The 72,089-nt window shown below is 42.9% G+C and overlaps 1 protein-coding gene across 2 annotated transcripts; it reads right to left on the reverse strand.

The window, feature by feature from the left end:
* Positions 1-21,307: 21,307 nt before the first annotated feature.
* On the reverse strand, positions 21,308-48,351 carry gpatch1 (G patch domain containing 1). Of its 2 annotated transcripts, none has more exons than XM_084337732.1 (20): positions 48,275-48,351; positions 47,900-48,034; positions 46,432-46,517; positions 45,943-46,103; positions 43,991-44,088; positions 43,827-43,888; positions 43,430-43,675; positions 40,882-41,029; positions 40,701-40,780; positions 39,753-39,960; positions 36,434-36,793; positions 35,826-36,004; positions 31,785-31,912; positions 29,415-29,521; positions 28,917-29,083; positions 28,482-28,773; positions 28,247-28,345; positions 22,057-22,172; positions 21,831-21,958; positions 21,308-21,515 (listed from the first exon to the last, which is right to left on the reverse strand). In XM_084337732.1, the coding sequence occupies exons 1-20, from the start codon at positions 48,342-48,344 to the stop codon at positions 21,485-21,487; spliced, it is 2,901 nt and encodes a 966-aa protein (XP_084193858.1). In that variant the 5' UTR covers positions 48,345-48,351; the 3' UTR covers positions 21,308-21,484. The 2 variants fall into 2 exon arrangements, with proteins under 2 accessions (XP_084193858.1, XP_084193857.1); XM_084337731.1 differs by having other exon boundaries at positions 21,831-21,961.
* Positions 48,352-72,089: the final 23,738 nt, after the last annotated feature.

A 72,089-nucleotide genomic window follows, 5' to 3' on the forward strand; every position in this document is an offset into this window, starting at 1 on the left:
TGTGTGTGTGTGTGTGTGTGTGTGTGTGTGTGTGTGTGTGTGTGTGTGTGTGTGTGTGTGTGTGTGTGTGTGTGTGTGATTGTACATGTGTGCATCCACGTATGTATCACTTTTGGAATTCCCAGTGGGTGTAATGGCAACAGTTTTGAATGACATGGTGTTGAGTGGGGCGTGATCAGCTGAGCTATTTGTACCAGTATCATGTTCCAAACCTGGCATTTTGAAAGGTCTCACTTCAGTGACTGTCTCCTTTGGGTTTCATACTTATCTATCTGTAATATGATCTTCGCATGACAAATGTGAATTGAGGTGACATTTTGAAGAAGGTAACCAGACACCTAAACAATGCAAAGGCATGATGACCTACTGCGATTAAGACCCACGCCTGGCTGTATGCCTAAGATGTCATGGCAAATGTATTGAAATAGCTGTTAATAGAAAGCAAATCTGAACCCTTGCACTGAAGAACTGTTTTCAAAACTGTCTGTTTTGAATTTCTTTGGACAGCCCATATATTTGCAGTTGTGAAGTTAATCTAAATCACTTGTTTTTTTGTGAGATGTTGAAGGGATTGAGAATGTACTTAAGCTAAAGTGTTTCTTATGTTTTTATTGTTTTTTTATTACTGTAATGTAATGTACTGTAATGTTGTAAGTTATGTGTTCAGACCCCAGGAAGAATAGTCTTTCACCCATGGGATCCAGATAATAAACAAATAAACAAATAAACTCAAGGCGGGATCCACAAAGAATGGATTGCACGGTGCTAATTGCACCCTTACTTACAATTCAATATGAATTGAAAATGGGGGACCCTGATGTAAACTAGACGAAAGTCTTTCTCTGGTCTGCATCCCCTTAACAATTGTGTGTATTGAGCCGTACTGTATTGTACCCATTCTGCAATCTGTTAATACAATTTTATTAACAGATTGCAGAATGGGTACAATACAGTACAGCTCAATACACACAATTGTTAAGGGGAGGCAGACCAGAGAAAGACTTTCGTCTTGTTTACATCAGGGTCCGCCATTTTCAATTCATCATAACATTTATGACATACACAACATACAGATATACAGATATATATCATGACATTTATGACATGACATACAGATATGCAGTATGCAGACCAGAGAAAGACTTTTGTCTAGTTTACATCAGGGTCCCCCATTTTCAATTCATAATGAATTGTAAGTAAGGGTGCAATTAGCACCGTGCAATCCATTCTTTGTGGATCCCACCTTGAGTTTATTTGTTTATTTGTTTATTATCTGGATCCCATGGGTGAAAGACTATTCTTCCTGGGGTCTGAACACACAACTTACAACATTACAGTACATTACATTACAGTAATAAAAAAATGTACCCATTCTGCAATCTGTTAATACAATTTTCAATCAATCAATCAATCAATCAATCAAGACCCGCGTTGCGGGCACTGCGTTCCATTCTCAGAATGGATTTGAGAGAGATGCGTCATCCAGTTTGACTTGAAGCACGCACTGTACTATGCGCACTGCCAGTCATCAGGCTATATGCGGAGATATTCAGACTCTAGATCTATTTGCAGAGCCAGATGAGTGGCAACCTGTGCGATTGGCTCTTGACAACGCACAGTCGTTCAGTATTGACAAAGCCTACAGTACGTTGCTGGAACGATTCATTTTGCACATACTGTATATGAGCCTGTGAGGCGTGTCTCTGTATGCAAATGACTTGCGCGAGAACATGTATCCAGTTTAGAATGAGTGGGATTCACCATTCAAAAAACCTGGGTAAGAACAGATTTGGACTTTAAGAACGGCTTGATGAATGTGGCGGTGGCTTTTCTTATTGTTCTCTTAACAGACAGGTAAGCAAGAATATAAGAAAAATAATGAGAGTATTGTTGAATGAGGCCCATTGTATATTGACAAAGAGACGATTTGAAGTGTTACATTATGTGTGACTCACCAGAGGCAGGAGAACTATGTGAGAATGCTATTCATCGACTACAGCTCAGCATTCAATACCATAGTCCCCTCCAAACTCATAGCCAAGCTCAGGGACCTGGGCTTGAACTATGACCTCTGCCAGTGGGTCTTGGACTTCCTGACGGGCAGACCCCAGGTGGTGAGAGCAGGCAACTGCACCTCCTCATCCATCACCCTCAACATAGGGGCCCCCCAGGGCTGTGTTCTGAGTCCCCTCCTCTACTCCCTGTACACACATGACTGTGTGGCTCAGCGGAATAACAACACAATCATAAAATGTTCTGATGACACAGTAGTGGTGGGCCTGATCTCTGCAAACGACGAGAGGGCCTACCTGGAAGAGGTCAAGGTCCTGGCGGGATGGTGCAGGTTGCTCAACGAACAATAAACACTATGCAACAACCATCAAATGCACACAGCACACACATCCACACGCACACACTCACTTTAAACAAACAACACACGAGGGGCGGAGCCAGGCACTCATGGAGTAGGACGTGTTTCACGAGAGCTCCCTACTATCGTGCAAAAATACACTTTTCTCCCCATTAGTCTTTATTTTATTTTTTATTTGTTATTGGTTTTCTTGTTGAGTCGTCGAGTATCAACTACTTTCATCGACTTTTTTCAACTTTTTGCGGTGTTAATGGAGACCCGAGCCATGAGCACGCCAGCCGGCAGACAGTCACCGAATCTGTCCTCGCCTTCGCCCGGAATCAGTGAAATAAGTGAAGCTGTTCTCTCGGTCATGACCAAACTCCATGCAGACTTTGAGGTACGCTTCGCTGAAACACAAAGAAAAGCACAGGCGGAATTTTTTGATACCCTTCATCGGGCAATGACAGAGGAAATTAGATTGGCGGTCGACCCGTTGAAAGAGAAGATGGAGTCGCTACACGCTGCCTCCACGGCTAATGCTAACGAACTAGCCTCGCTAACGACAGAGGCCTCACAACAGGGCGAGAGGCTGGCGGCTCTGGAGAGCTCCCTGCTGGCTAGGCAGGCTGACGTTGCCAAACTACAGTCGGTAATTGTGGAAATCCAGTCCCGGGAGAGACGTTACAACATCAGGATCGTTGGTGTCCCGGAGGGCAGTGAGGGAGGTCGTCTCTCGGAGACCATGCCGGAGTTGTTGCAGAAAATACTGGGGGAGGATGCCCTCCCCAGCCCACCTGTGTGCGAGTCGGCCTACAGAGCGGGCAAGACCAGTCCTGGAGTGAACAAGGAGCCGAGGCCCATCATTGTTAAGCTAAACAGGCTACAACAGAGGGAGCTCATCATGCGGTCGGCCTGTGCCAGGAGAGGTGAACTCGGTCTCGGCAATCACAAAGTGGCCATTTTCGAAGACTTTACGCCGGAGGTTCAAGCACAGAGAGGCGAATACAAAGTGGTCATGGCCAGGCTATGGAAATTGGGCCTGAGGCCTACGCTATTCTCCCCCGCGAGATTATCTGTGCTGTGTAAGGGTGATGATCGTCGATCATTTTGGTCGTTGGCTAAAGCGGAGGAATATCTCGGGGGGATAGCCGAGACCGTAGCTTGATAACTGTGTCGGGTGAGTGACGTGGCGATGTGGGCCTAAATACATTGATAGGGCGGACTACTCACAAATGTTTATTGTCATGCCCAAACAGGCTAACTGGCCATTGCCCATCCAAACTAACGGGGCATCCCAATGACTTCTGTTACTTGCTAATGCTGACCTTATGGTCGTACGTGTGTGTCGCCTCTATGAAAGCTAGCGAGCTAGCTGGACACTGTACATAACAGATACTAGCGTGCTGGCTGGTTTCATCACTAGCTTACGCGCTAGCCTCGGGCTAACTAGCATGCTATGTCTATCGCCCGCACCGAGTCATTCGGGACCCGTTAATGTTTACGTATTTTGGCTGTTGTTGGTGTTTAAGTGGCATATGTTTGCACAATTTAACTGTGATTGGGTCCTGCCCTAACTATCTTCTGGTATGCTTTATTTTTTTAATTTTCTTTTATCCATTTGTGCTATAGCATTGCGACGTTGATACGCAGATTCAGAAGTAGTTGGTTACAGGGATGGCGTTGAGTTATTATATAATAATAGCTAATTTTTCCCTTATAGTTGGCTCATATTAGGGCCAAGGCTCACGTTTGTTTTCGCTAGTAACACCTCCGGTTGATCTGTTTTGTTGTGTTTCTAGGTCTTGTTTTCCTTGTCTAGACGGGGTTTGGCTGTTTTTGAGCCTTAGGCTCCGGTCGTTGAAGGTCGGTTATGTATATATATGTAATATATAATAACAGGTTGTGTCAGGTATAGCTTATTACTACCCCCGGGTTAATGAAGGTGTTTACTTTTATTCTTATATAGGATTATGTCATGCCAGCCTTTGTGCCTGACCAGAGGGACTGTGAAATGCTTGCACCTTGACCAATAACCCCTTTTTCTTTTTATTGTTGCTGTTTAAATGACATCTGTTTGCACAATTTAACTGTGATCGGGTCCTGCCTTAGACTATCTTCTGGTATGCTTTTCTTTTATCCATTTGTGCTATAGCTTTGCGACGTTGATACGCAGATTCGGAAGTAGTTGGTTACAGGGATGATGTTGAGTTATTATATAATAATAGCTAATTTTCCCCTTATAGTTGGCTCATGTTAGGGCCAAGGCTCACGTTTGTTTCGACCAATAACTTTATTTAATTTATTTTTATTTTTGTTTATTGGACTAGTGGGGGGTTTAATCAGGGGTTTATCTAGAGAGGGGGTCGGAGTGGAGAGCGTCTTATTGGATCCATGATTCCAGTGGGAAACGATAGGAAGATGACCATCCTTAGTGGATGGAGCATAGGGAGGGGATTGGAGAGTGGGTATAGGAGGGTTAATATTAGGATGGGTGGGTTAGGGTATAGAGTAAAAGTAGGGGGGGTTGTAACTGGGGTGGTATTTTTCTGTGTTCTCTATACTGTTGTCCTATATGTGTGTAATTGTTCCTCCTCTGAACTCTTGGGATTGACCGTCTGGGCCCGCCTGGATCAGCGCCTCTGTCCTCAGCCTGGCTGCACTGGTATGTTCTCCACGCATTTAGACAAATTCGACCATGGCTAAATTGAATATTTTTATTTGGAACGCAGGGGGTCTTAACGCCCCACACAAGCGTGCCAGTGTCCTTTGGTTATTGAAGAGAAGAAATATTGACATTGCTCTCCTTAGTGAGACGCATTTATTGGTGGGTGATGTGTCAAGGCTAGCAAATCGACAATATCACGTTATCTCCTCATCCTCAGCCGACAATAAGACAAAAGGAGTCGTTATAGTTACAAGACGTAACCTTGATATCAAAGTCCTGGATGTGTGGTCGGACACGGAGGGAAGGATTACTATAGCAAAAGTTGAGTTTTCTCATAGGAAGATGGCAATAATAGCATTGTATGCCCCTAACACATTTGATTCAGCGTTCTATAATACAATCACGAAGAATATGTTGGAACTTACTGGATACGCTCTCATTGTGGGTGGCGATTTTAATGCGTGCTGGGATGCGGAGATGGATAGGTCCGGGTCTTCTGAAACAAGCGACCAAAAACAGTCCTCTAAGGCCCTCAGGATGTGGGCCCAGGACACGGGGCTCGCAGACCTCTGGCGCATATCCAATCCCACCCTCAAGGATTACTCTCACCTGTCAGCCAGACACAAAACCTTCTCTCGAATAGACTATGCATTCGCGTCCCCTAATATGTTTGATAGTTTCGACGTCTCATTGGTTCCCCTAGCTCTCTCGGACCACAAGGGGATTTTCCTTATGGCAACCTTTGGCAGGCTCTCCACAAGAGCTCCCAGGTGGCGTTTTAACTCAACCTTATTAAAGAACGATGATTTCTGTACTGAGTTCAGGAGTAAACTAGTTGAATTCTTGCAGATCAATGTCGGCACGGTCGAAGACCCTAGGGTCCTGTGGAACGCATTGAAGGGATTTATCAGGGGTCATGTCACACTTTTCGCCTCCAATTTGCGTAAATCCCGGTAAAAAAAACTAGAAGGACTGGAAACATTATACGCAGACCTATACGCATCTTTGCAAACTAACTATAATGAACGACTAAACACACAATGTAAGATAGTCAAGAAAGAAATAAACTCCATACTTAAACAACAGTCTGAGTTCTTGATACATAGGACAAGGCAGAATTACTACTTTCACGGTTCCAGGCCTAGCCATCTGTTGGCAATGAAAATACGCTCGAATTATCATTTCTCGGATATCCCTTCGATCAAGACGCGACAGGGAACAGTCACTACTGATTCGAAAAAGATCAACGACACTTTTAAAGAGTTTTACTCACAGTTATATAGCTCAGAGGTTAATTTCGAAATTTGAATTGTTCATTGGCGGGCTTGAGATACCCCACATTTCTGAGGAAGAGGCTAAGGAACTGGGGAAACCGATCACTCTTATGGAACTTAGGGAGAGGATTGCTGAAATGCAAAGGGGTAAGGCACCAGGCTGGGATGCGATTCCACCCGAGGTATATTTAGCTTTCTGGGACCAACTGGGTCCATTGATGCTCGATATGATCAATTACGCTATCGAACAAGGGGAGTTCTCAAGAGATGTCAACATGGCATTGATTTCTTTACTTCTCAAGAAGGATAAAGATCCCAATGATTGTGGTAGCTATAGGCCCTTGAGTCTTCTCGGGGCCGATCTAAAAGTGTTTGCCAAGGTGCTGGCCCGCCGCCTGCAGAGGTTTATGACGGTATTGGTACACTGCGATCAAACTGGTTTTATCCCGGGGCGCCTGGCTGCAGATAATCTTAGGAGGCTGTTGCATGTAGTCGATAACAGTAAAGACAATACAGCTCCGTCCACAGTTCTGTCCTTGGATGCCATGAAGGCGCTTGACAGACTAGAATGGTCATACCTGTGGAAGGTACTTGAGGTTATGGGTCTTGGAAAGAATTTTATTCATATGATTAAAGTCCTGTATGCCTCGCCGTCGGCAATGATACTGACTGTTCCACACTTTTTCCAGTCTCCAGATCTTCTAGACAGGGTTGTCCTCTGAGCCCAGGACTATTCGCGCTTTCCCTCGAACCATTGGCCCAATTTATTACGCAATCGGAGGACATCGTCCCCATAATGGTCAATAATACACCACACAAAATTGCTCTCTATACAGATGACCTACTGATTTTTATGGATGACCCCTCCCAGTCGGCCACAAAATTACTGGAAATAATCGACGACTTTGGTAAATTGTCAGGCTTTAAGATTAACTGGAACAAATCAGCCTGCCTACCTCTTAATGAGCTGGCCAAGGCGGTGCGACTACCAGCTGATATCCCCATAGTGGAACATTTTAAATACTTAGGCATAGAGATATTCCCCATGCTAAGTCAAACTACTAAGTACAACTTCACGGGTACTTATGATCAAATACGCCAGGATCTAGACAGATGGTCGTCCCTTCCTAACTCCTTACAAGCCCGGGCTTCCATAATCAAAATGAACGTCCTGCCTAGGATACATTTTGTTAGCTCAATGCTCCCCCTGCCCCCTCCAATAGACCACTGGCGCAAGGTACAATCGATGGTGTCTAAGTTTATCTGGAATAACAAACGCCCGAGCACGTAGAAAACAAGATGGGGGCCTCGCAATCCCTGATTTTAAGCTTTATTTCTGGTCTTTTTCACTGAGACCTCTGATGTGCTGGCTAGACCCTGTAGATGCTGTATCTTGGCGCTCCTTAGAAGCGGTGGCGGTCTCACCGCTAAGATTGCAGGATGTAGTGTACTCCACTGTCCCTATTTCGAAATGCCGACTGAGGTATGGACCGATCATAACTCACGTGATCCAAACATGGCGTAATGTACAGAAGTCGTGTGCGGTTAAATGCCCATGGCACCTGGACTCTCCAATTTTTAATAACCAGCAACTACTTGTTGGGCACAAGCCGGTTAGTATTCCTCAATGGCAAAGGAGGGGAGTTCATACTCTGGAGGATATTTATGATAAGAACGGCCTTCGTGCGTTTCAGGACTTAAAAGAATTTTATGATCTTCCCGGCGAGTCCTTCTTTCTTTACCTTCAACTAAGGTCAGCGCTGAGGGCGCATGGCGTGCCGTGGGCTCAAGCTTTGCAACCACACCCCTTCCTCAGGCTCATAGTGGACAGGACGACCTCCAGAGGGTTTGTCTCAGACTTTTATACGTTCTTAATTCAATCCACGTATAAAAATGTATCATTGGATACAATCTGGCGTGGGGATATCCCGGAGTTGGACCCCGAGTTTGACTGGGATGATGTTTGGGCAAATGTGGCATTGTCTTCCCGCAACCCCAATCACCAGCAAATACATTTTTATTATATTCATAGGACCTATCTTACACCTAGGAAGCTATTTGCTATGGGACTGTTAACCGACTCTCGGTGCACTTTGTGCTCTCAAAGGGCCACTGGCACTTATATGCATATGTATTGGGATTGCCCACCAGTGGCCCGCTTCTGGAGGTCAATAACGGACAAACTTTCAGATCTGTGTGGCTTAACTATCCCATTCACAGCTGTTACGCTACTCCTGAACAATATAACAACACTACCCGCGTCCGTACAACTAAAAAGGGTTGTCCTAGCGGGCGTCACAGCAGCGAAGAAGCTAATAGCATTGAGATGGAAGGAGCCTGAGAAGCTCACAGTGATTAACTGGTCCCTAACACTGTTGGATGTGATTTATCTTGAGATATCCACGGCGCGGGTGATTGGGGTGGGGCAGGCTGGGATTGACCTGTGGTTCGCAGCAGCTGAGAAGGTCAGGACCGCCGTGTGCGGCTGAGCGGGGTTGGGGTGCTTGTTCGGGGGAGTCCGGCGGTCTCGTGGGAGGGGGAGGAGGAAATGTCTTGTCTGTCTTGTCTTTTGTGTTGTCCTCTTGACTTTAACTGGGGATTTTATTGGGGGGGAGCTATTTAGCTATTTCTTCACTATTTGGACACTTTTACACGGTTCCTGTGAGTCTATGGAACACCTCTGTAGGTTTTTGTTTTTCAAGAAGGTTCATTGTTTTGTTTTTCTAGTCGTGTACTCAGGAGCGGCGTTTTTCTACCTCGGGACCTTGGGCCGTTTTGAGGCTGGGCTCCAACCACTGTGTGACCCGGTGGCATCTGCCACATTGTTATGCAGCTGGGAAATCTCTGACATCACTGATATGCACATTTTGTGATGACTCAGCTCGGTGAGGGTGAATGTTGTGAGGTGAATTGGAAGAATGGGCCTTTTTGAGAATTAGTGATATAAGTTTTATTTTTTGTGACCAACTTTTTATTTTGTCTTTTTTTAAAACAAGTTCAGAGGAAAGACATTCACATCAGCATTTCATATTAATTCACACAGTGGCATAAAAAGTGTCTTTTCAGTATAGATTGTCCGTCAGTATATTCATATACTGTGTAGCCTGCCTGTTGCAGTTGTGACAGTCTTTTCCTCCGTTCTGGCGGTCCTGTGGCTGCGAGACAGCCCAGGTCGCTTCTTAACCCCACTCCCAGGCCCCCGGGTTTGCATAGACATTTTAGGAGAGGGGGAAACCTTGATGCATACATGTATAGGATACTCTTAATTAGAAAATAAATCATAATTATGTTTGTTAGATAACCAAGTAATAGGGAAAAATACAATACAATTTAGAAACAACCACAACAAATTATAGCAGTAAACAGAAAAGGAAAAGATAAATGGAAAAGATAAATGGAAACAACAGCAACATGATTTTTGTTCATTCTCTGGTGTCAAGGTACAAGTGTTCAACCTAGTGGAGTACTGATTTTACCTTCTGGGCCGCAGTAAGTAATATTTGGATCGATTCTGTCCTTGCTCCCTGTGCTCTAGCACTGGATGCCTCTAATCTCAATACTTCGTAGAAGGACAGTTTCCAACGGTAAATATTGAGACTATGGGGATATAAGTTTTATTAATGTAGGGCCACATGGCCGGGAAACGGTGCTGAATACTGGGAAAGGCCATTTATTAGATAGTACCCCTTTAAATTTTAAAAGGTTGTACTCTGTTTTCTTTTTTGTCTTTATAATTTGTTATTTCTGTATTATTATTGTTTCTGTTATTTCCCTGTGAAGTTCTGTGTCTTGTTTTCATGTAAATAATAATAAAAAATAATTGATAAAAAAAAAATATATAAACACACTGCACACTTTAGAACACCTAAACACACGTTATATTTATTGGTAAAGGATTTGCACTACAACCCGTACACCTTACTGTAAATTGTACCTAAATTGTACCTCATCCCATTTCTGCTTTGCACTATATAGTATTGTATATTAGTACATTGCATAGTATATTGTATGGTAATTAACTCAGTTACTTCTATTCTGCATCGAACATTGTACATATGTATATACTGAACACTGTGACTTCTATTTTTACTTCTATTTTTACATGCTATACTATTTTATTTCATACTTATCTTGTCTAGCACAGTCTCTGGAGCGTAACAGTAAGAAGCATTTTGTATAAAAGTATTCTGTACTTCTGTATGACAACTATTAAAGAAACTTGAACTTGAAACAGGCCGAATGTCTTCTGTCTTCCACACTGTCAGAGGCACTCACTGACATGGTATATATACTGTATGTAACGTCCTTCATTAGGAATCAGAGGAGTTGTAACCAGAAATGCAGCACCCGTCTTTAGATTTTGGCTGAAAGATCTTCCATCCTGGGGCACCGCATACTGCGTAGCAGACCTACGTGGCCGACCCGGGTTCGCCTCCCGCTCCTGGACGGATTTGCCGCATGTCCTCCGCCACATCTTCTCCCGTTCTCCCTCTCCTCTGTCGGTCATGTCTGACCATAAAAAGCTGTAAAAAAAAAAAAGAAAAAAAAAAAGATCTTCCATCCAAAATTGGAGAAGGTCACATTTTCCATATAGCTGCGGTCTGCAACTTCAGAGCAATCAGCAAGAGTGAGCTTACCTGTCCAGCAGAAATAGAGCAAGCTATAGGCATCACTTTTCAATTCTGGCGCTGAAAAGTAAATATTTCCTGGCCTCTGATCGGCTGGCGGTTTGTACTTTTCGACAAGGGACACGATACTGGTTTTAGTTTTCCAATGTGGACATCACTTCTGGAGAAATTGACAGTATAATAACTTATATATATTGTATTATGTATAGCTATATTATAGCTATATAGTAAGGTATTATACTGTCAATTTCTCCAGACCTCTCTTGGCATAGCCTGAGGTATGGCCAGCAACAGTAATACCTCCCCTACTCCCAGTCAACTCCAACCCACATATCATCAGACCAAAACAAAACAAAGTGCAGTACCAAGGGGGGCTCTTTTGCCTAGAGGTCACTGTTTGACTGCATTACAGATTTTGTAAGTAGTACTATCTGGTTTTAAAGGAGTTTTGATAAAACTACACAATGCAGATCTAAAAAAGAAAATGTGTACATTGGTTATATTTGGCAGTAATGCGATCATTTATTACTAGAGTTGATCGTTTATCCACCCTTTATTTGACCAGTGCATCACTGGGTTAAACCACATAATAGGACAGTAAAGAAAAGAGAAATGTCTCTAGCCAAATAGGTTGCAGCTTATCATAGATGATGTGCTTGTCGGTTGGCTCTATCTTCAAATAAGAGACACACCCACCTGAGGTCAGTGCTACATAAACCCTGATGAAAACCTTTTAGGTTCAAACACATTGGCTTTCTTTGTTTTTACTCATTTCTTTTAGGATAAACCATGTAAATAAAGGCTTATAAATAAAATTATGGAAAATGTGTTTTTCTTTACCATCCTTTGTTTGATTAAAGTCAGTGCCTTGGGAATACAGCTCCAGCTTGTCACTTGAGTTTTCTATGGTCATAGTCATAGAGTTATATTACTCCTTCTCATTGTAGTTCTCTATGGTCATGGAGCTATATCACTTCTCATTGTAGTTATCTATGGTCATAGAGCTATATCACTTCTCATTGTAGTTCTCTATGGTCATAGAGCTATATCACTTCTCATTGTAGTTATCTATGGCCATACAAGATACAAGAGTTTTATTTGTCACGGCATACAGGTATACAGTGAAATGCGGGGGGTCTCGCCTGCAACGATGTGCATAATACAAGTAATAATATAAGAGTCCAACCAATAGAGCGACATAGTGCAATAAACAAGTAAACAAAGTAGGCATATCGGTATCTGTACATGAGCTATTTACAGAGCATGCCACAGGTCCTGTGGCAGTGCAGTACACTGTTAGCTACGGATGAGGCATTGGGTCTATATGTACACTGCTATACAATGCTATATTATACAATCTCAAGCTATACTATTCTTAAAGTGATCTTTCCTTCTGTAAAGTGTCCATAGTGTGAGCGTGTGCAGCATGAGTGTGTGTGTGCTCATGTTAAAGTGGCTGCTAGTGTGTGAGCGTGCTCATGTGTGCTTGTGCGTGGAGAGTTCAGTGTTCAAGGCTCTGATGGCCTGTGGGAAGAAGCTGAGCCTAAGTCTCTCTGTCCTCGTTACTGGTGCTCGCAGGCGTTTGCCTGACCTGGCCATAGAGCTATATCACTTCTCATTGTAGTTCTCTATGGCCATGGAGCTATATCACTTCTCATTGTAGTTCTCTATGGTCATGGAGCTATATCACTTCTCATTGTAGTTCTCTATGGCCATGGAGCTATATCACTTCTCATTGTAGTTCTCTATGGTCATGGAGCTATATCACTTCTCATTGTAGTTCTCTATGGCCATGGAGCTATATCACTTCTCATTGTAGTTCTCTATGGCCATGGAGCTATATCACTTCTCATTGTAGTTCTCTATGGTCATGGAGCTATATCACTTCTCATTGTAGTTCTCTATGGCCATGGAGCTATATCACTTCTCATTGTAGTTCTCTATGGTCATGGAGCTATATCACTTCTCATTGTAGTTCTCTATGGTCATGGAGCTATATCACTTCTCATTGTAGTTCTCTATGGTCATGGAGTTATATTACTCCTTCTCATTGTAGTACTAGTTCTCTATAGTCATGGAGTTATATTACTGTAGTGCTCTATGGTTATAGAGTTATATTACTGTAGTTCTCTAATGTGTTATTAGTTGACCAATATTGCGGCGAAATGAACAAGGCAAATACTGTGAAGAGCTGTTTGCGATATTAGGTGAATGTTTTTGAATATTTCCTCGTCTGTCTTCCTCTCCTGGTGTCCCGTCCCGTCTTCCCTACAGTAACCATACAAATGTAATCTCTAACTGTTGCTTCACCAACAATGGCCAATACCTGTGCACTGCATCCTGGGACAAGACCCTGCAGCTGTGGGACCTTCCGCTCTTGGGGGAGGCCATGGAGGCAGTGTCAGCTCTTGTGCTTTCTCCAGTGATGGTGAGACAGTCATATAACTATGACCATAGAGAACTGCAGTAATATAACTATATGACCATAGAGAACTACAGTAATATAACTCTATGACCATAGAGAACTACAGTAATATAACTCTATAACCATGTGCAGGCCCGGACTGGCCATCGGGAGCACCGGGAGTTTTCCCGGTGGCCTGGCCTGCACAGATAAAAAAAAAAAAATTATATAAAAAAAAAAAAAAAAAAAAAAAATTATTATTATTATTATTTTTATTTTTTTTGCCAGGCCATTGTTTCTAGTTGTGGCGGCGGCGCGGTGCGATAGTTAGATAACCTAGATGGGTGGGGAACAACCAGGATTTCACTGTCTGCGACAGAGTTGGAGAACTATCTGACTCTCTCTCTCCCTCACGCGGATCACACACACACAATGGAGCCGTGCTGCCGCTTGTGATTGGTGGAGGCGGGACCAGGCGATACAACTGATTGACAGCGGAGGCGGCGAATGGAATGGCAGACGGCACTCAGATGCAGAATAACAGCCAGGCAGTGAGCCAGGTAGTGAGGGACTCGGGAGAGATACAGTAGAGCGAAAGTCAATTAACGTTGATGTCAAGATGGACAGTGGAAGAAAGAGAAAGGGTGGAGGAGAGAGGGATAAAAAAAAGAAAAAGAAAGGCCCTTACAGGAGAGAGTGGTTAACTGTATTATAATAGTAAATAGAAAAATATGTTGTGCTCTTGCTTTTTTCTTTTTGAAGGTGGAGAGAGTAGCATTGCTAGTGCCACAACAGTTTTATTTGAGGTCCATAACAGTACATTGTACTAAGCAATTGTTGGCTCATTACTTTGTGATTCACATGCACTAAAATGCACCAGAATGCAGGAAATTAAGTCTTTGTAACAAAAAATGTCCTGGTGGGGGACCCCCAGACCCCCCGCTTAAAAAGTGGCCTGATTGGGGCTATATTTCGCGCTATATCTCCCGGTATGAATTATTTCCCCAGTCCGGCCCTGACCATGTGAGGTATGGACGCGGAAGTGCCCGTTCACTTCGACTTAAAACGTGGCTATAAAAACACCACTTTGACTGAAATAGTCAAAACAACAGGCAGAATTACAGGCTCATGATCACCTGAGTGAGATTGTTTTTCATCACAGTCGTTTTTGTGTTTTGAAAGGGAATTAGTCATCAGCTCATTGAAATGCGTTCATAGTGATCTACGAAAACCAACATGGCAGTGAAGTGAATAAACGAATAGACCTTTTCAGAAGAATTCCACTGCTATTCCGTTGGTAGGGGAACAGCGTTGCCCCGGGTTATTTCCTGTCAGCTATTGTATTAGTAAACATTGTGACAGGAATAATAATGTAAAATAATTTGCTAATGTAGCAAAGATGTAATGCTCAATCCTAAATATACCAGCATATAACCCCTTTATATACTTGCTTGTACACCTGCACATAACCCATAGCTCTGTATGATAGCATGTACAATAATGCTGTATATACCATATATTTTTTTTTTCTCACAGCATTTATACCTATCTGTAATTGCCTGCACATAGTCCCTTACTATATTTATATCTGTACATCCTGCTCTTACTAGTTACACTGCTGGCCAGTAATAGTCATACTGTCTTTATTTATTATACTACAACTCTGTACATACATCTGATTAGCACTACACTCAGTCGTACTAATTTGTATATTTTGTACCCAGTTTAACCACCTGTACATTGTATGTTACTGTTGCACTTTACTGCTACATTTGCACTCTGGTTGGATGCCAAACCTCTTTTCATTGTACTTTACTTGTGCTGTATGATGACAATACATTTGAATCTAATCTAATCAATCCATGGAGACATCCAGCTACATCAAACAGGTGGAAGAGGAGGCCTTTCTGTGCCACCATAAGATTAAGCAACCCACCACAGCTGGCTCAAATGAAGAATCACAAATCACACAGATGTAGCTACACACACAGTCACACATCCTACAAAAACATGTCGGCAGGATTTATTTTATAGTTGTCGACGAAAGATTTGATCTCTACCGCAGAGTTGAAACACTGCACGTAGTTCAATAAATGATTAAAAGCAGTATGTGCTGGATTCTCCTTTCATTCACATCATCAAAACAACATCAGGGTTCTTTCAGACAGCACAGCGCTCCCAGGGGCTCTCTGGTCTCAGCCGCAGACTGAGTTACAAGGCATTGCCTTTCTTCTAAATACAGTCTTTTCCCAGGGCCCAAGCTGATTATCCATGCAACTTTCGTGGTGATTGCACACATTGTACTACACAGAGATGTAGCACTCAGACCCAGATTAGGCTCCGGGGAGCCTGTAAGGCAAACCACAGCTCTCAACCACCAATAAAAGGGGATTTCCTTTCCGGCTCCAGAGCCCAATCAGAGTGATGAATGGAATCAATGATGATGAGGATCAATGTTATGGTGCAGGGTATGGCGGCCTGGTGTGGCCAGGGAGTTAGCGAGAGATTCCTTACAGCTTGGCAGCGGGAAATGAAGGAATAGAACGAGGAAAGCTTGGTAGAGTAGCTGTGTGCACATCCAACCTGTTTCTAGGCCAGGGTGCAGGATGAATGTACATATGAAGATTGAAGGAAAGGGATATCTGCACACTGGATTACAGCTCCCAATACTTTAATGACTAAAAAAAGCAACATTTCAACCCAACAGGGTCTTCATCAGGCACTCAATGCACTTACACGCACAAGATTCAGCCATCCACTTACATACGCACAAGATTGAGCCAGCCGTCCACACACCAGTCGGGACATTATCAATACGTATACGTGGATATAGGTGACATTACACGTAGCACTGCGCATGTTGTACTGTATATCTTATCCTAGCCCCTTTCGGGACTGTAAATCACGCCCACATCGTCGTCCAACGATGTTGGCGTGATTTACAGTCCCGAAAGGGGCTATATCTTATCCGCTGTCCTTGTGTCCGCGGTCTGGTTTATGTGGGTAAAACCTCTCGAGTGCTGCGCACCCAGGATTAGCGAACACAGGAGTAACATCAGAACTGAGTATGAATGAAACCCTGTGGCTATTTGTTTTAATAGAGATATGTTGGTGTGGAGAAAGTGGAGACGCCTCATAGGGGAAGGTGAGTTATTTCCTCAATACCACGTGGTCTAAATGGTCTAAATGAGGAATTTGACATAAAAACCCTTCTCTCTTGCTGTAATCCAGGGTGCAGATATCCATTTCCTTCAAATATAATACTTCCCATCTGCTAACAGGCCGCATGCTGACTGAAATCACTCAATCAACTAGATCATCTTAGATTTCAATTGTTTCTGTGAGCAAATTAACACTAACACTAAACTGGTAAGGTAGACCTTTTTACTACAATCTATGGCATGTATGAATGTTTTGTAGGTCTGTGTTTATAAAAAAAATAAAAAAAAAAAATAAACTGCCAATCTAAACTGAGATACACTAATGAGGAATGCTGTTCCTCAGTAGTTGTAATTATTTATTTCTTATCAATTTTCTTATCTATTTTCTCCATGTGCAATGCCAACTTGTTAATGGAGATGGTGGTTTTGTGGGCAACGATGTCCCAGTTTGATAGTCCTGTCTGCAGACACTGTGGCTGCTGGTTCTGTGGGTCAAACCTGCAACGTGTAATGGTGGATTTGTGATGGTCTGAGGTGGAAAAGAGATAAAAAGAAGAAAATTGGTTACTATATAACACCGATTATATGATAGATGGTATACAGTGGTGATTTTAAAAGTGTGTTTATCTTTATGCACCCTAGAAATTCCCCCCACATATAATAATGAAATGATATGATTATGAAATTCTAGAAATGTGGGTAAACATTAGCGTGTGCAATTAGTAGTGATACACGTGTGTGTGAACTTCCATGGACATCATTTTAAATAGAATATTATGTATGCTGATGATATCTTGCTCACTATAAGCAAGCCAGCATCCTCTATACCTGCAATTCTTAATTCAGTTAACTTATCATTTGGAAGTTTTTCTGGATAGAAGATTAATTGGAACAAGAGTGAGGCAATTCCACTTAACTCACACATTTAAATCTGATCTCATGGGCACCCCTTTAATTTGGAAAACAAATGGAATTAAGTATTTACAAGATATTTAGGTGCTATAAATAAATGTTTTTATGTAGACAATCATTAAAAAAAAATGAATGTTGTGTTTATCTCTGTCTGTCCAAGCTTGAAGTCTGCATCTCACATTTTGTTTGTTGCCTTTTTTCTTTTCTCCCATCCCCCAATTTAGTCGTTATGCCAATTTCCCGCCCAAAAGCTTCCTCAAAACGCGAGTACTGAAACACTAGCTAGCTACATGTATAATTCATGCTGATTTCAATGATGAAATCCCTTTAACACTTTCTGTGACAACGAGATATAACGCTTTTGCTCGGCAAGCGTTGAGTGCCAAAAACGAGATATTATGTTTTTGGATCGTTTGATCTTTTTACTTTGATACCCGCTCTACAGACTTGCCCGGAGCGATCTGCATCATTTTGGCACATCCCCACACACTAGAAATGCAATATGCCGATCGACTAGCACCATGTGGCAGTATCGTCCATGTATGAACTGGAATAGCTTGGTGTGGATACACCTATTCTTTTTTTTTGCAAGGCCCCCTCCTCCTCGGAGACAGAGCAATCACCTCAAGATTTTTTTGCCTGAAGCCTATTTCCCGTATACACGAGTATAGACATATACACGGGTAATCGCGATGGTGATGCGATCACTTGGAACTCTACTTCTTGGAATAACTTCTAGCTAAGGTAAGGTATATTCTATTCTTCATTTCTAACGATCACAGTTATGTGTTTCACCGGACGAAAAACATGCTCGGCAAACACGATCACAGTTTTGAGTTAAAACTACCCCCCCCCCCCCCCCCTTGATGATCTTGTGAAGGTACAGTATAAATGTCATATACCTTTGATTTGGGAGTATTTGGGGTTTCAGGGGATCAGCCAGAACGGTTTGGGCTTGTTGCACATAGCACGTTTTATCTCGCGATCTATGAAAAAAGACTGGATTATCTTGGAAATGCGCAATGTTTAGCGTGTAATAAACTACAAACTACAGCGTGTGGAAACAAACTATTATTCCAATGTTGCACTACAAGTAATGTTTGTCAAAATGAGCCACACCATGTCTCCACAGCTATAATACAGAACACAGACACAGCTTCGCAAACATAGTGAAACGACCGCGGAAATGACTATAAAGCTGGCATTCTAGGGGTAAAGATAAGCGATACGTGTAGCACCCAAAATGTTAATGATCAGTCGCTTGGTTGCTAAGAAAATATTTAAAATAGCAACAATTTCTCAAACCGGAAGTCTGCAACATTTTACATTTGCAGGATGTTGATTCATATTTGATCTGCAATGCCTAGTTTGACAGTTTGATCTTAACATAGTTCGATGGCTCTTACTCGATGGTACTAACCCCAAAAGGAAGGGGGATGTATAGTGCGACATCTAGTGGCTGAGTGTTATCTGTAGCACCTTTAATGTCTGCCATCCTCCAGACAAAATCATATCGTTCCAACAACTTAAAAATTTGTTTGGCCTCCCTTCCTTTTTAACATAATTTCTTTTTGATCACATTTTTTATTATTACTTACATGAAAACAAGACAACACAATAACCACAATAACAATACACAGAACTTCACAGGGAGATAACAGAAACAATAATAATACAGAAATAACAAATTATAAAAAATAAAAAAACACAGTACAACATTTTAAATTTAAAGGGGTACTATCTCATAAATGGCCTTTCCCAGTATTCAGCACCGTTTCCCGGCCGTGTGGCCCTATATTAATAAAACTTATGTCTCTAATTCTCATAAAGGCGTATTCTTCCAATTCCCCTCACAACATTCACCATCACCGAACTGAGTCATCTCAAAATGTGCATATCAGTGATGTCAGAGATTTCCCAGCTGCATAACAATGTGGCAGTTGCCACCGGGCCACACAGTGGTTGGAGCCCAGCCTCAAAACGGCTTAAGGTCTTGAGGTAGAAAAACGCTGCTTTTGAGTACCCGAATAGAAATACAAAACAATGAACCTTCTTGAAAAACAAAAACCTACAGAGGTGTTCCATAGACTCACAGGAACCGTGTAAAAGTGCCCAAATAGTGAAGAAATAGCAAAATAGCTCCCCCCCAATAAAATCCCCCCAGTTAAAGTCAAGAGGACAACACAAAAGACAAGACATTTCCTCCTCCCCCTCCCACGAGACCGCCGGACTCCCCCGGACAAGCACCCCAACCCTGCTCAGCCGCACACGGCGGTTCTGACCTTTTCAGCTGCTGCGACCCACAGTTCAATCCCAGCCTGCCCCACCCCAATCACCCGCGCCGTGGATATCTCAAGATAAATCACATCCATCAGTGTTAGGGACCAGTTAATCACTGTGAGCTTCTCAGGCTCCTTCCATCTCAATGCTATCAGCTTCTTCGCTGCTGTGACGCCTGCTAGGATAACCCTTTTTTGTTGTACGGACGCGGGTAGTGTTGTTATATCGTTCAGGAGTAGCGTAACAGCTGTGAATGGGATTGATAAGCCACATAGATCTGAAAGTTTGTCCGTTATTGACCTCCAGAAGCGGGCTACTGGTGGGCAATCCCAATACATATGCATATAAGTGCCAGTGGCCCTTTGAGAGCACAAAGTGCACCGAGAGTCGGTTACCAGTCCCATAGCAAATAGCTTCCTAGGTGTAAGATAGGTCTTATGAATATAATTAAAATTAATTTGCTGGTGATTGGGGTTGCGGGAGGACAATGCCACATTTGTCCAAACCTCATCCCAGTCAAACTCGGGGTCCAACTCCGGGATATCCCCACGCCAGATTGTATCCAATGATACATTTTTATACGTGGATTGAATTAAGAGCATATAAAAGTCTGAGACAAACCCTCTGGAGGTCGTCCTGTCCACTATGAGCCTGAGGAAGGGGTGTGGGTGCAAAGCTTGAGCCCACGGCACGCCATGCGCCCTCAGCGCTGACCTTAGTTGAAGGTAAAGAAAGAAGGACTCGCCGGGAAGATCATAAAATTATTTTAAGTCCTGAAACGCTCGAAGGCCGTTCTTATCATAAATATCCCCCAGAGTATGAACTCCCCTCCTTTGCCATTGAGGAATACTAACCGGTTTGTGCCCAACAAGTAGTTGCTGGTTATTAAAAATTGGAGAGTCCAGGTGCCATGGGCATTTAACCGCACACGACTTCTGTACATTACGCCATGTTTGGATCACGTGAGTTATGATCGGTCCATATCTTAGTCGGCATTTTGAAATAGGGATAGTGGAGTATACTATATCCTGTAATCTTAGCGGTGAGACCGCCGCCGCTTCTAAGGAGTGCCAAGATACAGCATCTACAGGGTCTAGCCAGCACATCAGAGGTCTCAGTGAAAAAGACCAGAAATAAAGCTTAAAATCAGGGATTGCGAGGCCCCCATCTTGTTTCCTACGTTGAGTGGTAGCTCTTTTGATTCTCGGGCGTTTGTTATTCCAGATAAACTTAGATATCATCGATTGTACCTTGCGCCAGTGGTCTATTGGAGGGGGCAGGGGGAGCATTGAGCTAACAAAATTTATCCTAGGCAGGACGTTCATTTTGATTATGGAAGCCCGGGCTTGTAAGGAGTTAGGAAGGGACGACCATCTATCAATCCTGGTGTATTTTATCATAAGTACCCGTGAAGTTGTATTTAGTAGTTTGACTTAGTGTGGGGAATATCTCTATGCCTAAGTATTTAAAATGTTCCACTATGGGGATATCAGCTGGTAGTCGCACCGCCTTGGCCAGCTCATTAAGAGGTAGGCAGGCTGATTTGTTCCAGTTAATCTTAAAGCCTGACAATTTACCAAAGTCGTCGATTATTTCCAGTAGGTCTCAACACAAAACACACAAATGCCACTTGCTTTTAACATTTTATTTTATAAAAGCGGACAAACAAATGACCATTGATCTAAAATGAAGGGAACACCACAAATGCCACCCGACTGATTACTGTAGACTAATGAAAATAAAGAATGCCTTTGTGGCATTCAGGGGTGTCCTCATAGAGGACATGGACTCATCCTCTCTAGAGTCATCAGAACTGCCTTGCCCGGATGCTATTTAACCTGCGAGGAAAGGATGAAAACCAATTAGACATCATGTAATAAGTAGACTGTTGTCTACAAATCTACTACGGTTGAGGAGCTGGGAAAAACGCACATCTAATTTTTTTTCTGAATGTATATACATTTAAAAAACCTGTAGCAATAAAATAATCTGAAGGCTCAGTTTTAGAGCAGTACACTAGAGCCTCCCACTATATGTGTTATCATGGACAAAACACACAAATAAGATATTTGCTAAAATAGGAAATGGTATTTCTGTTTAATCCACAATGAAGCGACAGCCCTATAATAGGTTTTCAACAACGTGTGAGCCACCTCTTCAACAGCTCCCCCGTGGCCACCTCTCCGTCACTCTCCGCAGTGCTATGCTCTGAGCTGCTGCCTGACACCTCCTTCTTACTCTTCTTCTGCTTGCCTTTGTGCTTGTGCTTCTTGTGTTTCTTCTTCTGGGGGGAGGACAAGTTAGCAGTCAAGGTCAAAAAGAGTGAATGTTTGGTATGATTTGACATGGAAAGTCTCAATGTGGTTTTCGCTCTCTTACCTTTTTCTCCTTTTTGTGTTTCTGCTGTTTTTTGGCCTTGTGCTTCTCCTTGCACTTCTTCTTGTGTTTCTCTTCCTTTATGACAGGGCTCGAGGACGGCGGCGGGCGCATGCCAGCTGAACGTGGGGGGAAACACAAAGACAGTCAGTCAATTTACTCATTTTTGACAAGAGTGCCTAACGGGCTAGCCTCAGGAAAATAAAAACGTGCATTGCCTCCCAGATTTATTTACCACCACCACCTTCAAAAACAGTCCCAACAATCAGTGGCAAATATTCCTGGAAGCCAAGGGAAGCCAGGCTTCCCCAGAAATATGAACAGTAAAAAATAAAAATAAAAAATATAAATAAAAATATATATTTTTTTATATAGTTTACAATAATAATAAAAAAGCATTATTTTTCATCTCTGTATTATAATTTTTTTTGTTGAAATGTCTCCCTCTTCTCCTTCTCACTCTCTCTAACACTGTCAGACTCACTGAGGCAGGCTGGCAGTCACTCTGTGCTCACTGCAGCTCAGTCACTGCAGCTCAGGCAGAATAGAGAACATTTGCAGAGGGGAGGGGGGAGGTGTCTTTTTCTAGCGTCCACATTGTGGTTCATGGTTGTGGACTCCACAACCAATTATTAGCCAATAAGATTCAAGCTTCATAAAGGGGTTCCCACGCCTTAACACGGAGCCGTCTGACAGCCAAGCACTGAGTCTAGCGTCTTCAAATTTGCCGCTCTGGAGGCGGGCCAGTCCAGAACGTTTCCACCTGACGTCCACCTAACGTGACAAACAACGCCTGAACGTCATCCCCTCGCGGGCACGTTCGAATCCTCTAGTAGTAGTGTATCAAACATTAGCACTTTATTAGCAACTTATTTTTCGCCGGCAGGACATTTACTGAGGACCAGCACAGCACACCACTGTGGATATTATGATTTAACAAATCTATCTGTCCAGGAGGAGCGAGGAGGACCACATTATTGGCCAGGTAAGCAGCCTAAGCAGTTTCTAGCTTGGATGCTAACTACTAACGTTATCAGGCTAGCTTGGATGCTAACTAACGTAACCAAGCTAGCGAGCCAGAGGCTCAAATACGCAGTCACTTATTCCTCCATAGTAGCCAGGTTAATTTGCACCACCAAGTACTGCTTAAAAGCTAGCGGTGGGTCCAAAATATATCAGATATAAATTTCAAAAGGTACCCAGCGTTCCATTAGGGTTTCACACACACAAGCGGCAGGGTTTGAAAGCTCGGCGTTGCTAATAAACATTTTAAATAATTTTTATAAACGAGTAAAAGAATCACTGAGCTATCGCTAAAATGGCTGCTTCCGCATTTTACAGTAGGATTGCTGGGCGCACCACACACGTGACAACCACAGCACGTAAGTTTCACCACGGACATATGTACCTGTGATGTTTGTTTGGTTTATTTAATTATTTTTGAGGCGTGCTGTCCTATAAATGCCAAGTAATAGTTGTTTCATGGACCAAGACCACAACAGTCTCCTCTCCTATTCATGGGTACCGAAGACGTCACTTCCGGAATGCCAGCCGCCATCTTGGTGACCTACTTTATTAGCGACATCAACACAGCACATCTTAATGACACAGAAAGACAGCTATATTTGGAGAAGACGTCGATTATTCGTTGCGATCCATATTTATAACTTTCAACTTTATTTTGTCCCTTAAAATTAGCTGAACGTCTGCCCCAACTTACTTTTCCCGACATCTACATCTATCTTGTACATAATCCATCCCCATTCACCGGAGCCTGGAGGCTTTCAAGAGCACCGATGCTTATCAATATTCCGTTGCAGGATGGGTGAACGACACCAAGATATGGCATCTGGAGACAAAAAATATATATGTAATCACAGGACGTGTAAGTAATTCAACAACCATTATCAACCGTGTAATTCTGGTGGTGGTTAACGTTAAGTCTAGAGTGCTAATGTTATGTGTGCTAGTGACATTATGCGACTTTCCATGTTTACTGCCAGAACGTTAAGCCTTAATACTAGTCTTTAAAACAATAACGTTAGACTAACGTTACCACACGAGTTCAAATATTATATCGTTATGTATTTGAACAATTTTGTTAACAGTTGCAGTTTAGGTGAATTGAATGATGGGGTGAAATGATGAATTGAAAATGGGGGACCCTGATGTAAACAAGACGAACGTTTTTCTCTGGTCTGCATCCCCTTAACAATTGTATGTATTGAGCTGTACTGTACCCATTCTGCAATCTGTTAATAAACTTATCAATCAATTAGGCAGTTTAATATTTTATTCTGTATTCTGTTTTCTAATAATACAAAGTTCTCTAGTGTAGTGCCGAGAGATGGGAGTCGGGGACAGTGGCTCAAGGCAGAGTGAATAGCCTTTATTAAGCACAGAAATACAACATGCTACTGCTACGTTGCTTGCAGTCGACTGACTGACTGAGAGAATTGCCAAATACATATATACATACACAAATGTTCTAGAACATTGGCCATGACATCATACGGTGACATCAGCCATGTTCTAGAACGTTTGGCTATGACATGACCACAAATGTTCCAGAATGTTTGGGCGGAACTAATGTTCCTAACCCTAGTTCCGTGGGTGAATTATGTACAATTAACAATCACTACACTAGGCTATATTTATTTTTTACTGACCGGTCTAATAAATAAATAAATTTCACCACAGGCAGGTGTTCTCAGGTTAGAACCTCACTGTTTTGTTTAGGTCCTAGTCTGGAGTTGTTCTCAAATGTTCAAAATAACATGGCTCACTTTTGCATTATCTTCATCAGATGGGGTCTAGAAAACGAAGACACTGCCAGAGAGTCGTACCTGATGACGATGCAAGATCGCCATGCAGACCTCACCGTTGCAGCATCTGGGCTTATCATCAATCCAGAGCTGCCATGGATGGGTGCATCACCAGATGGCGTGGTGACCTGTGCTTGCCATGAGCCTGGCATGTTAGAGATTAAGTGTCCTTTCAGTGCAAAAGGCCGCACTCTAAATGAATGTGCCAAAGACTCACGGTTCTGCTTGACTGTCACTGAGGAAGGTTTGATGAGCCTAAAGCTAGATTATTCCATATACAGCCATAGAAAAATCGATGTAATGTGCTATTTAATTCTAATTCATCTAGTTTATTGACTGATTGATTGAACATGTACCTTGGTCGTGTAGTGTATCTTGTAGACCAGGCCCATTGCAAGTTGCTGTACTCTGTCGTCTACTCTAAGCCATCCTAGGTTGTCAAAATGGGCAGGGGTGAGGTGGGTTCTAGGAGTAAGGTCAAATAAATTCTGAAAGAAACTATCCTGTCTTTTGGTCATGTATTTGTGTAATGTGTACACATTCATCTGACATCACTGAATCATATATATTCAAATACCGTAGATTGTGCAGATATGGTTTATTTAAAGCCAGATTTACAGTAAAGGGCACGTTTATTACCTTAAGAGGGAAACTTGTAATAGATCCATTTCACATGGTAAGCAACTACTGCCTGTCTATTCTGTGGGCACCACAGATGGGCAAATATTACAAAGAGCACAGCAAACTGTTACCATCTTGTCAACAGAGGTAGGTTGTCCTTGAGCGGCTGTTTGGCAGAGCGACAGCGGGATGGTGGTCTGAATGATGGTGGTCTGAATGATGGTGTATTTGTTCCTGACCAGGCCAATGACTCTTTCCACATGGATCCTAACGGCAGCAAGTCCCCTTGTTGCTTCTAGTTCCAGGGGGTGCAGTTGCTGCTTGCCTCTGGTGAATGCTGGAATTTTCAACTGTGCACAATACAGGCCTACCGTATCTTTGACATTGAAGCCTCTATCTGCAAGAATGACATCTCCTGGTGATATTTTCTCAAGATAACCACAGTTTTCTGTGATGTGCTTGTCGCTTGTGCGTCCACCCCAGCCATTTGACACAAAGGATATAACACCTTGGGGTGTTATTGAAATCAAGAATTTTACAGTGTTGTGATGCTTGTACTGAGAGTATGTTTGTGCATGAGTTCTCAAGTTCTTTGGCTTCTCTATGAATATTTCCAAACAGTCGATAGAAGTGCAGTTTTTAAAATTATCCCTGAAACACATGGGCAGACTGACCTGAATTTGTTCTTTTGATGGCCAAAATATAAGTGGTGACATTCTAACATACATTACATCTAATGTACTATTAAATATTCTGACAACACTTGTCTTAGACATACGAAATAAATAGACAAAAAAATATAGAGGTAAATTAAGTCTCATTCTCATCAGTGTTAACAGAAAGCTATGAAAGGGAGTCAGTCTGGGACTAGGTTTCAGAAATCCTGACAGGAAAGTAAAGACAACCATTAATTTAGCATAGCTTGGAAGGCCTGTGAGTTCCAGTACCATGTCATCATTTCCTTTAAAGGCCTCTTCGTTCAAAGACAGCCCATCAACGTTGTCTTTTAGACGAACCTCTGCCCTAAGTCGTGCACACTAATTTGTCAATGCCTTGACTGTAGCTTGGCAGGCTGCATTCGAGCATGGCCCCACTATGCCTGTGAATGGCTTGGGAGTAATTGTGCTCATCCTTCATGCATTCTGCCCGTACTTGCATGGTGTTGTCATGCTCAGTGTCATCGCTGGTGCTGGAGGGGGCCACAGTCTCATGGTCATCACTGCTAGGGGCCATTGTCTCAGTCCTTTTCCGTTTAATCTGCTGGGTATGCTCAAACCTACTGTTGGCATAGATGGTTTTCTGCCTTTGTCCAGCTGAAGTGTGTGCAAACAGGCTAGGTACATAATCAGGGCTCATGGGGTTCTCACTTTTTCTGCCTAAGCAGACAGAGAGACAAGAATGGTAGACTATTAAATGTGTGCATACCATCAAAATATTGACCAAAAGGTAATGTCCCTTTCATCTTTTTCTCAGAATTTGTTCTCTCTTATTCACATATATATATACTGCAGGTAAGTATATTGTATTGTATATTTAATTAAGTGCAGAGGTAAGTAAGAGTAGCTTTACAACTGGGTTTAATAACAGTTTCCTTTTTGACAAGTAGCTAGGTATGTGATTAGTGTAATAAATCCAACCACTACACAGTCTGAATCTATCTCAAATTAGCATGTGTTTGGATGACACTGCTAACGTTAATTATATAGCAACTGAAGTTAACCATGTTTAAGTGTTTCAAGTGTTTCCCTGAGCTAAAAGATTAAAATAATAATTAACATTAGATAACGTTAGATAGATGTAGGATGCCAGTGGTCCCTTCTGATTGAAGCCAACCATTTATTGCGCCGATCTAACTCCTTTGGGATGGAATACAATTGTAGTTCGGGGTTTCTCTGACGACTGTTGTTACAGCCAACTGCACAACATATCCCGGGCATATTGTATGAAGTTGTATGAACTTTAGTTGTGTTTCGCGCAACTTCTCTTCTCTAGTTGTGGCGCGCAGGAGTACCTCTCTCATTCACCTGTCGGACACAATACAGGACACAAAGATGGCCGCGCTAAATCGCTGTGACGTCATATGGCCCAAATGAATAGCGTCAAATGTTTTATCTGCTGACAAAGCACAATACCTGTTGGTTTTTAGTTCACTCATTGTTCAGGGAAAAACATTGTTAATGACATTGACGGATTGTGAATTTTGTGATTGACTCAAATTATATTTATTTGGAAAAATAAATATAGTCACTTTATTTGAAGAGTCAAAACTGTTCTCTTGGCTTTGTTTTGTTCATAGTAGTAACGCCGCCGAGCCATACTGTACATGTTGACTGCTTGGTTTGACTGGCCGCCGAGCCATAATGTACATGTTGACTGCTTGGTTTGACTGGCCGCAGAGCCATACTGTACATGGTGACTGCTTGGTTTGACTGGCCGCCGAGCCATACTGTACATGTTGACTGCTTGGTTTGACTGGCCGCCGAGCCATACTGTACATGGTGACTGCTTGGTTTGACTGGCCGCCGAGCCATTCTGTACATGGTGACTGCTTGGCTTAAATAGAAAAATAATAATATATATATATATATATATATATATATATATATATATATATATATATATATATATATATATTAATAACATTATTATTATTTATTTTTTTATAAATTTTTTTGGCATCCTCTGTTATTTTACCCACTGCCAACAATTTACCTAATGAATATACAACGAACATCCAAGCTACTCACTCAGTGCAGATGAAGGTGGTAGTTTGGGTCCAAATTCCTCTTCTTCCCGGTCCCGAGAGACAGCTGTAGGAATAGATTCTTCTTTGCAAGTAATCATAGCTTTAAAAGAACAACAGAGCAGAAAAGAACATTAAAACACACCTCATGGACTTTGGTATGTTTCTACTAATAAGACTAGAAGAGCAGTAAGATTTGATGTACTATATACGATGAATTCTCAAGCTGTGGTTATTACCCGTGCGTTGGCTTTGCACAGCTGGCATAGGGGTGGGGGGAGGAGGAGGGGCACTTGGCTTGACGGCGATGTTGAACAGGCTCGACACCTGTGACTCTGCTGTGCCTCGAGCGCCCTCTTCATCCTTCTCGTTTTCACTCTCTCCCTCTGACGAAGAGGAGGACTTCTCATCTGAAGAACTAGCAAAGATGGCCTTGAACAGGTCCATAGGTGGCCTGCTTTCCTCCTCCTCTTCCACACCTTCATCTACTCCATTATTTTCCTCAGAGTTCTGCTGCTCTGGTGACCTTGTCTGTAGGAGGACAATGCGACCATTGATACACGACACGCCCCCACACTTAAACCAAACCAAATGAATGTGTTAAAGTATCAGTACTAAGCGATATTTACTATACGGAATGAAATGAGGGAGATGCATTCTAGCGGAAATACTACCTCAGTGTTATTGTCTGGTGCCAGGGTAGCGGCCTGGTCGGGTTGGGATCCAGATGCCTCGTTACGAGCCACACTCAGGAACTCGGACAACGGGTCTGTTTTCAACTCCTTCTGGCCCGTCATGTCCCACCGGGACCTCTTCCCGGCCTCTGGGGGTTTTGGAGGGGCTAGGGGCGAGAGGAGGGGAAGAGGAACGGAGAGGAAGAAAGCAATGAAAGGTTTATGTGGTGGGTAATAGTTACATTGTCTTTCAGACCATACCTCTATTACATCACGGTAATAGGAAACCTAGGCATCAAGCTATTTTTCTCAGTGCTGGTGGTTTCTGAACAAGTGAAATAACAAAGATGAATGAGCTTAATAAACCCAGAAATAAAGAGCTAAGACATAACACCCGACTTAAGCCATATTCTTTGAACAGACCAAAAAGCATTCCCCTTGTGGTGAGTGATCCCACTCTTTTGAGCGAGTGGGATGAATGTTACATCTGGTTGGTACCTTGTGGAGCTGAGGAGGAGCAGGCTGTAGGGCTGTCTGACACAGTCAGGAAGTTAAAGACTGAAAACCTGTCCCTCTTCACCTTGGGCATGCCCACGGTACCGGACCTGGAGGACCAATCACATTACAGTTACACAGCTACATACTGACCTGGAGGACCAATCACATTACAGTTACACATTACAGTATATACATTACATTTACATTTAGTCATTTAGCTGACGCTTTTATCCAAAGCGACTTACAATATATACTGACCTGCAGGACCAATCACATTACAGTTATACAGCTATATGCTGATCTGAAGGACCAATCACACAGCTATATACTGACCTGGAGGACCAATCACATTACAGTTATACAGCCAGAGGTGTAAAAAGTACCCAGAAATTATACTTAAGTGAAAGTATGGGTATTGTCTCAAAATCTGACTCAAGTAAAAGTCAAAGTATCTGGCTAAAAACACACTTGAGTAAAAGTTAAAAAGTCCTACTTTTAAATGTACTTAAGTACTAAAAAGTAAAAGTAATTTTTTTTTAAAGGGATAAACCAGGGGTCTCAAACTCATTCCATCGTGGGCCAAGTTTTCATTTTAACTATACATTGCACCAGGTGAGTTAGTTGAAGAGGTGAGCCAATTAGTGAAATCATCAGCTGGTGTTTAGGCAAGGCTGGAATGAAACCAAGCACACTCTGCCCACAATGGAATGTGTTCTGTGATAGACAATGCTGAAATGACACTTTTTTGCATTAAAATTATTTAATGCACTTCTCCATTGAAGGTAAACTAACATGGACGGCATTCACATCACAGCATGAATAATATCACAATATTAAAGACCGAATACTGTAGTATCCTGAATAATATGACAATATTAAAAACAGAATAATGGTGTATCCTGAATAATATCACAATATTAACCACAGCATACTGGAGTACCCTGAATAATATCATAATATTAACCACAGCATACTGGAGTACCCTGAATAATATCACAATATTAAAGGCAGAATACTGGAGTACCCTGAATAATATCACAATATTAACCACAGCATACTGGAGTACCCTGAATAATATCACAATATTAAAGACAGAATACTGGAGTACCCTGACTAATATCACAATATTAACCACAGCATAATGCTGATCTGACTGTCTATTCTTCTGATAGCAGGTGTTTAATCAAAGATCCCCACTTTCTAGTGTTGCACAAGGACCAATCAGCATGGGTATGGGTGGGTTCATTTTCCATTGATGGGGATTTGATTGGCTGTTTACCTGCGGTCGCAGGATTAATAACGTTAACGTTAGTTCGACCAGATAAACAATTCAAATATTCTAATTAAAATAGTTGGACCTGTGAGATTTGTACTTTGTACTTTGTAGGTCTGCATTTTAAATATAAGGAGTAAAAAGTATGTTTTTTTTCTCTGAAATGTAATGGAGTAAAAGTACAAAGTATACAAACCTAATAATACTTGAGTAAAGTACAAATCCCCCAAAACAGTACTTAAGTATTGTAACGAAGTACAATTACTCAAGTACTTTACACCCCTGTATACAGCTATATGCTGATCTGAAGGACCAATCACACAGCTATATACTGACCTGGAGGACCAATCACATTACAGTTATATGCTGATCTGAAGGACCAATCACACAGCTATATATTGACCTGGAGGACCAATCACACAGCTATATATTGACCTGGAGGACCAATCACACAGCTATATACTGATCCGAAGGACCAATCACACTAGTTATATACAGCTACAAGTCAGTGGTGGAGTGGGGCGGCTGGGTGGCGCAGCGGACATTGCGCTCGTCACCAACGCGAGACACCGGTCTCGAATCCGGCTGTCAGCGTTGCCTCCGGCTTGGGCCGGCCGTCATACTGACTCAATTGGCAGAGTCAGCGGGAGGAAAGTCGATGGGTGGTAATCTGGTCGTTGTAAACAGCAACTCCTACAGGTCGGTCAGGGCGCCTGCACAGCAAAGACAGGAGATTGCGGGGGCAGTGTGAGCCTCCCACACGTTACACCTCGCCAATGAGAGTCCGCGCTGGCAGGTGAAAAGAAGTGGCTGGCTGCCTCCACATGTATCGGAGGGGACATGTGATGGGCTTCTACCCTCCCTACGACCGGCCAGTGGGGGGCACATGCGAGCAACAATCAGGACAGGGGAGGGAGAATTGGCACGAGAGGAAATTGGGATGGGAGAAAAATCACAGAAAAAGGGGGAGAAAAAGTAGGTAAAAAAAAATAAAGTCAGTGGTGGAGTTAAGTACCGTAAGTATGCGTCAGTATGGAAGGAAGGTGAGTGAGTGAGTGAGAGAGAGATTGATTATGCATGTGAGGTGTGCGTCTTACTCAGGGTATGGGTCTGGGATGTTGAACCTCTTGCACAGTAGTTTGTCAGGATGCCATTCAAACGTGTCCCTGGTCAGCTTGCCAAACATCCTCATGGTCACCGCTGCCTGCTTGTCATCCAAGTCATTCTGCCCAGAACATAAGCCAAGAAAATCACATTATGATTTATAAATGTTTTATTGAGCTTGTAAAAGGTAAATACAGTAGATACAAATTCATAATCCAATTGTGCAGTTTTCTATGTTTTCCTAAGCCCCTCCCCCCACCCCCAGTGAATATCTCCAACAATTTAATACTTTAACTGTGAAGAGAGACAGAATTATAGAAAAATAAATACATAAATGAAAGAAAAATAAAGAATAGAAAGAAGGAGAGAAAACAAAGAAAATGAGTTAAATGGTTTTTCTTGCCAGTAGCGAACTGATGCCATATCACATTACAATTTACACTGGAAAACCAAACACTGCCACATACCACCGCATTGCCAAGAACAAGAAAAACATTGTAATACAGCATGTCAACCATTAGTCCCTAAAGCTGCCCGTCTCGCCATAGAATCTATATGTGGTTGCCATATTTTCAAAAGGTCCTGACTCTTACATTTTATGTTGTAATAAATTTAGTCTAAAGGAATGTAGCTAGAGATTCTGTTTAACCAATGTGACAGTGTAGGAGGGTACTCGGCCTTCCGAGAGAAAACCTGGCTTGTATTTGACTGTATTTAGAATGTTAAAGAGTTGAATAGTAATTAATTGTGTCAGCCAGTTGCGATACAATTGTTTTAATGTGTAATATTCAGTTGGAATTCTCAAAAGAAAACAAAAACACTAACCTGTTAAGCTGTAGCCCTATTTTCAGAAATTTCGCCTAAAGGTACATGCCTAAGTAAATGGAAGATTGCTCCACTTCTACAAGGTAAATTTGCATGTTCTTGGTATCTAGGAACATCTAGGGACCTGGGGGTATGTATTTCCAGTGTCAGAAATATTGTGTCTGTTACTAGGCTTGAGTAAATTGTAATGAAAAAAAGGAGAATATAAATGTTGATATTCTTTTGCATCTGTGCCGGTGAATAACACCATGTTACAATTGTAACAAAGAGATTTCGCTCCATGAGCTCATTCACCACCTTATTGAGATCAAGTGTACAAAAAATCTAAGCAAATGAATAAAGGGAATATGATTAAATAGAAGGATTTGTAGATACAGTAATAAATGATAAACGATTTTAATAGAAAATTCATATTTGACCTTGAACTTGACCTTATTATGGCCAAATCATACATCTATGGATAGGGAAAATGCTCCTATTTCCAATGGCAGGGTTAAATCTGGATTTAGTCATTTCCTCACGGTTTTACGATAGAGATATATAATTAGCATTTTTCCGCTAAATTCTTATTTTCGGTAAATCTTACAAAACATCGGTAAAATGAATATATACACTTTGACTGCTGTTTTGATAGGGTTATGGTCTTTACTCTTGGCTAAAAAAAAAATATATATATATATATATAAAAAAACTCTTAACACATTGTGTGCTGGCCGGATATGACGAATTATCGCTTGTATGCCAGCACTTTAATCAATGGGAGGACGAGCACATTTGCGAGCGATTAAACTATATCTTAAATTATGGCTATGGGTCTAATACACCCGTCGCTTATCAATGACTTGCTTGCAGTCAACATGTACGAAACGGATTGTTTTTTCATCAGTACATTTCGGTTTTGAGATTTCTAGAAAGAAAAAAAGATTCCGCAGTAATAGCCATTTACAGGAATACACAAAACACGGTGTCATTTTCCGGCTGATTTATGAATCGTTTTCAAATAAACGCTAGATTATCGAGAGTATTTGTGTTCTTATGCACGATACAAAAGCGGGCTGGAAAATCATTTATTCGTGCCTAACGCCACACACACACGTTCTGAAAGCTGTAAAGAAATACTCTGATTAACCCAAAACTGGTAACATACAGTCCTTACCTCAGATCAGATGTTCTGCAAAAAGATTAATCCAATTCCTGATTGCCATTCCAAATATCGATCGCGTTTATTGATCCAATGTTATACTCCGAAACACATAATCCACGCTGCTTCCAGTCCCCTCAATGAATGCAATAGTATCAGGTTGCATGCCCCAGAAGTAAAATGTGGACCGGAGTTATTTTTTCTGATGCAAGTCCCATCGACTCCAATCCAATGATGTGCATTACCATCCGGGAGACGATAGGGGGCAGTATTTGCCCTTTTCAAGCTCAGAGCCATTCCCAATGATAAAGTCAGGCTGGATGGATGAAAAATGAATGGATATCGCTAATAAAAGAAATAACGATTAAATAACAAGAAAACTCGTTATTGGCACACAACGCATGGCGAGTTAGGACGAGAAATCTCGTTGTTGGCAACCAAAGTGTTAACATCCAAGGGCCCACATGTGGGCCCTCATGAGGACGATTCGCGACGCGCCACTTTGCCGACCTCTAGCATAATACAATATATAGATAGAATTAAAGCCCTATTTGTTGCCTGTCAATTGCCCTTACAGGTGACAAAACCCGCTCAGCGGTTCTCGAGTTACATGCCGATATGTGAGGTGTGCGCCAAAGTACACATTACCACCCCCCCGGACCTCCGGGGGCTCTAGCTGCGTCAATCATTTGGCGGTCTCGAAAAATTTTTGACAGGGTTGTAGCAAATGAGTGTGGCTTTCCAATGATACCCCATGATATGATAATTGGGGATCTAATACGGTCTCTATTGATCGATTTATGATCAAGAAAAGCAGGGTCCCCCAATTGGGGGACCTTACAGCTTAACAGGCTTTTAGAGGAATTATCGAAATATCCAATTATTCTTATTTGATGTATTATTATAATAAAACAAACAATTAAAATAGAAAACTGTGATGATAGACGTATAACGCGTAGCCGGATAGCTTTCTACGGAACGCACTAGAAATTGGTATCATCTCCTTATCCGACTCTGGAGAAGACGGTAATTACGTTTCCCATAATGTTGCATGTTCCTTTAACTCATTCAGCGCCAGGGGTCGCTGTCTACCTTCTGGGTAGAACGCCATCGCTGCAAGTCAATGGGGAGACTGCGAAAATTGCGAGTCCTTAAAATATATGAAATATTATAGCTATGGATCTAATAACACTGTCGATTGTCAGTGAGTTGCTTCTGGTCAATATGCAAAAAACAAATTGTTTTTTCATCCGTACATTTCCGTTTTATACCGTTTTGAATATGAGTATAGTTTGGGTGATCCTTAGTAATCCCAGGAAAAAAACGCAATAATAGCCCTTTAGTGAAATCCAGTTATCACGTTGTAATTTTTCGCCTGATAATCGAATCTTCCTGAAATCAACGCTAGATTATAGTTATTATCCTTCCTCATGCAAGAATGAAATGGGCCCTGGAGCGCAGCACCCCCCCTCCTGCCACCAACGGTAAACAGCCACACACAGTCCACACAGACAGCTTCGATCGCGGGAGAAAAAAATATCAGATCAACGCAAGATTGGATATATAGTGTTCTTACCTTGTCTCTGATGTAATGCAAAAAAAATTATCCAATTATCTGATCGCCATTCCAAATACTGGTCGCGGAGGTCCGTCCCACGTTGTCCGGCATTGCATATGAAGGAGGGAGGGGGGGCAGCCTCGTAGATGTATCGTTGTAAACGCTCGTCCTGCGGGAGTATTTAAACCCCGCCCGCACGGCTCAGCCCAGAAAACAAACTACATCGTTTCAAATAGAGTGCAATATCGGCTGGAAGGCGTAGGCGACGGTATTTGCCCTTTGCGAGCTCAGACCCATTCCCAATGATAACATCAGGCTGGATGGATGAAAAATGAATGGATATAGCCAATAAAAGAAATAACGATTAAAACCAGAGATTTCTCGTGATTGGCGCTCAACGCATGGCGAGTTAACCCGACTTTTTTCGTCATTGGTGCAGAATGAGTTAGCGGAGTCCTCTGTAAAAACAAACAGAAAAACACCTGTCCATCTTGTGGCGGTATGACGTACCTCCTGGTCTCGGGGCACCTCCACACTCTCGTCGTTGTCCCCCTGTTTTGCACTGGTGAAGCGGGAGGACAGGAAGGAACTGCGGGGGTTGTAGAGGATGGCGGCGCGGGAAAACTCATCCCTCTCTCGGCCCCTCTCCCACTCAGTCATGTTGGGGTCCAGGCTCTGCTCTATGGCGCCTGGACACAACGCAGAGGACAGAGAGAGTTCAAGACAAAGACACTACAGATTACACTCGTTGAGTCACACTAGTATGCTGACTTTAATATGTTATTGTGCATCATTGTCAGGGCTTCCTGTGTAGATGTAGGATAATGAATTCATTTAATTATGAGTAAAACTAAAATATTCAACAGAAATAAATAAAACAAAATAAAAAGTCATCACACTACAACTACACTACTACTACTTTTACTAGTATGCACTCTGCTGTGTCAAATTTCCCTCTGGATAATAAAAGTATTTCTATTCTATTCTACTAAGGAATATACCTTGCCTATATTATTACCTACTATGCTAATAAATGTTTGCAACTATTGATATATTAGTCATTTCTCTGTTCCTGAAATTCTCAATTCTGCATGAATGTAGATGACTTTGCTCCCTACCTCTGTCCCCCGTCTTGAGCTTGCCGATGTAGAGGTCATAGCGAGCCTGCTTGCTGGGGTTCTGCTCAAAGGGCTTGAACGCGTGGCCGGCCTGCGCCGTGGGGCCGCTCCATGCCGTCAGAGCCTGCTGCTGCTGCTGCTCCTCTGGGGGTTGGAACCTGGACACCATGGCCCTCTGAGCGGAGGCCCTCGCCGCCGCCGCCGCTACCCCGGCCGACACCATGGCTGCACGGGAGTCGGCTGCAGGGGTGGGGGTGGGGGTGGGTGCGGCTCCGCTGGGGGGCTTGGAGGAGGCGTTTCGGAGATTGGAAAGTCTCTCTTTGTCCTCGGACTTCAACAGGTCGAACACAGAGTTTGGTCCTGAGAAGGAGGAATGTTTGGCGAAAAGATGATTAGGTTTAGTATGATTCGCTTAAGTAAAGCAGCAGGGATGATTAAGGAGCAAAGCAGGATGATAGAAGTTGTCTTGATGTCAATGTGCTATGGAATATTCCTTTGTTTACATATTTCTTTTTACAAATGTAACAAGAAAATATTGTGTCCACCCAGAAGGAAATTGTTTTAAGCCTGCCTCCGATTCTCAGCCACTCTCTCCCTTTTCAACCGTTTCTTTTGGAATGAAAGTCTGTATTATTCACCAGTACTGGTTCATTTCAGCTTCACTAAGAAAACAAAAACACAGAGACCCTCCGTTTATGCAACCACTGCGATGTCGGCTAAGTGGGTCTCCTGCTGTATATGCCGTATATATTTATTAGTGCTGTCAGGCGATTAAAAAAATTAATCTAATTAACTCATTCAGCACCGGAGCGTAATCCGCGAGATGGCGCTAGTACGCCACCGCTGTAAGTCAATGGGGGGACTGCGAGATTTGCGAGTGCTTAAAATATATCTTAAATTATAGGTATGGGTCTAATACCCCCGTCGATTATCAGTGAGTTGCTTGCAGTCAACATGTACAAAACGGATTGTTTTTTTCCCATCTGTAATTCCAGAGAAAGACACGATAATACCATTTTAGTGGAATACACTAAACACGTTGTAATTTTTTGCCTGATTATCGTATCTTCCTGAAATCAACGCTAGATCATCATTATATTATCCTTCCTCGTGCAAGCATGCAATGTGGTTTAGACCGGCACGCCCTCCCCCCCCCCCCCCTGCTGCCACCAACGGCACACAGCCACACACACACAGAGACAGCGTCGATCGGGGTATAAATAAATATCAGATCAACGATCAAATTTATATATAGTGTTCTTACCTTGTATCTGATGTAATGCAAAATAAATAATCCAATTATCAGATCGCCATTCCAAATACTGCTTGTGGAGGTCCGTACCACATTACAGACCGTTACATATGGGTGGGCGGGCGGGGTTACTGTTCAATGCCATCGTTGTATAGACCTACCTCGGCTGAGTATTTAAACCCCGCCCGCACGGCTCGGATCGTCCCAGAAAAGAAACTACACCATTCCCAGTGGAGTGCAATACCAGCTGGAAGGCGTAGGCGGCGGTATTTGCCCTTTTGCGAGCTCAGACCCATTCCCAACGATAACATCAGGCTGGATGGATGAAAATGAATGGATATCGCTAATAAAAGAAATAGAGATTAAAACCCGACTATACTTGTGATTGGCCCTCAAGCGATGGCGAGTTAACCCGACTATCATCGTGACTGGTGCTGAATGAGTTAATTACAGGATTTGTAATTAATTAATCGAATTAATCGCATAACCATTTTAGGCCTGATATTCTATATTCTATAATCATATTTCAAATAGCATGTGTCCGGATGGCAGAATTCAGTACTGTATCTACAAAACCTTCCGTTTAATCATCTTCCATTTATTCATTTGCTTAGATTTTTCAGGTCTGGTCAATTTTGGCATGGTGTTATTCACAGTCAAAGATACATTTTTTTTTTATTGATATTCTCATTTGGTTTATTACAATTTACTTAAGCCTAGTAACAGACACTGTATTTCTGACACTGGGAATACATTCCCTGAGATCCATAGATGTCCCTAGAATCAGATACCAAGAACATGCAAATGGACCATATTAAAAAAAAGTCTCTAAATGTGTATTCTACGTTCTAATGGAATGAATGAGATTGAAAAAAAATTTAGTAAAAAAAAAAATTAATAAAAAAAAATATTTTGAGGTCATTTTCATAACGCGATAATTTGCTGTGTAATTAATTAATCGAATTAATGCGATAAACCGACAGCCCTAATATTTATTCTTACCGTGTGTGTATATATATATATATATTCACATTCGTCTGTACATACCGGCATATAATCCTTTTTACATACCTGTAGATACTATTATCTGTACATATCCCTTACCTACTCTTACTAGTTACGCTGCTAGTCAGTAGGACTTACTACTAAGGCTGTCAAAGTTAACGCAGAATAATAATACAAAAAATTATCTTTTTTTATTTTGACTTCACTCCGGTGTATTATTGATACTTTCATTGATACTATGTTTGTTTCTGACTCAAAGTGTGAGAGTGTGTGTGTGTGTGTGTGTGTGTGTGTGTGTGTGTGAGTGAGTGAGAGAGGGGATGAGAGATGAGGAAGGGGCAGGAGAGAGAAAGAGAGCTGAGAGAGTGTGTGTGTGTGTGACAGAGAGAGAGGGGGGGGGGCAGGGTTGAGTCCTCAGCCCTTGTGTGGGTGAATGTAACAAGTTCCTAACGTTTTCTTTCCCCTATTATTTCATGCACACTTTATTCATTGTTTTAAATTATTATTTTCTTTCAAGTTATTTTGTGCATCACTTTGTTTTGAATTTGATGCCAATTTGAAATGCATGAGGGTCATCCTTTTGTGTTAAATGACTGCATAAAGCAAACATTTGTTGACTCTCATGTTGATAAGAATATTAAAACTTGAAAAATATCTGTTTAAGTTAGATTTAGAACAGATAAAAAATATGCGATTAATCGCGAGTTAACTATGGACAATCATGCGATTAATCAGATTAAATATTTTAATCGATTGACAGCCTTACTTACTACTAGTGTCTTTATACCTGTAAAACTGTATATATTAATACTGCAACATCTGACAGCACTATTACTCATTTATATATTTTATACCCAGTTTAATCACCTGTACATTGTATATTACCATCGCACTTTGCTGTTACATTTGCACTCTGGTTGGATGACAAACTTATTTTCATTGTACTGTACTTGTGCTGAATAATGACAAGACCTTTTAATCTAATCTATGTCAGTCCACAGAAGGTTAAATAACATTATTTCTGTGATAATTTGGCTAGGTTAGGCCCTGGTCAGATTGTACCTTGTATGGCCTCCTCCCCAAGCAGCTCTCTCCTCTTAGCAGAGTCCAGCTGGTGGCGTCCTGTTTGCTGGTCCCCCTCCTGGACCAGGTGGCCCCTGGAGGTCTGCAGGGCCTGGGCCACGATGGTACTCACACTGGACAGGTCCACCACAGGACGGAAGTAGTGCACGGGGCGGTAGTCCCTGGGCAGGTTAGGAGGAGGAAAAATCTATAGAGAGGAGAGATGGGATGGCGGTAATGAGACTGAGGGAGCTGGGTTGAAGAAGGTTGGTATACTGGAGGGTTGAGCCACGTATCCTGTGTTCCTGTTGGAGCATACTCGTCCTCAGAAATGAACGATATGCGTCCGAAAGATGCAACGAATGAGTGATGCTAAGACCTTTTTCTGCTGTGATTTCAACATAACACATTCAAGTCTCTCCATTTTTTTTGTTTACGTGACAAATTTGGATAGTGGATAGTTCACAAGTATTCTTCTTCTATATCAGCGGTTCGCAAACTATGGGTATATATATATCTTTTTATGTTCTGGTAACATATTTTGGCTAAATATGCCTCATTTTATAAATGTGTATTGATAACATAGTGCTGTAATGAAATTTTCTAATAAATATGCATGATCAAGTTCAACAACGCGTGCTAATATTTTGATATTCTTTAATCCCACATTGAAATTACGCAATACATTAAGTGTGGGGTCGCCAAAAAAAGTCCTAAATAAAATGGGGTCGTGGTATAAAGAAGTTTGAGAACCCCTGTTCTATATAATTCTATGCATCTGCAAGGGAAGATTCGGCCCTGATCTGCCCCCTAGTGGATAGACTTTCACCCTCAACGTACACGCAAAATACGCAGGCAAGTATGTGAACAATGCCGTTCACAAGGCAGCCGGGCTCGTAGGCATCGTTAACAGCAGGTATACCAAGTCAAGACCCTTAGGCTACTTACTGTTTTGTCTCCACTGTGCTTGGATTCCAACGTAAATCCTTCCAGAATTTTACCCAAATAAGAGGCGTCTTTGCTGTAATCTAGGTGGGAAATAAGAAGAGTAATGTTGTTGCTGAAGATCAATGTCCTGCGTCAGAAAGGCCACTAGTAAATGTTTTTCAGTCTGTCTTTTCTTGTTTACCTCTCTTCTTCTTGTGCTGCTTTGGGGCGGTCCAGCCATACAACCCATCCCCTGGCTCCTCCCCTCCCAGCACAGAGTCATAGTTTGACATGACGTCTCTGTGGTAGATGTCCTCATCATCATCTTCCATCGCTCCCACTCCGAAAGCCTACGCATCACATACGTTAGAAAGAGTAGCATTAGTAACACTCAGTAGCTACCATTAATTCATAACATGTTAAATCACACAAACCTAGAATAGCATACCGTGAAAAACTTGTGGCGTTTTCCATTCCAGTTTACCAGTAATTTTGTCTGTTAAACTGCATTTGGGCTGAGAGGTAAAGTGATGTTTTACAGGAGGATTATATGTTTTGCTAGCAAATCTTTTACTAACTAAAATTGCTAATTTTAAGAGCCACATTGCTAAGACTAAATGGGCAGATGTTGCAATTTCATTACTCCCCCGCTGTGAGAATGCAATGATGCTGGTGATGTCAGGTGACCTGAGCTGCAAGGCTATAAGGCTGTCCCCGAAGCCTGTGTTTGGGCTTCGAACTTCGTCAGGGTTTTTCGAACGGACGTTCGAACCTTCGTTTTTAATAATAAAAAAAGAAAAAGAAAATTCAATCTTTTTTTAAAATAAATATCCTCAAACTAAATCCTCAATTTGAATAGTGATTCATCTGATTAAATGAGTTTTTTTGTATTAAATCAACTTTATTTAATGAATATAACTCATCGTTCGAACATTTGGGCTCAGCCCTACAAGGCTAAGCTACTTTTGACTAGAGATTCCTTTTTTTATTGCCGCTTAGCCTAGCAGAGGGAGAAATCAATATTAGAAGAGCCTGCATGAACGAAGCAAGGAGCAATCTATTAATAGCCCATTCATTTCCCTACAGCTAAAGGAGAGTCTGCAGAGACGGGAGCAGCTGGAAGCAGGGTTCGAAATTAACGGGGGCTTGGGGCAAAATGCCCTCGAAAATTGACCAAATGCCCTCGAAAATCAGTTAAGGGGGGCAAAAAAAGCCCCCGACAGTTTACTAATTATATATATACTCTACAGTGCGAGCATTTCCCTCGTATTGCCCCTAATAATATGTGTGTGTGCAAACCGGAACAATCATTTACTTGCAGTGTGCGAGACAGACGAGTGATTGTGAAGATTACAAAACAGCTCCGCTGTTAATAGTTCAGATTGAAACTGGACTGAAATTCAGTTTTTGGGTGGAATGTTTGTTCCAAGGAGGAGGGAGGCGGGGCCCGCTGCGTGTTACAGGCACTTGAGAGGTGCTGCGAACACAGAGAGAGCGCTCTGCTCTCATCAAGCATTACACTGCTATCTTAACGTTAGCAAGCTAAGCATCTGCATAGCGCGACCTGTGTAACGTTAAGTAACTTGTGTTCGGCGGGGAAAGACCATTCCATTTGTAACACAACTCCAAAAGAATAACATCCAAATCCGATCCCGATGCGCATTTCCTTCATTCCACAGCGCTGAGCGCGCAACGTATTTCATTGATCGATCTGGCCAGAGCCTATACTCACAAACGTTGCGTGTGTGGGGTTTTTCATCAATTTGAAACAAGCCTCTTGACTGTTGGAATTAGGGATGTTAAAAATAAAATATCTAATAATATTATTCAATATTAGACATTCATTGATCCAGAGGCAACCGGTTATTATATCAAGACAACAACACAACTTGCCCTCACTCAGGGACAATAATATTTAATCTATTTAGATAGAGTATGTATGTATTATTTACAGATAATTGAAGGTACCTCAAAACATGAAACCAAGCCATGATGTCACACATCGTGTGCGTGTGTGTGTGTTACTTGAACAATTGTCACTGTGCTCCTAAATTTCTGTGTGCTCCTAAATTTGTATTTAGATTTTATTTATTAACATTTTATTTAGGAGCACATGTGCTCCTTGGGAAAAAGGTTAGCGTAGAGCCCTATATATGGAGACATTAACATTACGTTATCAAACATAGGGACGAAGACTGTAAAAAAAAGTGTCAAGAATGTTTTATAATCTTTATGTTAATTTTCATTATAAAAATGTTGTGCCCCCGAAATACAAAAAAAAGCCCCCGAAAAGCAATTAAGGGGGGCAAAAAAAGCCCTTGAAAAAAAATGTTAATTTCTAACCCTGGCTGGAAGTATGACACAGAGGTCTATAGTATATCCAAGCCTGTCCCAATATTCTCAGCGACAGCCAGGAGACTGCTCCCAACACCACCCCAGCCTTAGTAACCCATAATGGCCTCTCACTGACACAACCAGCAGTATGCTAGATTATAGATTATGGTTCTATTTTTGTCCCATGGCCTCAATGATCTCAGTGATTTTGTTTCATGACCAGCAAACACAATATATCTGTGCTTGCTTACAAAGAATGTTATATATAACTTTCTTCTACCAAATGTGAGGTAACAGAATTTAGTAACAGCTTTGGCTTATCTTGTTTCTCCCTTGCTTCTTATACAGTATGAAAGGTCGTAGGCATCCAGCAAACCAGCCTCTGCCCCTCTCCCTCTCCCTCACACACACACTACCTGTCCCGCGACTCCTCCCCTGTGTCTCTGTGCAGGCCGGGTGTCTCCAAACAGACTGGCAGTCCTGTCCGAGTCCAGAGTGAACAGGTTGATGTGTCCTGACCCGGAGCCAACTCTCAGGGCCTGCTGTGGGTTCAGGCCCCTGTAGCCCAATCCGTGGAGGCCCACTTTAGGGGTGAAGTCGATGGGCGTGACGTCCTTGGGGGCAAAGGTCACATTCACTGGGGCAAACTCCTCATCGTCATCCTGACAGGCACAAAAAAACAGGGACGAGATTATAACATTAGTAGAGAAAGACTTAAAGATGGACAATTCTGATGCTTTCAAGAGTCATAAATATTCCAAAAAGATGGATTTGAAAGAAATAAACAGATCTTTGGGAGTTCATTGAACTGACCTCGGACTCTTCTGAGCCTTTGGGAGGCAAAGTACAACCATAACCCCGGCTTGGTCCAGAGTCTACAAGAAGAAGTGGAGAATAAGTTCTGGAAAATGTCATCAGCTGTTAATCCGTTACCTGCCAGACAGAGTGCATCACTGAATGTTAACGTTCAGACACACCTGCCCTCTGCTTGGCTGCTTTCCTCTTCACGCGAGGCCCCACCCCCTGGCCATCTTTCCAACCCATACTCCTCAGTAGCTGGACCCCAATGGATGACCTACAAGGCGAAACAGAAAGAATTACTTTAGAACTAGAATTAATTATATGGCTACAGGAGTAGAGCTCCGAACTCCTGTTCGGAAGATCACCGGTTCGAGCCCCAAGGCTGCTGTCGGAAAGTGGTGTTGTCGTCCGGCAGGAGGCACTCCGTCCTCTGGACTTGTCAGTAACAATGACCCTGCTACAGTGATAGGGACACCGTACAGCTGCAAGTGCCATCCTTCGGATGAGACACTAAACCGGTGTCCTGACTGAATTCGGTCGTTAGGGGGTTCCCCGACGTTCCTGGCCAAATTCCCAATCAGGTCTCAGACATCAAGGCCACCTAATCAGCCCTTTCCCTTAATTGACTGATATCAATCCCTGTCTCCTGAGCAGTTCAGCCATTGTGTAGTGTGATGTGTATGGCAGCCATTGAGCCTGCATAGCCCAAGGTTGGGTGCTACCAGTGGTGGTGAAGGAGGCAATTTCCACCGGACATTGTAAATTGCTTTGAGTGTCTAGAAAAGCGCTATATAAATGCAATTAATTATTATTATTATTATTAATTATATATTTCTATAAACAGGATGTTAGATACAAGATACTTTAATGCCACACAACGATGGTTGGTGGTAATTGCTTTCGGTACAGCATGGCACTGGGACATCAACAATGAAATCAGACATCAAACGCCCGCCTCCCACCTCCCAATCCCCACAATAAATAAACATAGATACATAAATACATACAGGACAGTCACATATAACAGTGTCAGTCAGTGACGGATGCTTGCCCGTCTGTGCAAGGGGGGGGGGCGGGCCAGGGTGTTTAGTGTTCGGACTGCTGTGGGGAAAAAACTGTCACTGTCACTTGACTATAGTATTGTCTCCATAGCTATAATAAGAATATAGATATAGCTCTCCAAACATAGTTATGCACAGTGAAAATATGTTATGGAAACGTGGCACGTTAGCCACAAGGACCAGACTAATCCCTGGCACTGAATGAGTTAATGGACCTTTCCAGGATCTGTATAATTTAGCACCTTAGAATATGAGTGCTGATCTGAAGCCAGTTTGTCTCTTTAGTTTATATGGACATTGCCCAGATTCTACAGTACACACGAGTATGAACAGGATCGGTGCTGGTTCACATTTGCATTTAGTCATTTAGCTGATGCTTTTATCCAAAGTGACTTACACATTACGTACCACTAGTACAGGAAGCGTCTAGTTTTTTACCAACCGGTTTCCAGTTCCGCGTTCGCTTTCTGCGATCTGATTGGCCACTGACGTTTCTGGTGCGATCTGATTGGCCACTGACGTTTCTGGTCATGTGACATGTGCGCCCAATCGCGTGACGCCTGTTTCTGCGCCCATTTCCGCCTCGAACAGCCTGCAAACTACATAACGCCTAGTTTATCACTGGTTAAGCTTAGGCGACTCTTTCGAAGTTGGTTAAGGTTAGAGTTTGGAATCAGGGCTGGTGTTCTATCGCCCTGCTCTAAGACAAACTCTAACCTTAACCAACTTCGAAAGAGTGCCTAAGCTTAACCGGTGATAGAAACAGGCGTCACACGATTGGCGCAGATGTCACACGACCAGAAACGTCAGTGGCCAATCAGATCGCAGAACGGGAACGAGGAACTGGAAACCGGTTGGTAAAAAACTAGACGCGTACAGGAAGGGTACAACTCTGGCAGCTAAGGGAAAATAACATTGTTCGTCAAACAGTGTCGATTTTGAGTGCATTAGCATAGTAGGAAATACTATAGGCAAGGTATATTCCTTAGCAGCAGAGTAAAATACAGTACAAAGGTTAGTATATACTGTATATATATATATATATATATTTTTTTTTGGTTCCTTACTTTGCTGGTGCTATCAACTCCTCCAGGAGAGTGTCTCCAGGGATGGGCGCTGAGAGGGTGTTAACGGCCCTGGCCTTCTCCCGTATCTGGTCTTCCCTCTTGGACTCAAAGTTGTCCGTGGTGGTGATCTCATTGGGGGCAATCCCATGCTCACCGAAGTCCTGAGGCACACAAACATTTACACTTTTAATCCTCAAGTTGAAAAACTATCAATTAACCACTTAAAACTCTTGTATGATGGAAGGGGTGTCTGGCATGATAATTTCTCGTATTAAAGTAGAGACATATTCCATTCAATTAGTATATGGGTTGGCTTAGATTAATTAGGTATGAGGTTTGGTAACGACTATATGCATCGATATTACTTTATTGCACTGTAATGAATCTCTAGACTCAGACTCTCAGAGTGACAAGGATCTACTTACAAATGGGAATAAACAGATCAGAAAAAGAACAAACATTGTTATTGTACAAATAATAGCCCACTACCTCTTCATCCATGAAATCTTCAGGCCTGGCATTCTGTGACCCAGCTTTTTGTTGCCTTGAAGATACAAAGGTCGATGGTGCCCACCCTGATAGAGGAACAATATACAAACAACTGATGATGCGATAGCCTTAACAATGCCAAGTAACACACACAAATAAACGTACTACTTTAAGAGCGGTTTTGAATGTGGGTAGGGATTCACATTCCTTTACAGCTTTAGGTAGGGCGTTCCACATTGATGTGGCATAATTGCGAAACGTGTTTAGTCCCTTGTTTGAGCCGAATCTGGGTTTAACATGATTTGTTGAGCTTCCTCTGGTGTAGTGGTTGTGGTATTCACTGACCTTTGGGAAGTATTTTGACATGTACATGGGTACCTTAGTCGTATAGTGTATCTTGTAGACCAGGCCCATTGCAAGTTGCTGTACTCTGTCGTCTACTCTAAGCCATCCTAGGTTGTCAAAGTGGGCAGGGGTGAGGTGGGTTCTGGGGGTAAGGTCAAGTAGTAGTCTGACGAGTTTGTTTTGTGATGTTTGTAATTTTGTTTTAAGCGCCTTTGAGGTGCTTTGGTACCATGAGGTGCACGCATAGTCGTAGTACCCTTGAATGAGTGCTCCTGCCAGAGTCTTCAGGGTATTCTTGTTTACCAGAGAGGAGATCCGGTACAAGAATCTAGTTCGTTGGTTGACTTTTTTTTATTACATTGGATGCCATTTTGTCACAGGAATGATTTGCCTCTAGGATGGAACCCAGGTAGGTAATTTCGTCTTTCCTTGTGACAATATTGTCACCCACTGCAACTGAGAAGCCGTCGGTCTTGCTGAGTTTGTTATTTGAACCGAAGAGAATGGACTCTGTTTTGCCCATGTGTAATGATAGTTTGTTATCAGCGAGCCATATGCAGATTTTGCCTAGTTCCGAGCTGGTTTTTTTTTCAACCTGCAACTTGTTCTTGTCAGAGACCAGCAGGGCTGAGTCGTCCGCAAACAGGAACAAGTTGCAGTCACAGGCTGACGACATGTCATTTGCATAAATTAGGAAGAGTAGCGGTCCTAGTATGCTTCCTTGTGGAACACCACAGCTCACTGTGAGGGGGGGGGGGGGGGGGATAGAGTACCGTTTACCTCTACCATCTGTTCTCTCCCCTCCAGGTATTCATATTCATATTCTGTTAGGATCTATGGGTAACAGTACTGTATATTTGCATATCGTATATGTCACAAATGTAACAGTACTATATACCTGTATGTCATGTATGTCCCTATGCCATAAATGTCATGTATGTTGTGTATGTCATAAATGTCACTATGAATTGAAAATGGGGGACCCTGATGTAAACAAGACAAACGTCTTTCTCTGGTCTGCATCCCCTTAACAATTGTGTGTATTGAGCCGTACTGTATTGTACCCATTCTGTAATCTGTTAAATAAAGTTTTCATTCATTCACAGTTATAATCAGCACAGACCTTCTTTGGAGCCCACGGTGTTATAGTAGCCAGCAGAGAATCCTCCAGTGAAGGCGCCATGGAACCTCTGGAAACGGCCCTTCTCATCCTTCACGGTCTGCTCGTGTACTGGGATGGGCTTCCTCAGAGGCTCGTCTGAAATGAACGCACATAACTGTAAGTAAGACACATTGCTTTTAGTTTTGGTCGTTGTGATGATAATAACGTTAGTTGACTAACGTTAGCTTGAATGGCTATCACGCATTGATAGCTAGCAAGTTAGCTGGAAAGAAAGACATCGCAAGACGATGGAGACCCCTCTAGTCGTTCTCTACCAAATAATAACGAATAGAATATGCGCAAGTGCAACATTTACATAATGTAAAACTGCTTCACCTTCTTCAAGAGGCTCCAAAGGGGTGCCATAAGTCACAAAATCCTCGTCGCCGTCACTGTCGGACGCCATGTTTACTAATACGACGGAAGTCAAGGAGGGACAATTGTGAACGCGTCAAAGGCAATTCCGTGTATTAAAGAACAAGTAGTGACATCTTGTGGTGATGCTCAGAAATTAAATACTGTACCGCTGTATAAACATGTTACACAATGCACATGGGACTTTAGAGAACACACAGACACACACAGGAGGAGAGAGAGAGCGCACACACGTACACGCACAGTTCTCCCTGTCAATCCATTATCTGTGTGTGCGATTGATTGATTGAAAATTGTATTAACAGATTGCAGAATGGGTACAGTACAGTACAGCTCAATACACACAATTGTTAAGGGGATGCAGACCAGAGAAAGACTTCCGTCGTGTTTACATCAGGGTCCCCCATTCTCAATTCATCATAACATATATGACACACACAACATACAGATAGACAGTACTGCTACATCTATACATTTATGACATACCAGATTTGCAAATACAGTACTGTTTGTGATACAAAAAGAGTCTAAAAAAGAGAGTATATACATTTGACGTATAAACTGTACATTGGAGGAGGTTGGGTAGGTGGGGTGGGGGGTGGGTGCACATATGCACACACACATAATTATGCGTGCATGCATATGTGTTTTTCCAATTGAATAACCGTATAATTTCTTTATGCCAGTAAAGCAGTGGGTATTGAATGTTCTTCCAAAGCACACACACACACACACACACACACACACACACACACACACACACACACACACACACACACACACACACATTGTCATTTGTCTTCTGTGTTCGTGAAATCACTGATATCTCCTCAGCTGCATAAAAACACATGCTGCTTGACAGAAACCAAACGTCCCGACTCAGCAAAAACATGTCCAGATCAGGTCTCTGAATAGGCCCCTTGATAGGGAATAAAACATTGTCCTCCCTTGCATTCGCAATGTGTCCAAACCTCTAAATTCTCTCTCTTTAGGGGGGGGGGGGGGGGGTGAACAAGTTTAACCTTCACAGAGCTTATCAGCCCTCAAGGGGGGGCATCTCCATGTTGATTAAGGCCATGGCCCGTGGGGTAATACACACTGCCTTTGGACATGGAACAGTGTTTAGACACCATGGAGATAGAGCTTGGATGTAAACTGTCGACGATCACGAGCCTAAGGAAACAATGACATTGGACTACAGAGGCCTCGGCTCTTGTCTTTATCAAAGATCTGAGTCTAATAATAGAGCTGTAATAGAGCTCTGTTGTGTAACGTTGCTTCGTTAATTAGGCCCTCTGTTCATTTTGGGAGGCTCTCTGCCACGTTGACAGACCCCCTACATAAACTCTGACTCCATTGCCTATACACCCTAGGCTCTGTTACCCATACTGTACAACTCTGAACTCTATTGCCTATACTCAATTGATACCTACCTACTGCTTTCACTACCGTCTACCGTCTACCCATATACTCTGTATGATAAAATGTACAACAGTGTCTATATTTACAGCATATATATATCCATATTTGTCTGAATTTACCTGCATATAACCCCTCTATATACTTGCTTGTACACTTGCATATAACCCATAGCTCTGTATGATAGCATGTGTACAATAATGCTGTATATACTGCGGGGGACCCTGCATATATCGGTATCGGTTCATATCGGTATCGGAAATTAAGAGTTGCACAATATCGGTATATCGGATATCGGTAAAAAAGCCAATATCGAACATCCCTAATATATATTTATTTATTTATTTATTCTCACCGCATTCATACCTATCCACACCTGTCTGTACTTACCTGCACATAGTATATACTTACTATATCTATATCTATACATATCCTACTCTTACTAGTCACGCTGCTGGCCAGTATGACTATACCATACTGTCCTTATACCTCTATCACTGTACATATTATACTATCTGTACAATGATTAGCACTACACTAGTAGTACTAATTTGTATATTTTTTACCCAGTTTAATCACCTGTACATTGTATATTACTGTTGCACTTTACTGTTACATTTGCACTCTGGTTGGATGCCAAACTTATTTTGTTGTACTGTACTTGTGCTGTATAATGACAATACATGATTCTAATCTAATCTTAGGCTTGTGCATATGCACATAGTTGTCTAAACCGTTGGTGCTGGTGTCTAAAAACCATTAATCTTCCGTAAATATTGTGTAATTTATAATTGAAACGGCTTTGCCTGTGTATGCCATTTTGGCTCTGGGTTTCTACAGTACAATATGACTTCACACTGACCACGGCTTCACCCCCAGAGTGAAGAAACACTTTGGTCCATCTCCTATTCTCCACCCACTGGTGGTGCTCAGCGCGTGCCAGATCACTTTAGTACTGGTCCCTCGGAAACCCCAGTTCAGCCTAAAAAGTAGCCTGTTTCATAATCAGGAGTGTGCTGGTGAGGACTGGGTAGGGAATAGCACACTGCTCTGATAGCTGACCCAACATTCCCCCACAAAAACAGCTCAAACAGAGATGTTGTTTTAACCCCTGAGGCTCTTGCAGTGGTACAATGTAAACCGCCGACACGCCGGGCAAACGGACGCGCCAGGGTTGGGATCAATTCACTCAAGAAGTAGGATTTGCTTTCAAATTCATACTATGAGAAAAACCTTTGACGTGAAAAGGTTCTACTGTCCAACTTATTCACAGGTGAATGAGAACGGGTGTTTCTGTCATCAGCAAGTAAACGTCGGTTTCTGTTTAAATTTGGAATTGATTGAACTGATAGTAAAGTGATCCCGACACAGACATGCACACACATACCAGCACGTCCCTTGTCCTCAGGGATGTAGCTCCAGATTCTGGGCCCCATGAAAGAATGTATTTGTAGGCCCCCAGTGAATGCGAGCGTGCGAGCGAAAAAATGTTTGGCCATTTTTTTATTGATGAAAACGCATAATATGGTTTTTACCTATACATTCGGATCAGCAGTTCAGCACCTGCACTGTTGGTGGGTGAGCCTAGTAAAGGATGTCGCATTGCGTTCATCTTCAATGAATGGACCAATGCAATAGTCTACCAAAGCCCCCCCTCTCTCTCTATATATCTCACACTCACACACACACACTTCAGAAACAAACATAGTATCAATGAGAGCATCAATAATACACCTGAGTGATGTCTAGTAAAAAAAAAAAATTGGGCCCCCCCCCCCCCAGTGCTGGGCCCTTGGAATCATCCTAAGCTACCCCCCCAGCTACGCCCTGCTTGTCCTCCCCAGCAAGGCCGCTTGTGACGAGTGGCGTTGTTCATCTTGATAAAAGGGACATTTTCACCTCGATGTGAGGAGATAATAGGTCTACAGTTGATCTGGTGGTTTTCAACTAGTTCTCTGACCTTGACTTAATGGATATCCATTTGTCTTGGCACCATGACAATACCATAAACGGACCACTATCAGAGAGGAACAGCACACTGCTACTCTACTCTGTGCGGCCCTTATCGGTTACAGCCTCACATGACCTCCCCGGGTTTTTACAGACGGAAGAATAGACTAACTCCTGTCTTCGTTGCTTTACTACCTCTCAATGGTCTTCTTCCTGGATGCAATCAATGTCTTTGTCAAGACCTTTTGGATATCAAACACACTTTACGACTGTTATCTGGACAGTGTAGATAGAGGACACATAATTCATGTCTGTCAGGGCAGACATGAGCGGCAAAACAGCCTGTTCCACATACTGCCACTAGATGTTACTCTCTACACATTAAACAGTGCATTATCAGCCCTTCTATCTCTACACTGCTATCAATCTGTGGTCTCATTGGCCCCCAGAATTACACCACCTCAGCATTAAGTGTCATCCTATTCAGTTCATGTAGCCCCACAAGCAGGGTCTGAAATATTAAAAGGGGAATATGGGTAATTGGATGTAAACTTTAGAGGGAGTCGTTACGGGCTGTTTCAGGTGCCCTGGAGTGCTCTGATCTTTCCAGGTAAGAGTAGATGATGCAATGGGCTGCAACAGTGTGTCTTTCAACTATATTTCTCTTTGTCTGCAACGTGATCTTCTCCCACATATTGCATGCTTTTCTGCCCCCCCCCCCCCCCCCCCCCCCCCCCCCATGTCAGATCTGCTGGTTCTCACGCTCCCCCCGTTTTCACTGGCCCACTGCACCATGGCTTATCTCATAAAATTCATAGTAAATCTGATTAGTTGCTCAGACTTTGCCCGTTGGCTTTGCCTAGGGTTCACTTCCATACGCGCCGTGGATTAGGAATGTAAATCACATGGAATTAAAAATAAAAGTGATGGGTGATCAATGTTGTTGTGGGTGATTTATTGTTAAGGGGAGAGGGGAGGGCAAAGGATAACAAGATTCAATTATATCGACTAATAATTCATTCAGATATGCAGACACGCGCGTGTGCGCACACCCACTCTCACATGCACACACTTACACGTATGCACGCGTATGCACACACACACACACACACACACACACACACACACACACACACACACACACACACACACACACACACACACACACACACTGTTTTCGAAGCTGTCTACTTCAGGGGGTATGTCAGGGCCAATGGGACTAAGGCCATAATGTGTAGGTCCATCTGGGACCTTGCCTGCTGCCCGTCAAGGCAGCAAACTACCCATTAACTACCAGCACTGCTTTGGATCTCTCTCTCTTTCTCAATCCTGCCGTGTCCCTCTGAGCCAAGAGTCCATTTTCACTTGTCTAACACTCTCCAAAACAGTTCCAAGCTCTTACACCCCCACATTTCTCGCGCTGGAACGCTCTCTCTCTCTCGTAGCTGGCAGCTTCAAGCACCGTGGGGAATGTACGCTTTTTCTGCTTGAGTTTTTTTTTTTGTATTTTTTTTTTTTTTTATGTGCTCCACCATTTCATTTTATTTACTTTTAAAGCTTTTTGGTGATTAACAGCCATACCAATGCTATCTGCCCGAGAAAGGGGAGTCAGGCAGCATTGGCAGGGCTGAAGGGCATATGACTTCTAAGAAGATTAACTGCGAGGCAGTTAACCCAGAAGTAGGATCTCAGCATGGAAGTGGATTCATGGCACAAGTGAATACAGCTGGCCTCCTCCTCCTCCTCCTCCTCCTCGAACCTCCATGTTGGAAGTGGCTGTATGACGGCAGTTCACAACAGGCCAAACAACTGTAATATACTATGTTTTATGAACTGGAAAAGATGGTGACCCAGCCCTTCCTTGTTGTCTCGTTACCCACACAAGTACAAAAACAGACCCTGCCTCATGTAGGGTTGTACCTAAATTCAATCATGACCACAGAGGAGGGGTGCAATACAAAATAAACCTCATACATGAAGGGCTTGAGGCCATGAATACAGGTTTGTCTTTGCTACATTAGCAATAGTCAGGGTGTATTCTTTGGGTCAGAACAGACAAGAGGAGAGAGCAGAACAGACAAGGGGGACTCTGATGTAAACAAGACAAAGACTTGGTCTGCATCCCCTTAACAATTGTGTGTATTGAGCTGTTCTGTATTGTACCCATTCTGCAATCTGTTAATAACATGTTCAATCAATCAATCAATCAAGCAAATATGTGTCCCAGATGTCACGACAACCCTTTGATATTATCAAAGCGATCCAACCTTTAAAAAACGGCAACACTGCGGCCCCCGTGGCCCTCTTGAGTGCACACCGCCGGCATCCCTTTAAAAGAACACGGCAACATTATTGGACGTTATATGCGGTCTTCTCCAGAGTCAGACAAGAAGATTGACACCAATTTCCTCTTAGTGCGGTCAGTAGAAAGCTATCCGGCTGCAAGCTAGCCTAGCTTAGCACAAATTAACGGAAGCGGATACGGACCACTAGCCTAGCTTAAAACTCTGAGGAGAGGTGTTTTTGGCCAACTGCTAGACTAGCCGGTCCGTATCCACTTCCATTAATTTGTGCTAAGCTATAGGCTCTCTTTCTACCGAACGCACAGAGAGGAAGACGGTAAGCGCATTTCCCCATGAAGTCGGCGTGTTCCTTTAAGAGAAAACCCACGAGTCTAATGCATTGTCACAACTCGCTGGGGTAGAGTGGAGAGATGGGTTGGGTTGGGTTGAGTTGAGGCCGGGTGCCTACCTACCTCTGGTTGGTTTGTTCTGCTTTGACTGTCATGTGAGAAAAGATCAGTGTTTGTTAGAAAAGAGGGAAGGAGCAGAAAGGGTACTGGGTTTGAGTGTAAAAGGGGGAGTGATGACAACGGAGTGAACCACAAAGCAGCCAGTCTGCTTTGTGGTTCACTCCGTTGTTATCGCTCCCCCTTTTACACTCAAACCCAGTACCCTTTCTATAATTAATAATTGCTGTTAATTCTCCCCAATGCACCTTCTGAGACACTGAGCTGGGATCCCACTGGGTTGGAGGCAGGGATCCAAATCTAAACCAGGCCGACCTTGACTCCCCTCGGAGACATCTGCAATAACACTCTGTCATTATTACTGGGTGCACTCTGAACAAACACATACACATTACACACGAACCCACACGTGTATGCGCCTGTGTGCATCACACAAACCTGTACACACACACACACACACACACACACACACACACACACACACACACACACACACACACACACACACACACACACACACACACACACACACACACACACACACACACACACACACACACACACAGTTTGAATTTTGTCCAAAGACATTCATTACATGCTTAATGTGACAATTGGACAACATCATGAGTCCAAGAGTATTATTCTCTATATGTTCCATTAATTTCCACTTAATTACAAGGATTATGTAGGCTAATTACATTACTTAATTGTCATTATAGCATTTTCAACTCTCCTCTACAACCTGACCGCTGGTTAACCTCTTATTTATTTGGGGCCCAAATGATCAGATTTAACAGTAAAGTAGGTTTAAATTAAAATACCAGATTAGTGCCTTCACAACTAATCTTATTATGTGACAATTGCAGCAAACATAGAATGTATATAAACAGGTGCGTTAGCTTGTTTAAGGTCACCAAAGCAGCCATAACAGCTCCCAGGCCACTTGACCTCTGTTTAACCTGAACCAAAGCTACGGTGGTTATCAAGGAAATGTGGATTGGACATCAATAATGGCTTAGGCCTATTGCCCTTAAAAGGGCACTTCACCAAAGAACAATGCTGATTTTGTTTTGCACATAATCTCACACACATCCTAAAACTCTAAACAGTTTTGCACACATTAATTTAGTTTGACAGTTATTGATAGTAAATCAGTTGGAATATGACCACCACAGTGATGTCATCAGGGACAGACTCCTTGTGTTGTTTCAATTACAGTTCGACGATTAAATGAATTCAATATCCCCAATGACATCATTATCCCAACTCATTTACTTTCAATAACTGTCAAACTAAATGAACGTGTGCAAAAGTGTTCAGGGTTTTTGGATCTGTGTGAGATTATGTGCAAAATAAATCAGACATGTTTTCTGGTGAAGTGCCCCGTTAATCTCCCACCAGGAGTCATATGCAACTAAGGGTGTGAAAATAGCACCTACACAAATGCACCAGTGTGATCCTCATCACCCCTATACATACAATCACATGCTAATATTCCTCAGTTAAAGTCTTTAAACTAAGATTAAGATGGCCGAGGGGATTATCAAAGATCAAGGCTTCATTCTTTCCCTTTAGCTGCAAGTTAGAAGGGCTACATGTGAGAATGTACACAAGTTCAGTGTAGGCAAATTGCTGGCAAATCTGTTTAGGAATGGCATTATCGACACCCATGGTAAGTGCATAGTCTAAGTATCATGTCTTAATTCCCTGGCCTTTTGCTCCGGGCCCACGGTGGAGTCAGGCGCCTGGCACACTCTCCAGTCTTTTCCCCCAGCTTCAGGTTCATTACACTGTAGAGGTTATTCATTAAATAATCAGACCAGCGTCACGTCATTAGCACTGATCTGTGATCAGCCACGCCTCTTCTTAGGGGAAAACACCTCGGGGAGTAAACAGGGGTTAGGCGGCATTTGTTCACAATCTACAACTTTAGGTCAAAACAAACATCATGCCGAAGACTATCAAGTCCTAGACATAGGTCACCTGGAGATTCATAATATTACATTTAAAAATAATATCAATTCATATATTATAATATTCATAATATTAAATGTCCAGGTATCCTACAGCTGAAGGGGGGATTACAATTGGGGACGACTGAAAACTTTATCAAATGTAACTTTTCACAATAGTACTAATGCTCAGTGGCGGCCAGTGTTTGCTTGACATAACTTGATGCACAAAACAAACGTTTCAAACTATGTAAGTGTCCTGCAGACAGTTTCTATACAGTATACAATAGCAATCTATAGGAATGGCATCTGTTTTCCACCGAAAGTAGGCGTGACCGCAAAAAAATATATAAGTAGCCGGATGTGCCAGTCTGATGTATGGAAAATTGGCACCTTGTGGCCATTTGCCTTATTCACTTTGCTGCCTTATTGATCAAGTCTGATGTAATGTGAGGTACAGATGAGGAAGTGCCTGTTCACTTCAATTTTAAAACTTATAGACAAAAATGCCACTCCAAGAACTGAATTAGTCAAAACAACAGACGGAATACACTATCAGAATTACAAGCGCATGATTACCTGACTCAGATTGTTTTTCACCACCATAGTTTTTGTGTTTTGAAATACATGGAAGTGAATTAGTCATCTGCTCATTGAAATGCGTTCATACGTTCATCTACAAAAACAAAGGTGGCCACCGAGTAAGGCGAATGAGAGGTAACGGCACCTTGTTTAAAGCTGAATGAGAGGTAACAGCACCTTGTTTAAAGCTGAATGAGAGGTAACAGCACCTTGTTTAAAGCTGAATGAGAGGTAACAGCACCTTGTTTAAAGCTGAATGAGAGGTAACAGCACCTTGTTTAAAGCTGAATGAGAGGTAACAGCACCTTGTTTAAAGCTGAATGAGAGGTAACGGCACCTTGTTTAAAGCTGAATGAGAGGTAACAGCACCTTGTTTAAAGCTGAATGAGAGGTAACAGCACCTTGTTTAAAGCTGAATGAGAGGTAACAGCACCTTGTTTAAAGCTGAATGAGAGGTAACGGCACCTTGTTTAAAGCTGAATGAGAGGTAACAGCACCTTGTTTAAAGCTGAATGAGAGGTAACAGCACCTTGTTTAAAGCTGAATGAGAGGTAACAGCACCTTGTTTAAAGCTGAATGAGAGGTAACAGCACTTTGTTTAAAGCTGAATGAGAGGTAACAGCACCTTGTTTAAAGCTGAATGAGAGGTAACAGCACCTTGTTTAAAGCTGAATGAGAGGTAACAGCACCTTGTTTAAAGCTGAATGAGAGGTAACAGCACCTTGTTTAAAGCTGAATGAGAGGTAACAGCACCTTGTTTAAAGTGAGAGGTAACGGCACCTTGTTTAAAGCTGAATGAGAGGTAACAGCACCTTGTTTAAAGTGAGAGGTAACAGCACCTTGTTTAAAGCTGAATGAGAGGTAACAGCACCTTGTTTAAAGCTGAATGAGAGGTAACAGCACCTTGTTTAAAGCTGAATGAGAGGTAACGGCACCTTGTTTAAAGCTGAATGAGAGGTAACGGCACCTTGTTTAAAGCTGAATGAGAGGTAACAGCACCTTGTTTAAAGCTGAATGAGAGGTAACAGCACCTTGTTTAAAGCTGAATGAGAGGTAACAGCACCTTGTTTAAAGCTGAATGATAGGTAACAGCACCTTGTTTAAAGCTGAATGAGAGGTAACAGCACCTTGTTTAAAGCTGAATGAGAGGTAACAGCACCTTGTTTAAAGCTGAATTAGAGGTAACAGCACCTTGTTTAAAGTGAGAGGTAACAGCACCTTGTTTAAAGCTGAATGAGAGGTAACAGCACCTTGTTTAAAGCTGAATGAGAGGTAACAGCACCCTGTTTAAAGCTGAATGAGAGGTAACAGCACCTTGTTTAAAGCTGAATGAGAGGTAACAGCACCTTGTTTAAAGCTGAATGAGAGGTAACAGCACCTTGTTTAAAGCTGAATGAGAGGTAACGGCACCTTGTTTAAAGCTGAATGAGAGGTAACAGCACCTTGTTTAAAGCTGAATGAGAGGTAACGGCACCTTGTTTAAAGCTGAATGAGAGGTAACGGCACCTTGTTTAAAGCTGAATGAGAGGTAACAGCACCTTGTTTAAAGCTGAATGAGAGGTAACAGCACCCTGTTTAAAGTGAGAGGTAACGGCACCTTGTTTAAAGCTGAATGAGAGGTAACAGCACCTTGTTTAAAGCTGAATGAGAGGTAACAGCACCTTGTTTAAAGCTGAATGAGAGGTAACAGCACCTTGTTTAAAGTGAGAGGTAACGGCACCTTGTTTAAAGCTGAATGAGAGGTAACGGCACCTTGTTTAAAGCTGAATGAGAGGTAACGGCACCTTGTTTAAAGCTGAATGAGAGGTAACAGCACCTTGTTTAAAGCTGAATGAGAGGTAACAGCACCTTGTTTAAAGCTGAATGAGAGGTAACAGCACCTTGTTTAAAGCTGAATGAGAGGTAACGGCACCTTGTTTAAAGCTGAATGAGAGGTAACAGCACCTTGTTTAAAGCTGAATGAGAGGTAACGGCACCTTGTTTAAAGCTGAATGAGAGGTAACAGCACCTTGTTTAAAGCTGAATGAGAGGTAACAGCACCTTGTTTAAAGCTGAATGAGAGGTAACGGCACCTTGTTTAAAGCTGAATGAGAGGTAACAGCACCTTGTTTAAAGCTGAATGAGAGGTAACAGCACCTTGTTTAAAGCTGAATGAGAGGTAACAGCACCTTGTTTAAAGCTGAATGAGAGGTAACAGCACCTTGTTTAAAGCTGAATGAGAGGTAACAGCACCTTGTTTAAAGCTTAATGAGAGGTAACGGCACCTTGTTTAAAGTGAGAGGTAACGGCACCTTGTTTAAAGCTGAATGAGAGGTAACGGCACCTTGTTTAAAGCTGAATGAGAGGTAACGGCACCTTGTTTAAAGCTGAATGAGAGGTAACGGCACCTTGTTTAAAGCTGAATGAGAGGTAACAGCACCTTGTTTAAGTAGGACACAAGTTTTAAAATGGCAGATAAGAGAAAACATTTCTTTAAGGTAACCTTTAGGCACTGTTTACACATGTTTGAGTAAGAAAAATGTTGTTAAAATGTTATACTCTAGGAAGGAGACCATAGCCTTTCACAGATTTCTGGGCACTGGTCCTGCCAGACCAGAAGAGCTCGGGAAGGCAATTTCAATATGTTTCATGGATTGCTATTTTATTTATTTTTTTATCCACTTTTTCTCCTTATTTTTTCAGTTTTTCTCCCATCCCAATTTAGTCGTGCCAATTCCCCCCTCCCCAGTCTTGATCATTGTTCACATGTTCCCCCTCCCCCACTGGTCGGTCGTAGGGAGGGTTGAAGAATCTATCGCATGTCCCCTCCGATACATGCAGAGTCAGCCAGCCACTTCTTTTCACCTGCCAGCGCGGACTTTCATTGGCGAGGTGTAACGTGTGGGAGGCTCACACTACCCTCGACATCTCCTGTCCTTGCTGTGCAGGCACCCTGACCGACCTGTAGGAGTAGAGATTACCACCCCACCGGCTTCCCTCCCGCTGACTCTGCCAATTGAGTCAGTATGACGGCCGGCCCAAGCCGGAGGCAACACTGACAGCCGGATTCGATACCGGTGTCTCACGTGTTGGTGACGAGCGCTTAGACCGCTGCGCCAGCCAGCCGCCTCATGGATTGCTATTTTGAAGATTTTCTCTTGTTAAAGTTGCAATGACCTGCCCATGACATTGTCTTGATCATTCTGTAACTTTAACTCAGTGATTCTTTACACAGACATGCATACCCATACATAACATACATACACTTTGAGGTCTAAATGAGTAAGGTGTGGTTCTGGTGTGGATCCAAGTGCAGGACACAAGTGACAGATAACAGGCTGGTGTATTTACAGGGCCGCCTGGGAGAAATGCGAGGCCCTGTGCGAGATTTAAACGCGAGGCCCCCCCCCCCCCCCCCCTAAAGTTTATTTTGTTCTTTTTTCTTTTTCTTTTTTTTTCTTCATACAGTCAACATATTCTTAAATAATAGCGCTGCCCGAGGCTGGGCATGATACAGTCAACATATAGCAAGAGAGAGAGAGAGAGAGAGCGAGAGAGAGCTCACGTTCTACAGTCAATATACAGTGTTATCGATTTGTAACACTGTACAAATTTCTCCACAACACACATGTACAAGTGGCAGTAATGCAGAAAATCCAGCAAGGGAAGAAGCAGTGTAGAAAACAGGTGGAGTTTTTTCCTAGCAATGGGAATGCTTTGGCTGTACTGTGTAGATAGAAGTACACACTCTAGTGTTGATGTCTTTGTTTACAAGGCTTCAGGTATGGTTGCTCTGCTACAAACACAGTAGAGCAGCTGTGTGCACATCCAACCTGTTTTAGGCCAGGTGCAGGATAAAACTAAATGTGACTGAAGGAAAAATTGCAATGAACTGACCGACACAATTGACAACTATAAGCAATGCTCAGAGAGAGAGAGAGAGAGAGAGAGAGAGAGAGAGAGAGAGAGAGAGAGAGAGAGAGAGTCTGTGATGATCCAGACAGAGAGAGTCTGTGGTCTAGAGAGAGAGAGATGAGTCTGTGGTCCAGACAGAGAGAGAGAGAGAGAGAGAGAGAGAGAGAGATGGGTCTGTGGTCCAGACAGAGAGAGATAAGCAAGACAGCTAAGATGAGCCCCTAAAGGATATTCAACTTTTAATGGAAGAACAAAACAGAAGGAAAAGATAACTTCACAAAGGCAACATGAATATACATAGATCCAAAAGGACAAAGATCAACACTTAAATCCAAAGAGAAGAGGGTCTATACCAGAGAAAACAAAGTAGCAAGGAGCCAACGGCCGACATCAGCTAAATAGGCTAACTGCAAATAGAGTAGCCAGGTACTGACACCAGGTACACACCGTTAGCTACGACAGCTAGCCGGCCCGTTTGGCTCAATATAACGTTAGCTACGTTAGCTAGCCGGCCCGCTTTGGCTCAATATAACATTAGCTACGACAGCTAGCCGGCCCGTTTGGCTCAATATAACGTTAGCTACGTTAGCTAGCCGGCCCGCTTGGCTCAACATAACGTCTACGACAGTTAGCCGGCCCGCTAGCTCAACATAATGTTGGCTACGATAGTTAGCCGGCCCGCTAGCTCAACATAACATTAGCTACGATAGCTAGCCGGCCCGCTAGCTCAACATAAGGTTAGCTACGATAGCTAGCCGGCCTGCTGGTCCAACAGAACGTCAGCTACGATAGCTAGCCGGCCCGCTGGCTCCACATAACGTTAGCCAACATAACGTTAGCCATGATAGCTAGCCGGCCCGAGAGAGAGAGAGAGAGAGAGAGATATCTCCACGGCGGGAATAGAATAGAGTGCATTAAAAACTCACCAAACGTCCAAGAGGATGGAGACAACCGCGTGGAGTTGATGAAGTTCATCTGCCGAACGACCGTCCTCTTCATCTTGGCATAACAATGCTGCACGCGCTCTCTCTAGGTTAGCTAACGCTAGTTAGCCTTTAGCTAAGCTACTAGCCGACATGGCTATCCCGACTGAACCACACGTTAGCACTCGATATTATAACGTAGCTAAAGCTAACTAGCTGTCCCTGCCTTTAGCTAAGCCGACATGGCTAGCCTGACTGAACTTTCTAACATGCAACAACTTTCATCTTCAGTCCATCTGCCGAACGACCGTCCTCTTCGTCTTGGCTGGCATAACCTCCAATGCTGCACGCGCGAAATAGTCAGACGCAGCTGACGCACGCCGGCCGACTGTACACATGTAACCCCTCCCTTCGTTGAAACCAATAGTATGTCTGCTGCAGAGCCCCAGAGCTCCAATAGTGTATCTGCAGAGCCGCAGAGCCAGGAACAAGTCAGACACATTCTACAAACGTGTCTAATGTGAAATATATAAGCATATAAGCAAAACTAGATTTTAGGTCTGTGATGAAAAAGGGCCTCGCGGGAAGGGGGGGCTCGCCAAAAAAATAAAAAAAATTGTTTTTTATTTAATTTTACATTTTTTTGTGCGAGGCCCCCCTTCCCGCGAGGCCCTGTGCGACCGCACTGCTCGCACACCCCCTGAGGCGGCCCTGTGTATTTAATATATATGCAGGCAGGCAGATACAGAATAGCAGGCGGGTGGTTCTCACTACACTGACAGACGCAAAATAACTACAACCGTAGCGGCTAGCTTTCAATAAGGAACACGGAACGGACTGATGAACAAGCACTGACTGATTGGCGGGAACAGACACAAGTAGAAAAGGGGGTGATGAGTGATTGACGACAGCTGGTGATGCACCCAGTGCACGAGGGAGACACACGAGGACATCTGCAGGACCTGGGTGGAAACACAAGAGGAGAGACCCAAGTAGTAGGAGTAGTAGTAGTAGTCGTTTTATTCCGTCATCACACACAACCTTTTTAAAAATCAAAAGTGAATGACTCATTCTTAAATGTATATCAGCATTGTTCCACAAGTTAACCCCAACAATAGAAATACATCTCCTTTTAATCCCTTTCTTAGCTTTTTGAACAGTAAATTTACAAATGTCATCATCAAAAAACATATTTTCTTTCATGTAAGAAACTTACTTACCAAAAGAAAGTACATTATCTGAAAGTATACTTTTTATGTATTCAGAAAGTATTGGCCTACTGAAGTTGTGTTCTATTGAAACCACTTAAGTTGTACTTAGTGTGTTAAAAGATGTAGCTACTTAAATATATTTTGTATTTTTGCTTAGGAAAATATTACACTTTTACAACTTCAGTATGGTTAAGGTTCTTCGATTACACTTACAGTGTATTAATTACTATCATACATTCAACATGTGCTTATATTCCTTACCAAAAATACATTCCAAGTATACTCTCAGAAAAGTACATATGGGTAGAAATATACTTTTAACTCACTTTTAAATATATACTTTTCAGTATAGAAAAATAAAATATACAACATTTCTGACTCGGGTCATCTCCTTCCCCGCCTCCACACAACATACTGGAGTAACAGTCTGCGTCTCAGAAGCCTATGCTGTGACTGACTGTGAGTTGGCTTCACACACAGCACTACATCTTCATCCTGAAAACATCCTAACAACATGGCACGTCATTGGATGAAGATCAGGGTGAGATGCTCTGACACACAAGACGTGTGTATGAAAAACACAGAGCTGTGGTCGACAGAAACGTTCACAGCCCTCCAAATGTATCCGTCATCTAGTTTGACATCTACTGTACAGCTTCATCCTCTTTATCGTGTTTGTTTTATTTATCAAGGCTCAGTGTGTGTGAGGTGGGTGGTAGATCCCAGGCAGTTAAATGCTAGTAGAAAGGAAAGTCAAGTTAATGGTCACCTGTCATCGACTCTACCATCTCTCTCTCTCTCACACATTCAGGAGTTCTTCCTTTTCATACAGACAGTAATATTCATACTATTCTTCCTGTAATACATTCCTGCGTATTCCGAAAGGTATCCTGATGTGGTTTTGGCCCTCAGCTGTGTTGGCTGGATGTTCAGCACATAGATCACAGAAGCCTTGATCTCATAGCTTATGTTGTCAGCCCAGGTACCAACCTCTGGTGCCAAAAAGCCCCGCCGACCTCTCATGAGCCCCGGGCTTATCGGATGGTCTTAGATGGCACCACTCTGGGAGCACACTTTCTAGATAAGGGTTATTTAGTTTGGCGAGAGAGAGAGAGAGAGAGAGAAACTCACTCTCCACCGCTACACCAACTCAAACCCACCGCACATCACAGCCTGCCCCTCTGGATTCTGTCCTGTCGGCCTGGCAGGCCATGATTAGGGTCATGTTCTTTCTCACTGTCCCAGAGTACCTCAACGGGTTCTCATCAAGGCCTGCCTCTCAGGGCATCATCCCACTCTGCACCGTGTATAAGGGGCGGGGTTTACGATCCAACGAGCCCCTCCCACTGAGCTGGTGAGCGATCTGGGAAGGCCTCCAGAGTCAAGCACGCAGCGTTCGGCTGAAATTCCCTGGCTCCCACTCAGCTGGAGTTTAGTCTCCGGGGCAGAGGAGAGGGTTGAGGAGAGAGAGCGAGAGAGAGAGAGTGTGTTTGAGAGAGTGTGTGAGAGAGAGGAGAAAGAGAGGAGAGAGAGAGAGAGAGATAGAGGAGAACGAGAGAGAGGAGATAGTGTGTGTGAGAGAGCGAGAGAGAGAGAGAGGCCTTTGGACCCCTCCAGAAGGACAACCCACTTCTACCACCCCTCCCCTCCGTCCTCAGCCACATTAAAACAATACAGCATGACTGACGCCGTCCTCTTCACTGGTCAGTCTCGGGGACACGTTAACCGTAACCCTAACCCTGTGGTGCCATGAGGAGCGTGCCATGCAAACACTTCATAACCAGTCACAGAAGAGCAAGGAACAACGTCAATGACACAGAGGGATGCACACATCACCTCATCTACTCTGCTCATGGTCAGAGAATCCTGAAGTCCAATAGGAACAGTCTATTTCTCTCTTTATTGCTCATCGGGAGCAATTAGGGGTTAAGTGTCTTGCTCAAGGACACTTCGACACGCTGCCCAGGAGGAGCGGGAATCGAACCGGGAACCTTCCGATTAACAGACGACTGCTCTACCTACTGAGCCACTGTCGAAACGAACAATGTCGATAGCACAGTGGGATGCACATGGACCTCATCTACTCTGCTCGTGGTCAGGGAATCCTTTAGTCCTCTATTTCCCTCTTTACTTCTTACACATAGATAGTGTACAGCATTGTCTATGGGTGGAGGTGGACAGATAAACTTGAAAAGCTTGAGTTGTTATTTTCTGTAAATGTGTTGGATCATCAGAATGACTACTGTACACACAGCACAGTATATTCTTATTACCTGTGCAGTAAACCCACATTCATGACTCTTAAAGGGTGAGTTCAGAATGTTGGACCCTAAGCCCTGTTTCCAATGATTATTATTTATTCGTTATTGATCGGTAGAGTCCTTCCTCAGCTCAATCGATGCTCTTTGGACACCTGCAGCTAGTTACCACAAAACCAATGTAAAGTTGATGGTGCGTGTGGTTGTGTGTGTGTGTGTGTGTGTGTGTGTGTGTGTGTGTGTGTGTGTGTGTGTGTGTGTGTGTGTGTGTGTGTGTGTGTGTGTGTGTGTGTGTGTGTGTGTGTGTGTGTGTGTGTGTGTGTGTGTGTGTGTGTGTGTGTGTGTGTGTGTGTGTGTGTGTGTGTGTGTGTGTGTGTGTGTGTGTGTGTGTGTGTGTGTGTGTGTGTGTGTGTGTGTGTGTGTGTGTGTGTGTGTGTGTGTGTGTGTGTGTGTGTGTGTGTGTGTGTGTGTGTGTGTGTGTGTGTGTGTGTGTGTGTGTGTGTGTGTGTGTGTGTGTGTGTGTGTGTGTGTGTGTGTGTTTGTACAAGCCCTGAGTGTTGCTTCATTTGCTTTGCAATCGTTTTGTGGCTAACTTGCTGGAGCTGCGGGTGTCCAGTATTCAGAACAACATGGATTGTCCAGAGGACTCTACCGATCATTGGTATATAGGAAATAGGGAGACTAGGGTCCAAAGTTCTGAATGTACCCGTTGAAGTTAATGGTAGAATGACAATTGGAAGGAAACACAGGTACAGTATCTGTAATAAGGATTAGTTCAGTAAAGTACCACAGGTCATCATTATCAGTGATCAGTGTTTCTCAACCAGTGTGAGGCTGCACACACTTTTCAACAGTTTCAACTTGACAATACAAACATTGTAAATTGACCTATGTTTATTTCCTGTTGCAATGTTCTGTAGTTGACAGGAAATAAACTCGGTCCAAGCTGTTCACTAACAATGCATTTCCAGCAAATCTGTCTAGAGAAGAAAACACTGTGTCCTTTTGCTTCATATTAACACATTCTGTGCCAAAAACGACATATTACGTTTTTGGTCAACAAGCGTTCAGTGCCAAAAACGAGATAATACGTTTTTGGATCGTTTGATCTTTTTACTTTGATCCCCGCTCTACAGACCTGCCAGGAGCGATCTGCATCATTTAAGCACGTCCCCACACATTAGAACTGCATTCTGATCGACTATCACCAGGTGGCAGTATCGTCCGTGTCTGAACTGCAATGGCTTGGGGGTTGATAGTCCGCTTCACTTTCATTTTCCCCTCAGTTAGTGGCCCCTCCTTCTGCTGGGACAGAAATCCACAGTGCTCGCCTCCGAGCATAATTCCGTTGCTTAAGCGTATTTGACCATCGAAACGTGTATAGACATACACTGGTAATCGCGATGGCGATGCGATCACTTGGAATTATTCTTATTGGAATACCTTCCGGCTAAGGTAAGGTACATTCTATGTCTATTTTACCGAATCTGAAACGTGTTTTTCTAACAATCACTGTCACATTCAAAGGTCTGATAAGACAAAACAAAATAGCTGGACCGGGCTGTTGTGAAGCCAGCCCGTCCAGTGAGTGCTTTAAGCACAGGTCCCGGCAGGCAATAAACAATGCGTTTTCCAAAGGTAAAATGATATTTATTTCAAGGGAAAAGGGTAGGGGAGAACAAACGGAATATACAAAGGAATATACAACTAGGCTATTCAAGGATAGCAGAGTGCCATAAGACACAATACTCCCAAGTAGCAGTGTGAACGGAAGGAACACACATTCCCATACAATAATGGAAACAAAGCAAATACACTATCACAATCCACACACAGTGGAAATAAGGCCAACAATATATGATTAACTCCACACACACGAGATAGCATCCACACACAGTGGCAAAATAGGCGACCTCACACTCCACCCTGGAACATGGCAATGTCACAGTGAGGCACCCAGGTGTGTGTCACATGCCAGGCTTTATCCACCCGTCCCTTGAGGCTGTTGCCGTCAGCTGCCACTCATTAGGCAATCGGCACTCTCCAGAGGAGGGACGGGCGGCACCTGGCAAAGAAAGAAAGAAAAAGGCATTAATCACCATGACACACACACCACATACAAAACATAACATTACCTATACTAACCTGATGTTCACATGGTGTCACAAATACAGTAATAATGATAATGACCAACCCACGTACGTCACAGTCCTGTGTTTCACCGGACGAAAAACATGGTCGGCAAACACGATCAGAGTTTTGAGTTAAAACGACCCCCCCCCTTGATGATTTTGTGATGGTATACATATACATGTCATATACCTTTGATTTGGGAGTATTTGGAGTTTCATGGGATCAGCCAGAACGGTTTGGGCTTATTGCACATAACACATTTTATCTCACAATCTATGAAAAAAGACTGGATTATCTTGGAAATGCGCGATGTTTAGTGTGTAATAAACTACAAACTCCAAAACCCTCCCCCAGAGGTTAAATGGGTTTGCGTAGGGCCAACAACCCTACCTGGAAAAAAAGCACGTTACTAAAGCATCTACGATAATTAAAAACCAACTCGACCTGGGAAAAGAAGGGCTCCCACACGAGGCGCATGACGCCGCGCAGTGAAAGCCGAAAGGAAGCTGTAAGGCCGACTCCCCTCTTAACCCCCAGGAAAACCACCAGAATTGCCACATGGAACATCAGGACGATGTACGAACCAGGGAAGACAGTCCAGGTAGCACAGGAGATGAGGAACTACAACATCTCTCTCCTTGGCTTGTGTGAGACAAGGTGGCTACAAGCAGGGCAACTGAGATTGGCATCTGGGGAGATGGTGCTCTACTCCGGTCATACAGAAGAAGGCGCCCCACACATGGAAGGGGTGGCCCTGATGCTGGCTCCGGAGGCACAGCGCTCTCTCATTGTTTGGGAACCGGTGAACCCACAAATCATCACCGCCAAGTTCACCACTAAGAAGGACACCATCAGACTATCCATCATTCAGTGCTACGCGCCGACAAACGACACCGAAGATGAGAAGAAAGACAATTTCTATGAACAACTGCAGGCTGTACTGGACGGACGGAGAGAAAAAGATATCACCATCCTCATGGGTGATTTCAACACCAAGATAGGAGCCAACAACACGGGCTACGAAGACATCATGGGCGTACATGGATTGGGGCAGATGAATGAAAATGGAGAAAGGTTTGCAGACCTGTGCTCCCTCAACCAACTGATAATAGGAGGCAGCATCTTCCCCCACAAACGTATCCACAAGGCCACATGGAGATCTCCAGATCAAGTTACGGAGAATCAAATAGACCACATATGCATCAACAGAAAGTTCAGGAGGTCATGGCAAGATGTATGAGAGGGGCAGATGTGGCATCAGACCATCATCTCGTGCTGACGATCATAAAACTACGTCTGAAGAAGTACGCCACAACCACCGGCGCAAGAACCAGATATGACATTGGACTTCTTAGGAACAAAGAAATACAGAGTAGATTCCAGATCAGCCTTACCAACATGAATGAATGAATGAAAACTTTATTTAACAGATTGCAGAATGGGTACAATACAGTACGGCTCAATACATACAATTGTTAAGGGGATGCAGACCTGAGAAAGACGTTTGTCTTGTTTCCATCAGGGTCCCCCATTTTCAATTCATACAGGTATCAACAGGTACCAGCAACTACAGGAACAGGATGAAGACACAGATGTAGACATAGAAACTCAATGGCAGCACACAAAGACGTTGTGGCTGGACACCTGCAAAGAAATATTGGGAAAGAAGAAGACAAAACACAAGGAATGGGTCTCAATGGAAACACTCCAGAAACTGAAAGAAAGAAATGAGAGGAAAGAGAAACTGAACACAAGCAAAACAAGATCAGCAAAAGCAAAGGCACATGAAGAATACACCCAAGCCAATAAGGAGGTGAAGAGTAGCATTAAGAAGGATAAAAGAGATCACATAGACAACCTAGCCAAATAAGCAGAAACAGCGGCAGGGCAAGGCAACATGAAAGACCTCTATATGATCACTAGGAAGTTAGCAGGCAAGTTCCAACAGACGGACAAACCGGTAAAAGACAAACAGGGAAACCCACTTACAACAACAGAGGAGCAGCGGAGAAGATGGGCTGAACATTTCAAAGAACTACTGAACCAACCAGCCCCGACAGAGCCAGCGGACCAGTGGCGGCTCTGCCACTAGGGGCGCACGGGCGCCGCCCCACCTGCTGTTAAATCAGAGAAGAAGAAAATAAAACTTTTTCGTTTTTTGTTTTATAGCCCTATAAATAATATAAACATGTTTAAAATGAATAATATTTACTCATTTTAAGTATGTTTGTATTTCCAATGCACAATATAACGTTATTATCTAAAATAAAAAAACACTCGTTTTCCTGAGCAGGAAGTGACCTCACGTTTTTTTTTATTTTTTTATTTTTTCGTATTTCTCGGCCCGGGCTAGACGCGATAGCGCTCTGAGTGCGCGTCACAGTTTGATCGCTGTATCCGTCACAGCCAATCAGTGCATAACGCGTTGTGCGTTGAAATATGACTATTATGTTGGAATCCGGGCGCGATTTGAAGCGGTCTAGCCAGTAGCGTCAAGAATTTCTGTAGCCGCATTTTGCGGAGACGCTCTCTGATTGGCCGACGCCAGTATTTTTTTCCGTAGCAGAATTTCACAGAGACGATCTCTGATTGGCCGAATCCAATTTCTAATGTTTCAATTCTAGATGAATGAATGAATGAATGAATGAATGACTTTATTTGACAATATAAAAAATAAACATGTGACAGAAGAGCACAGTCAGGATATACTGCCAAGGATGAAACACAAAAAAGCTCAGAGCTTATTTCCATTGTGGTCCTTGTAGGGGTGTGGGGGAGTGTGATGCTTAATACATGCATCATACAAAACGTGACATCACAACACATCACATATACCATTTAACATTTATATACATAACAGACTCATACAACATGCAAGGGTGCCTTAAGCTAAGTGTCTAGGTCAAGTATAGTCCCTTTTGAGCCATGTCTTCAGGCTGGACTTGAATCTAATCGCATTGTCTACGATTTTCAGGTCACTGGGCAGACTGTGCCAATAGATAGCTGCTGAATACAGAAATGACTCCTTCCCCATACAGCTCCTGAATCTGACTGGCACAAAGTCAGTTGAGCTGCGCCTAGTTTGGTATGCATGGGTGTCTCTGATTCGGTTGAAGTAGTTGTTAAAGTACACTGGCACTACCCCATGCACGATTCTGTGAACTAGGCACATCCCTATCTGGTTTACTCTGTCTTCCACCTTAAGCCATCTCATGATCTCAAAGTAAGATGGGTCAAGGTGGGTTCGGGCAGGTAGCCTTAGTATTACCCTGATTAGCTTGTTTTGTGATGTCTGTAGTTTTATTTTCTGACTTTTGGGGGCACTGTTGTACCAGGAGCCACACGCATAGTCATAGTGACACTGTATGAGTGCTCCAGCAAGAATCTTCATCGCTGACTGATCTAAAAAATTTGAGATTCTGGCTAGGTATCTAGTCCTGTTATTGATCTTTGTAAGTGCTTGGTGAGCCATGCTTTCCCCTGATAAGCTGTTTTCCAGGACGCAACCAAGATATTTCACAGATGTTTTGTCTGTGAGAACAGTATATCCTATTCGAATGTTAAATGTTAAAATTTTCTGAGCCTGACCTTTGACCCGAATAGAATGGACTCAGTCTTCCCCACGTGGAGGGACAGCTTGTTGTAGCCTAGCCAGTCGCTAACCTTCTCTAGTTCTGCACTCAATGTCTGCTCAACCACTTGTTTGTCTTTGTGAGACACTAGTAAGGCAGAGTCATCCGCGTATAAAAAAAGGTCACATGAGCAAGCTGCTTTCAGGTCATTAATATACAGGAGAAAGAGGAGCGGACCCAAAACACTCCCTTGTGGGACCCCGCACTCTACTGTCCGAGGACTGGAGAGTACTCCGTTTATATCTACCACCTGTTGTCTCCCTGTTAGGTAGGAACCAATCAATTTCTGAGCTGCCTCATTAAAGCCTAGGGCCCTAAGCTTCATTAACAGGATGTTGTGATCCACTGAATCAAATGCCTTCTGGAGGTCTAACATTACCATTCCACAGAACTTTCCCTCATCTACCTCTTTCCGGATGTAATCTGTGAGGAACAGCAGGCAGGTGTCTGTGGAGTGGGACCTCCTGAAACAAGATTGGTATTTGTACATGATGTTATTAGTGGAGAAATACCTGTCTATTTGCTCATATACAAGCCTCTCAATGGTTTTTGATAGAACGCCCAGGATGGAAATGGGTCTGTAGTTACCCGGTTCCAATTTGTTTCCCTTTTTGTGGAGAGGAATAACTCTTGCCGATTTCATTTCGCTTGGAAATGTTCCTGTGTCAATGGCTAGGTTGGTAATGTGAGCTACATATGGGGCAATGATTTCTGCAGCATCCTGCAAAAATTTACCAGGGATGTTGTCTAATCCAGTAGCCCTTGAGGTGTCAAGTTTTTTAAGCTTTTCCTGGACCTCCATCTCAGTCACTTTCCTAAAGGAAAAAGCATTTTCTTTAACCCCCTGATCTAGGTAGAATTTTTGGACTTCACTCTCTATGTTGTTGCCGGGTTTAGCTGGTATCTTTTCAGATATAGTTTTTGCAATGGATGTAAAATAGCTATTCAGACGGTCTGCCACCTCTGATTTGTCTGCTGAAATTTTGTCTCCAATTTCTAAACTGATATTGCCCGATTTAGTCTTTAATTTCTTACTGTATCCTACCTCTTTAAGTGTCCTCCAGAGTTTCCTT

The sequence above is a fragment of the Notolepis coatsorum genome (assembly GCF_963971535.1).
Source record: "Notolepis coatsorum genome assembly, chromosome: 20".
In the NCBI taxonomy this organism is placed as follows: Eukaryota; Metazoa; Chordata; class Actinopteri; order Aulopiformes; family Paralepididae; genus Notolepis; species Notolepis coatsorum.

Coding starts and splice junctions, on each gene's coding strand:
- gpatch1 (XM_084337731.1), bottom strand. CDS start 48,344: ATGGCGTCCGACAGTGACGGCGACGAGGATTTTGTGACTTATGGCACC. Junction 46,518..47,899: donor CACCGTGGGCTCCAAAGAAG/GTCTGTGCTGAT, acceptor TTCCTCTATCAG/GGTGGGCACCATCGACCTTT. Junction 43,889..43,990: donor AGCAGCCAAGCAGAGGGCAG/GTGTGTCTGAAC, acceptor TTCTTCTTGTAG/ACTCTGGACCAAGCCGGGGT.